At 31.8% G+C, this 71,375-nt stretch overlaps 6 protein-coding genes and 1 long non-coding RNA gene across 15 annotated transcripts; 5 read left to right on the forward strand and 2 right to left on the reverse strand.

Moving 5' to 3' along the window:
- Positions 1 to 2,667: 2,667 nt before the first annotated feature.
- Positions 2,668 to 4,426, reverse strand: LOC101219917 (basic blue protein-like). The gene is made up of 2 exons (XM_004149916.3): positions 4,102 to 4,426; positions 2,668 to 3,157 (listed from the first exon to the last, which is right to left on the reverse strand). The coding sequence occupies exons 1-2, from the start codon at positions 4,277 to 4,279 to the stop codon at positions 2,958 to 2,960; spliced, it is 378 nt and encodes a 125-aa protein (XP_004149964.1). The 5' UTR covers positions 4,280 to 4,426; the 3' UTR covers positions 2,668 to 2,957.
- A 13,574-nt stretch (positions 4,427 to 18,000) lies between these two features.
- Positions 18,001 to 26,077, forward strand: LOC101220152 (pentatricopeptide repeat-containing protein At3g24000, mitochondrial). Of its 6 annotated transcripts, none has more exons than XM_011652969.2 (7): positions 18,002 to 18,616; positions 20,640 to 20,721; positions 21,057 to 21,135; positions 21,296 to 24,394; positions 24,678 to 24,873; positions 25,267 to 25,373; positions 25,442 to 26,077. In XM_011652969.2, the coding sequence occupies exons 1-4, from the start codon at positions 18,577 to 18,579 to the stop codon at positions 24,335 to 24,337; spliced, it is 3,243 nt and encodes a 1,080-aa protein (XP_011651271.1). In that variant the 5' UTR covers positions 18,002 to 18,576; the 3' UTR covers positions 24,338 to 24,394; positions 24,678 to 24,873; positions 25,267 to 25,373; positions 25,442 to 26,077. The 6 variants fall into 6 exon arrangements, with proteins under 6 accessions (XP_031738959.1, XP_031738961.1, XP_011651271.1 ...); XM_031883100.1 differs by having other exon boundaries at positions 25,267 to 25,332; XM_031883099.1 differs by having other exon boundaries at positions 18,001 to 18,616; positions 24,661 to 24,873; positions 25,267 to 26,069.
- Positions 26,078 to 29,701: 3,624 nt separating this feature from the next.
- On the forward strand, positions 29,702 to 35,489 carry LOC101220393 (thiosulfate/3-mercaptopyruvate sulfurtransferase 1, mitochondrial). 3 transcript variants are annotated; one of them, XM_004149918.3, is made up of 13 exons: positions 29,703 to 29,862; positions 29,983 to 30,084; positions 30,169 to 30,357; positions 31,351 to 31,410; positions 31,497 to 31,559; positions 31,741 to 31,865; positions 31,959 to 32,121; positions 32,550 to 32,609; positions 33,232 to 33,290; positions 33,818 to 33,899; positions 34,385 to 34,448; positions 34,613 to 34,680; positions 35,125 to 35,489. In XM_004149918.3, exons 2-13 carry the CDS (start codon positions 29,983 to 29,985, stop codon positions 35,221 to 35,223), a joined length of 1,134 nt encoding a protein of 377 aa, XP_004149966.2. In that variant the 5' UTR covers positions 29,703 to 29,862; the 3' UTR covers positions 35,224 to 35,489. The 3 variants fall into 3 exon arrangements, with proteins under 3 accessions (XP_031739295.1, XP_004149966.2, XP_011651272.1); XM_011652970.2 differs by having other exon boundaries at positions 30,172 to 30,357; XM_031883435.1 differs by lacking the exon at positions 35,125 to 35,489 and having other exon boundaries at positions 29,702 to 29,862; positions 34,528 to 34,669.
- A 2,473-nt stretch (positions 35,490 to 37,962) lies between these two features.
- Positions 37,963 to 38,735, forward strand: LOC116402879. The gene is made up of 2 exons (XR_004215550.1): positions 37,963 to 38,125; positions 38,251 to 38,735. It is a non-coding gene; the product is annotated as an uncharacterized LOC116402879 (long non-coding RNA).
- A 1,809-nt stretch (positions 38,736 to 40,544) lies between these two features.
- LOC101220624 (40S ribosomal protein S16) lies at positions 40,545 to 41,343 on the forward strand. The gene has a single exon (XM_004149919.3). It carries the CDS (start codon positions 40,637 to 40,639, stop codon positions 41,069 to 41,071), a length of 435 nt encoding a protein of 144 aa, XP_004149967.1. The 5' UTR covers positions 40,545 to 40,636; the 3' UTR covers positions 41,072 to 41,343.
- Positions 41,344 to 45,690: 4,347 nt separating this feature from the next.
- LOC101220861 (nucleolar complex protein 2 homolog) lies at positions 45,691 to 54,485 on the forward strand. 2 transcript variants are annotated; one of them, XM_011652973.2, is made up of 14 exons: positions 45,691 to 46,002; positions 47,196 to 47,332; positions 47,530 to 47,587; positions 47,900 to 48,008; positions 48,094 to 48,154; positions 48,257 to 48,351; positions 50,381 to 50,449; positions 50,607 to 51,134; positions 51,411 to 51,713; positions 51,844 to 52,167; positions 52,320 to 52,526; positions 52,664 to 52,753; positions 52,853 to 52,945; positions 53,908 to 54,485. In XM_011652973.2, the coding sequence occupies exons 2-14, from the start codon at positions 47,224 to 47,226 to the stop codon at positions 54,028 to 54,030; spliced, it is 2,169 nt and encodes a 722-aa protein (XP_011651275.1). In that variant the 5' UTR covers positions 45,691 to 46,002; positions 47,196 to 47,223; the 3' UTR covers positions 54,031 to 54,485. The 2 variants fall into 2 exon arrangements, with proteins under 2 accessions (XP_011651275.1, XP_011651274.1); XM_011652972.2 differs by having other exon boundaries at positions 45,692 to 46,002; positions 47,167 to 47,332.
- A 5,786-nt stretch (positions 54,486 to 60,271) lies between these two features.
- Positions 60,272 to 61,360, reverse strand: LOC101219752 (nigrin b). Its single transcript, XM_004151461.3, has one exon. It carries the CDS (start codon positions 61,294 to 61,296, stop codon positions 60,412 to 60,414), a length of 885 nt encoding a protein of 294 aa, XP_004151509.2. The 5' UTR covers positions 61,297 to 61,360; the 3' UTR covers positions 60,272 to 60,411.
- Between the last annotated feature and the right edge of the window lie 10,015 nt (positions 61,361 to 71,375).

Raw genomic sequence — 71,375 nt, forward strand, 5'->3', positions numbered from 1 at the left:
TTTTTTCATAATGGAACTTATACACCAACTTGATTATCTAAAAATACAAGTCACACTATTCTTTTTTAGAGTTGACAAAACTTAAAAGAGCTACTTGATGAAAATAAGCACTTTTTAAACGTTAGGAAGAGCTTAAGGAATAATTTAAAATCTCAATTCCAAACATGTACCACAAAATATTACCAAGTGTGTGTGACTGGCACAAAAATGCTTTTAATTAGGTAAAGAGTCAACATCGAAAGTCTAGCTTTTTGATCAAATGATAATCTCCACAACAGTGTAAATTAAACACAGCTGCATATGAACCATGTGATCATATTGGAGCACACGAACAAGCCAGCCATCAATGCACTTACAATTGAACTGCCCCTTCCCTCTCCCATATTTTTCTTTCCCTAAATTAGAGGAAAAAGAGTGAAGTTTCAAACTTAATCCAATGGTGGAAAAGTAAGTCGGGGGTAATGAAGGGCAGCTGAGATATCAAACCTTTTTCTAATAATGGAATGGGTGTATGTCTTGCGGTTCTAGTGGATCATCTCATTGGCATAAAATTACTTTTACTTTAAAAAGTGTGGGTTGTGTAATTTATCATCAACATAGAATATTGAATGTGGATTTGGTTGGGATTTACACCAGAGTGGACTCATCACTTTCATGACAAATTATATGAATCAGAAGTCCACAATATAACATGTAGTTTTCTTCTTCCTTTTTTATTTTTCTTTTGGAAAAGAGTATTCAAAGGGTCGAGAAATCACCTCTCAACTAATTAAGTTAACACCTCCTTAACGGCTTCCTAATATTCTTGTTCAAAAAATTCATTGGTAAAGCAAAAATGTATAGAAGCACAAAGGTTCAAAGTTCGTTCAAGAACAAACGAGAGAAAAGAGTCTTCAAACTAAGAGCATGTCGTAATTATATAAGAAGATTTGATCTATATTACTCCGAATGGACAACAAGGTTTAGCAAATATTCTCTTAAGTTTACTTGATGGCTTTTCTTCGTATCCAAAAGATTTTCTAATACCTTCCAGCTAAAGCGCCAAAAGTAGGCTCCGATCAAATTGGTATATTATAGTTATTTTTATGAATTTGTAATTTGGTGATCTTTTTTTTCTCGTGGATTTGAAGATGGTGTACTTGAAGAGTTATGTTAGAAGGCGCATTTATTTTTTAATCATATATCAGGATGATCTCGTAATCGAATTGTTTTTATAAACATGGATATAGTAACTTTTTTTTATTTGAGTAGGAGGGATTCTTTTTTATCTTTTTGAGAAAATATGTGTTGGACTCAAAGTTGCAAGAAGTCTAGGTAATTGTTAATCTTACCATCTTCTCTAACTGTGAATCTCTTGTCCATGCTCTTAACGTTGGATGCCCAATTTTCTTGAAACATCAAAATATCGTGGCTACGATGTTTCTAATTTTCTTATCTTAACTAGCTTGTCAAGGTGTGACAATTGATTTTCTAAACGCCTTTTTTTCATAAAAAAGAATACATGTTTATGTTTAAATCTCATATCAAGTAAATTGAAAATTCTTCCCATTTGATTGTTGACTTGGTAATTTAGGATTCATTATTACAACTAAGTTTGCTATGGTTTTCCTCTTTCTAAACAAAATGTTTAAAAATTCACAATCAATAATATTATTTTAATTTTCAAGAGAATACTCAAAGATCAAATGATGTTCAAAGTAGCACCAAGTTTCAACTAGATTAACAAAACTCAAACATCTCACATATTTTGAAATTGAAAGAAAACAAGAGAAAAGAGCTTGAAACAAAATAAACAATCTAGATATCAAAAGTCTTCCATAGCAAAATATAGACTTAATACTCGGTATTGATTTTCTTAAATCTTTAAATAGATTTTTGTAAGTGCGAAAAAGAATGTTTTATAAATACTTAGAAAGTCAATCCAAACACACGTGATATGGAAAAATATGAAAATTAAGTTGAGGATTTAGTACAACCAAATTTCTTACTGAAAACATTTTTTTCTCTCAAATTTGGCTTGAAACGACTCACGTGTTATTGCCCATACTTAATTTTATGCTTTGTTTCACCTTAAAAAGTTTGAGACCAGATTTTTTATCTTCATTTGTGTCTGTGTGTGTATATATATCCATGACATTCCTTAATTTATGTATTTTAAATGCCCAAATTTGATCTTCCTAACTTCCAAATATAAGATTGAAAATTTAATTGATAGTTTATAGTTTATATATGGTTAACTTTATCCAACTTTATTGTTTAGTGTGTATATATATATTTGTTTATACTTAAATTATCTTTTTGCTTAATTAGGCTATACATTATATATATATATAGAACTTTTCTTTGTTTATACTTAAATTAATTATCTCTTTTGTTTAATGAAGTTCCTTTGATGGAATTGAAGATCCTTTTCGGAGTAAATAAGATGTTTTCGTGATTTTCATTGTAAAAGTGTAGTCAACATAATCATTATACAATCATAACAAGGTATAGCACACATTTATTTTATTTTCAATTATTGATATACGTTATAAGGAGGTAAGTTCAACCGCCATTTAAAAGATAGATATTATACCTTTCCTATCCATTCAAAATCATTATACTTTTGAAATAACAAAGTTGAGTTCATCTTCTTTCACTATAAGAAGAAGTAGAACAAAAGTAGTCATAGAAGAAGTAGAAGTTGGTGTATTTAATTTTATTCCATACGGTACATGTGAAGCAAAAACATTCTCACAAACAAACTAAAACTCAAAGCAAACTAATTAGCACACACTTTAAACTAGAAAAAGAGTACTCAATATTATTCCATTAGAGTTGTCTAAATCATCAACCAAACTTAATATGATTAAGCATTAGTAATCAATAAACTTAATCATAATTAAAATTTGATCCAAAAAATAGACAAAACTCTTAGATGAGATGGTAAATATATATAGGAATTAGGGATATTTTAATTAAATTGCATTAACGGCAATCTTCATTCCACCTTGACAATGGCCAGGAATATTGCAAATGAAGAAATTTTGTCCCTTCACAAGCTTGATTTGATCTTTTCCTGTCTGAAAAACTTTGGAACCTCTTGGAGTAATGCACCTACTGTAACCCAATCTGTTCACACCCACCACATTGTGTGCTGATGGGCTGTAGTTGAATACTGTTACAAACCAAAACCAAATATCATTTCTTGTAACAAATAACCTATTCAATCTCCAATAATTAAAATAATACTAATAATGATTCTTACTTTATACCTCTACTTTACTTTCGTTTGGTTTAGTCTAGTCGACTTATACACAAAAGTTTCTATATTCAAATCCTTTGTACTACCGTTTTTATGATCATTAATCCTTTCTCTTACCATATTGTGAGTGCTATCGATGTGTCAATCTAGTTGAAATCTATAATTTGATGGACTTATCGATCTTTTAACATTTACAAATTCTTTTTTTTTCTAAAAAAATCTTATTTGGTCTCTTTTTTTCTTACCTAAAATAATTGTTTGAAAAGACCATCAGATGATATGATATTAAAACTATTGAGTGAATTCCTAATTTAAATAGTATCAAAACAAAAAGTTCATAATATCATTTTCTTTTCAATTCATTTGATTTTCTACTTTTTGTGTGTCTTATACATATTTTTGTGTGTCTTATACATATTTCAAGTCCGTACGTGACAAAAAGTAAAAGTGTTTATTAAGTGATATATATAATATTGTTTCTTTAATTATTTTAGCTTTGAAAATAAGAAATAATTAATTAACCACTCATTACTAATTTTTTTAGGAATAAGTGGGGTTATATTGGGTAAACATGGCCTAAATATGGCTAATTTCTTTCTCTTTTCATTTAAAATTTCTCTGCTGCTATTTAATAAAATTAGAGACTAAAAATATTTATTTTGAATTCGCTCGTGAGTAAAATTTAAGGGATTAAAAAAATAATTTTACTATAACTTTTATCACAGGATAGTCTTCGAAAGGAAAAACATTTCTCAGTAAAATTAGTCGTACCAATAATATTATGTTTAAGCATATGAGTAGGGTATTTAGGAGCTTTTCAAAATGACTTTTCAAATGTTTAAAAATAGTAAAGTTACCAAGTGTATCTCCGGCGCGAAAACGCTTTCCCTTGGGCCAAGAGGCAACATTGAAGGTCCAGCCTTGAGCACCTCCAACAGTATAGACTGCAGCATGAGCCATGTGAGAATATTGAAGCATCAACAACATACAAACCATCACAACACACACCATTGCACTGCCTCTTCCCTCACCCATTCTTCTTCTAAATTTTCTCAAACAAAAATGTAACAAAGGGCTAAAGGTTTTAAAAAGAGAGAGTAGTGTTTGGAATGATGTGGTGAATTATGTTGATGGAAATAATGGATGAGAAGGGGTCACCCTTTTTATATATAATAAATGGGGAGATGGGGTTTTGGAGAGATCATCAAAAGAGCACAAGACTTTATATTATAAAATTTATGGGTCCATGAAATTATGATGAACATGGAAAAAAAAAAATTTGAATGTGGGTTTGGTAGGTTTTCATCAAGTGGAGGACTCACCTAGCTTTTTCATTCATCCATAATGGTGTATACATGTGTAATTGATCCTCTGGTAGAATAGTATTCCATTTTCAAAATCATATTTTATCTATTCAACTATGTTCATAAATAATACCTTAGTGTAGGCGATTAAATTTATTTTACTACGATCAATAAAGGATTTATATGCATGGATTTGATTTGTAAGCTAGAAATAGACTTTTGTTACTAAAATACCTAAACTTATAAAAGAATGGGTGATTTTTAGCTCTTTCATCTTTATAATTAACTAGGAAATAATCACTATTATATATGGAAAATAGGGTGAGAGGAGAACACATTAGACTAGGAGCATAACTTGGTATCATTCGTACGATGGTGAGAGATATAACGAGGATACTATAAATGTGTTAGCATAATTAAGATGTTTAGGTGCACCTACTATTCTCTTTTTCATTTGGTATCTTATTTTTTTAAAACAAATCAATTACTTACTCTTAGCTTGGATTTTCGACGATATCTCTTTTGCGTTATTTCATTAGATATTATAATTTTGGACAAAATTAACCTTTATATATATATATATAAAGTAAATAAATAAATAAAGGATCTTAATCTTATTTTACAAAAGATCATAATCTTATTTTGTTTTCTTTTTACTCATGAATGAATGGAATTTGTACTATGGTCATTTGAATTTTGAAAATAAAACAATTTTGGAAAAAAAAGCATTTAAGCAGAATGAATATGGTTATAATATTATATATATTTAAGGTGATACAAACATTTTAGCCATATTTATGTGTAGTATATCATCCCATATGTGTTAAAAGAAACTCTATGATAAATTACTGTACGCATTGATAGTAACACATATAATTTAACAACCTAAATTCCTACTCACCAAAATTAAATTAATCTATTAACTGCAACTCTTTTTTTTTCTATAGACAAATGGGTATAAGAATTTAAACCATACAAACTTTTTAATTCTCAACAAACAATGACAATCCAACTAAAGCTTTTTTTTTATCATTCATTTCAAACACTTTATATAGTCTTCCATATAACTAAGAGATCGATCTCTAAAGACTTTTTCTTTTCTTTTTTTTTTCAATTTGACATATTTGAGAGTGAAATTGCATCACATAACACAAAAATTTATAGAGAAAAAACAACTCATACCACATCTTTTTTGCATATTGCGAATATAGTAAATATGACACGTAATTAATGATGTCAAACAACTATTAGAGGATTATTCACTTTTAAATTTGCTACTTTTGTAATTTAAAAAATAGTAACGTTGGTTCTATTATCATAAAATATTTTGCTATTTTTGGAAGTACCATTATTTGAAATAGTAAGCATATATAATTTATATTTATGAATAGTAATTAAACTAGAAATTGTACAAACTTATAATCTAATGCATCCGGTGTGTATATATGTATGTAAAAGATGAGACATAATGGAAGTGATTGTGAAAGTGTGAAAATATAAAGTATAGTAGTAGTAACTTTATAATGACTGTTGAACATAACTCCTTAAATTATGATCAAAATTATTTTATTTTTCTCATTCCATTGACTCTAGCTAATTCTAAGACTATACTGATATTCCAATTAAATTGAATGGAGAATTAGACTTAAAGTGGACTCCAATAACCCACTTGGCCCCAATAGAGATAAGTAAATGTAACTCCCCACCACCGTGAATATGTAGCAATTTGGTCATAATGGATTGAAAAATGTTGGGGGTTGGCCAGAGATTATATTCCATGATATCTTCAAATCTTAAAAAAACGCTTTAACATTTTATTTTGAATTTTTTATACATTTAAAAATATATTTCAAAATATATACAATATTAGAGCAATGAGAAGCTACTAAACTATGACGTTGCTAAGTAATCTTTTTACCTCAAACACGATATTGTAATACATACTCCAAATTATGTTTTTTTTTGTAAGAATACAAAACAATTTTTGTTAGTTTTAAAAGTATTTTTAACAACCAAGTTGTTCATAAGATAGGTATAGGTAAGTAGATGGAGATCCAAAAATTTTGTTAGGGAAAACTTGATAGTTATGCAAAAGTGGAACTTTTTAAACTTAGTGTGATAGAACTCATTCAAATTAAAGGCAAAAAGAATGGGTAGACATGCATGTTGAAAGTTCAAAGTTGAAAGTCAACAACAACCCATTAAAAGAAAGCATATTTAAAACTAATGAGTCGCATTTAAAGGTGAAGTGAAGGGGACGGTGTTTTCAAAGTCAAAAACAACTGCAATGGAAGAGGGCATAAATTTAGGGGGGGAAATTTGTGCATTTCCAAACACCACAACTGCAACTCACCCTAATCTTCAATTACGAACAAACAAACAAATGGTTGAAAATTGACCAAACTACTCTATTTCGGTTTAGATCGACTACCGACATTTTTTTAAATATTAAAATTTTTCAACAAATGCAATCTTTTTTGGTATTTTTATCCGTTTTTTCAACTACTTTCAGTCAATTTTCACCACGTACCACACCTTACTCTGGTGATCAATGTCTTCCATGAATGGGGCATAAGGTATAGGAAACCACAATTTGGCCCAAAAAGGAGATCTCATCCATATGATCAAGCGGTACTAAGAAAACGACCTAATTAGTCAGCAAAAATTGATTTGAACTCCTTTTTTAATCTACCCAAGAAGACACTACTACACTTCCCACCTAAATAAATATCCCAACTTTTGTTTGCCCCATCAACTCAAGTGGGTGTAAACTCAATAACTTCATCTTTATCTTTCTCTATTTTTAAATATTCGTCCACTAACTCTATCTTACAAACCCTACACCTCACACTTCACAACTTCTTTACATTCACTCTAACTCAACCTACCATTTTAAACACATACACATCAATCAAAGGATTTGTCTATGTCACACCTTTCTAGTGTAGTTGTCACAACGTGATTGCTACATGAAGCGGTCAACTTTCTCGATTATTTAATCTTAATAAATAAATAAGTTCTAAGTTGCTACCGACTCTATTAAAATGTGATTGGTCATCAAAAAAAAATTAAAAAAATTGGTCTACATAAATCTAGACAGAAAAGGTGTTAACACCCTACAACATCACAAAACAAAATTTTTTATTTAGGTTTTTTAATGTCTCGTGGTTGTCAATTCACATTTAAGGAAAAAAAGTTAAGCATGAATTGGTAATTATATGGATAGCATAGAAGCCATTAAAAATTGTTTTATTTTGATTTTAAAGAATAAATCACCTCTGTAATATAAAAATATCAAACTCTGATATTTTATACTTCATCCTAAACTTTTAACGAAAAATTGCATATAACGAAAGAATTAATAAATTTGAAAGAAAAAGCTACTCAATTTCATTTAAAATATAGATTTGTTTATATTTTTTAAAGATGGTTTATTAATTAAATTTTAAATAGAGCAATTGTATGTATTTATAAAATTTAAATTATAAAATCCATAAAAAAACATTACTTCCCCCTCACTTATGAAATTAGAAAATAAAGAAATAATAATAATAATAACAAAAACTAACAACAACCTAAACTAAACATTTATCTCTACTCATTTTTAGAGAAAAACAAAAGAATTTAAATGCTTTTTTTTTTTTTTGGCATCCTAAAACAGATATACATGACAATTTATTTATTTATTTTTTATCCTTAAAGTACATATATACCAATGGATCAAAATTGAAGGTTATATAATTATGATACTAATAAAGGACTCCACAAACAAGAATAAAGAAAGAAAAGAATTAGCAAAAGAGAGGGTGAAAGTGAAACACACCTTGATCATAACCAATTAAATCTAATCAATTAAACTAAAATCAGCAAAAACAAAAATCAACTAAAATAAAACCATCTAATAAATTTAAAGTCATATTAAACGTTAAATCTAATAAATTTGAAGCCACCCTAAACTCAATTCAAACAAAACAAATCTGACCAATACACAAAAGTCACCAAATTATTAGAATCAAGATCCAATTGGGAAAAGAAAAAGGCAAGTACTTTGAGACCTTAATTTGGAGAAAAAGTTTCGGTTGCTTTTTCAACCCTCTCAATTGACAACAAATTGAGCATATGAGAAGATTTTTTTTACCCTAAAAAAAGAAAATCTCATAAAATTTTATCTCTTTAATTTCTCTTGGGATCTTTTGATAGGGCAATGAGTTTTAGAATGGAGAAGTGGGAGAGTTGTGAAGAGGGAAAGGGAAAAATTTGTGGGAGAGAAAATTGAGAGAGTTGTGGAGGAAGTAGGGAGGGGAAACTTGAGATTGGTATTTTTTCTTGTTTTTTTTTTTTAAAAAAAAGTTAAATTCAAATCCTATTTTCTTTTGTAAAATTAAAATAAAGTATATAAATTTTTAAAAAGTAAATAAAATAAATATCTACAACTTTCCTTCTTTATCCATCCTCAATAAGGATGGACAAATGAAATAGATAAGGTATTTGGGCGGATTGTTTTACTATTATTATTTAGAGAGAGTAAAGATATCAGCATTCGCTCTAGGGCTAGGTTTGATAAACAAAGGACGTGTGAAACAGGCTTCAACTTCAAATCTAGGCACAATTTAACCAAATTTGAAAACACATCAACATTAGTTTCATGGCTAGGTTTGTGTTTTTCAAAGAAATAAATAGTTCACTACTCCAATTTACCAATCTTATTAACAATTGATCAGCATGGTCATAGGATAGAATTAAGACACATGTATCATGAGAGCTTTCTAAGCTGCCAAATACGACACTCTTCATATCAAACAAACGAATCAAACTTGCGAAAAACTGCACTATGTTGTAAAAACTCAATGTTGTTTTTAGTCTTGGACTTCACAAAACGTGAATCCTTTTAGGATGTAAACTTCCAATTGCGGCAACTCACAATCATAGCAAATTTTGTCTGGACTTGTAGACATCTATCTTTCTTTAAGTCTTAACAAAAGAAAATCATAGTTTTTACTTGGTTTACAAATAAAATAAGTTGTATTGGATCCTTGTTAATTAACAACAAATAAAATAATAGACTGGTGGATTCATGTATGTTTAGTATAATTTGATAATATTTTAGAAAGTATAAAAGAAAAGATTGACAAATAAACATATGTTTGATAAATATAATAAAAAACGACAAAAAAAAAAAAAAAAAACGATGCTTGGAAAATAGAAGTACAAAGAAAGGAGGTGAGGGAAAGTTTACACATATAGAAATAACATTCTAAGAACTCAATGTAAGTTTCCTATAAATACCATTGACCTCTTTCAACACTACAAAACCTTCTAAGCAAAGGTCTCATCCATAATATCTTTGAACATAATATGAATTCACAGGATTCTTTAACTCAACGTCATCCATATTGGTTAAAAGCAAAGCTCCTTCTAAAAAACTTTTTTCACTACAAACGAACCTTCATAATTAGGAGTCCATTTTCATCGATGGTCCTCTTGAAATGAAAGTATCATTTTTAACACCAAATCTCTTTCTCAAAAGCTTCGAGGGTGCACTTTCTTGTTGTATGTTTGCATTAGTCTTTCTTTGATAAAGTTGTCCATGACTTAATGCTGCTAACTATTTTTCTTCAACGAAATTCAACTGCTCATAACCACCTTATATCCATTCAGCTTCATTTAACTTAGCTTTCATGAGAACTCTCAATGAATGTATCTCAGCTTCTAAAGACGGAACATCTTCCATACCATGAACCAAAGAAAATGGTGTTGCCCCTGTTGAAGTCTGAACTAACGTGTGATATCCATGCAGGGCAAACGATAGAATTTCATGTCAATCTTTGTATGTTGTTGTCATTTTCTCAATAATTTTTTAAATATTTTTGTTGGTTGCCTCAACTGTCCCATTCATCTTTGGGTAAAATGGAGTTGAATTTCAATGATTGATCTTGAACTGCTCACAAAATTCGTCCATCATTTTGTTATTAAGGTTCTTGGCATTATCCGAAATGTTACCCTCTGGAAGACCATAATAATGGATAAACTCTTTCTTAATAAACTTAAGCACTACTCCTCTTGTAACATTGCAATAAGATGACACTTTTATCCATTTAATGAAGTAATCAATAGCCACAAGAATAAAACGATGACTATTTGAGGCTTTAGGATCAATGGGTCCAGTAACATCCATTTCCCACAAAGGAAATAGTCAGGGTGCTGACAAGACATGCAATGGAGATGTTGCTCCATGAATCCTATCCATATAAATTTGTACCTTTTTACATTCTCTTGCATATTTTATGCAGTCTGGTTCCATCATTGTTCAATAATAACCATATCTAAGTATTTGTCTAGCCATTATATGTGGTAGCATGTGCTCCACATATTCTTCATGAATTTCTGTCATAATTTGTTTTGATTCTTCCTCATCAACACACCGAAAGAGCACCATATTGTGGTTTCTTTTATAAATAACTTCGTCACTTAAGAAAAAGTTAATGGTCAACCTTCTTATTGTGCGTTTGTCATTCTCCGGAGCTCCATATGAATATTCTCTAAACTTTATGTACTGCTTCATATCAAAATATCACGGCTTTGTTGTCATTTTCAATATTCATACAATATGTCGGCACATCTCGCTTCGTAATTTGGATTGGATAAAGTTCACATTCAATATTAAGATCAAACATCACTGTCAAGGTAGTGATGCATCTGCCATTTGCTTGTCTTCCTTGATTAATTTGGTCAAATGAAATTTTCTCAAAGTTTTGAGATAATTTTGTAATGTATTGGTTGTAAGGCACCAATTTAGCATCTCTTGTTTTCCATTCTTCCTTTGACTTGATGTATTACTAGCGTTGAGTCACCCAAAACTTTCAATTTTTAATACTCATGTCGCTAATGCATACTTCATATTCAGCCATATTGTGAGTGCATTCAAAACATAACTTGGTCGTTAAGGGGAAGACTTTTCCTTCTAAAGAAATTAGTACAACTCCAATCTCATTTTCCAACTCATTGAGGCACCATTGAAAAGCATAATTCATGTCTCATGATCTATAACATCCTCTTCAACTAGAAATATGTTTTCATCTGGAAAATCAACCCTCATTGACCTGTAATCTGCTACTGGTTGGGCAGCTAAATAATCGGCAAGTGCACTTTCTTTTATTGCTTTTTTTAGTAGCATAAACAATATCATACTCTAACAACAAAACTTGTCATTTTGCAACCCTCCCCAATAATGATAGTTTCTAAAAAATGTATGTTGTTGTTGTTGTCTTAGCCACCTCTGTCGTCGGATTATCTTCTCATCGACGATCGTCGCTCCTACTCAGATGAAGTCATCAACAGTCGCACGTTCAATTCTAATCTTTCCTGAGTCGATCTTCTCTTTCGTGCAAAGTATGTCATTAGCCGAGCCGACTAGGATCTTTTCTCCTACCGTCGCGCCATAGGTTTCGGCCAACCAAGTTTGTTCTTCGTTTGCGTCAAGTCTCCATTTTCGAGTCGATTTTTCCTCTCGATTCGAGTCGCCCAGTCACATGATTCCTTCTTCCTTGCCAAGTCGCGCCCAAGCTGCGAGCTTCTAATTTCCTAGTCGGGTCGCTACCCTCTTTTCTTAAGCCATTTAGCCACTTTGGTCTATCCTTGGTGAGTTTTAATTGGGTTTTGGTTATATGCGTTAAGCACTAAATTTTGGCACTCAATTGGCTAGATTGTGAGAATTAATATGTGGAATTTGAATTTTCCCAATCAATTGGTTTCAACTCACCCAACTTTGAATTTTATTAATTAAGTTATTGATTTCTTTACTACTTGTTTATTGAAAAGTTTTGACTATCAGCTAGGAAATATCTATTAGCTAATCTCTCAGGTAAGAGATTCTACTATTGCACTTTCAAATTACATCAAACTACATGTGTTTGTGTATTATGCATTAGCTAAAGTGCATGGTTGGTTTGAGTAAACGTTGACTGATGTAATGTGATGATTAAGCATGAGTATAGATTCCATGCTTTATGGATAGTTATGTCTTATGAACTGTTATGACTGGTGATTCATGTCATGTTTATGTTTATTATTACATGGACTATGGTGTGTCTGTTAACTTTTTACCCCACATGTATTGTGTAAGCCCTCGTTCCATTCACCTTTGATTTATATTAATATTTTATAAGTTGTGATAAACAATTTTGAATTCAATTTATAAGCTCTCTAAAGGTTAAGTCTTTGTGATGAGGAAATTTTAGAATGAATTTTTTTTTGGGTGATGACAAAGCCATTTTAATAAGTGTTGGAAAATTCATGAAAATGGCAATTTAAGGTTTAATTTTAAACTAGGGGCAATGTGGTCATTTCTCATTCTTCTTATTATTATTAGTATTAAAAAAAAATTAAAAAAAGAAGAAGAAGAAGAAAGAAGATATACAGTTTTCTTCTTCACGCACGCCCCCCTTCTGTCTCGAAATTTCTCACGTCAAGACATCTCTCCCTCTCTTTCTTGTCAACGACACACCCAGTCACCGTGGCGTCACTGAACCCGCCCGACAACAACCAGCAAGTCTCGTCGTTTGGTGTCCTTGTAGATTTGAAGTTGGCAGCCTTTATGTCATCGTCGCCTAACTCACGTCGCACCTACCATTCACGTCCAACCAACCACAAGCCACTTCTCCGACGCTGGACGACGACAGCATGCCATTCCACATCCCCAATCCTAATGTGTGTGTAGTTGAGCTGCGAAACTATGTTTCCTTCACCATCTCTCAGTTTTTCTTATTGTTGAAAGTTGAACCCCAAGGTCGAGTCTCTCTCGTATTGAAATCTGTACTTTGTGAAGCTTGATCTTCACCATTAGAGTTATGTGGATTTGGAATCTTGTGAGATTTTTAGCTGTTGTCCAACCTTTAGGATGCTTGAAATTAGGCATTTTCACACAACTTGAGCAAGGTTCTAAGCTTTATAGAGTGAATCTTGAGTACCCACCTAATTTTATGATATTATTAAGTAATGCTTGATGTTGGATGCTTGATCTCAAATTTAGAAGGTAGTTAGCATGCTGATCGTTGAAGTTAAGGGTATTTTACTAAGTACTTGGTGAGTTTTAGGGTAAAATCGTTGTGTTTCCTAGGGTTTTGGAATGCCATTAAGTTTAAATGTTAAAATTAAAAATTAATTAACCATGATACTCTGGTCCTAGAGTTGAATGTTAAAGGTTGAAAATAGACTTTCCATTGACTTTGGAGTTTGCTTGAGTGTTACTTACATAAGCTTTATGAATCATAAAATGATTGTAGGTACTAGTTTCAAATTTAGGTAAGGCAATGTGTTGTCAAGAAAATTTAGTTTCGAAGTTGTTAATGTGTTGTCAAGGCAATTTCGACAAGCTTTCGTTAAGGTTTGAAGTAAATCTAGTGAGTTCTCTCATGGTCCTTGAATACCCATTTAGTTTTAGTATAAACTTGATTTTAACATATTGTTTGTATGATAGATTGAAGATTTGGAGAACTTGGAAGCATTGATCAACATGCGTAAGGTCGTTTTAGACAAGTTTGGGTAAGTTTCTAAGTTTTTGGCTCATTGGATTAGTATTGAGATTGTTAATGGATCTAAACCTCTAAGATAGGAATATTGGAGATAAGAGCGTATGAAATTAAAAGACGACTTAAGTATGGGTGTTTACGGCGTTAAGAGTTTCAATTGAAGTTTAAGGGTCCAAAAGTGTATCCACATAAAAGACCCATTAAGCTTGATGTATCTACATAAAAGACTCGTTGGGCTTGAACTATAAGTTGGATGCTCATTGGGTTATGTATTTAGATTTCAAGTTTAAGGGTTTGTAAGTGAAAAATCTAGTCTATTCTAAGGCGAATTGAAAATTCAAGGACTTTAGAAACATGAAATTGTTTGAGTTGGCTTTATGAAGTGATTTGGTGTTTGTTGTGTCGTCTTACTTTGTGAAGTTAACTAATAGACCTTAATATTTGCTTCATACCAAATTGAAATGGAAAAAGTGTATAATCCCAAGGGATTGAGTCATTGATAGTGAATGGTTTATTTTCAAGTATTTTCATTATAATTTATACATGTTATCTTAGTACTCGATGATTGTGAGAATTTCTAGTATGATTGTTTTTATAACTACATAGTGTTAGAAATGTTTGTAAATATGATTTTCGGTTTCCATGAACTCTGATATTTTGGAAGCATGGTTAAACTCGAACTTATTCATCACGATTTATGTCAACTGGTTTAAAGAATACTTGATTTGTTATTAAACGTGAATGTTTTGAATAGAAGGTTATTCTGAAAACATGTATTGATCGCTAAGGATTGAAAATGATTTTATGAAATGTGTTTCTGACCATGTTTAGCTTTTAAATGTGAAATATGTGATTTTATGAATGTTGGTGATTTACCCATAAGCTATGCAAATGTATTTTCGTAGCGCAACCTATGGTTGTCAGGGGATTTCAGATCTGAAAGAGGTTGTGACCTAAGATCCGAGAACCTAAGATCTGAGAACCTGAGCATAGGTGAGGATATGGATTGAAGATAGTGATTTGACTTTGGGCCTAATTTAACCCATGGTGGGTGGATTTATGTGCACATAGAAGCAGGTGGAGGTTGTTACTATGGTAGGTGCTAAGTATGTGTGAGCTATGTTTGATCGTGTGTTTTCTTGTGGATATGGATCATGTTTGAGCTATTTCGGACCATATATTTAGTATGTGTTATCATAGTTGGATTGGTAGGATGTTGTTATTGTGGTAGGTGCTAAGTATGCGTGAGCTCGGTTTGGCTGCATGTTTCCTTGCTAATATGGATCACGTGTGAGCTGGACCATGTATTTTGTATGCTACCATGGTTGGATTGGATGGAGGTTGCTATCGTGGCGGGTACTAAATATGTGCGAGTTAGGTTTGGTCGCATGATTCTTTGATCATGTGCGAGCTATTCTTGGTCATATATTTAGGCCTCCTGCTATGGATTGAGTACAGGTTTGTTGGCTTGACTTGTTGTTTATGGTAATATATGATTTTTAACGTTTTAATTATTATTTTTGTTATTAATGTCATATTTAAACAGTTTGAGAACATGTTTTACAAGCTTTTACTTTTAAAAATTTGCCACTCAATGAGTTTTAGCTCACATTTTTAATGTTTTCTCCCCTCAAGTAGCGGTTGAGGACCAAGCTTTCGGTGAGTTCCCTGTCATTGATTGTGGACTCTAATTCTCTTTGTATGTATATACTAAGTTTTGTATTCATTCATGGGGTAGTTAGAAGTAGCGAGAGTATCACTATTATGTATGTTTTGAGATATTCTCATTTGGACTATAATTATTTTGTAAAATATATCTAGTGGATACAAGCTTTGCTTGAAACTCTAGAATAGTCTGGATGAGTGTGTGGTGAGACACACTTGTTGTGATTTTTGTGTTTGAAAATTGTATATATTATAGAAGTGAAAATTTCTCTCATTTTTAGTAATGACCTCAACTTACTTTAAAAGTTCAGTCGTTACATAAAACTCAACGGATTTGCCCATAACTCTCCCAAACCAGAGACCACTCCATCTTCGCATTTCCAAACCACCTTCAGCTTCCTTCTGAAATTTCACCTATTTCCAATCATTTTTAGCTCAAAAGTTCTTCATAGAAATTGTGGGAAATTGAATAAACTTTATAACGTAATCAATTAGAGCTTTTAATTTCCCTTCTACACTTTGGGCTACTCAAAACACCAGTAACTTCCCAGATTTGCGAATAAACTAAGGGTATGTCTTCTCCTTCAACTTTCATCAACTTCTCATTAGTTTTAGCTCAAGCATGCTTCATAAAAGTCGTTGGAAATTCAAAGACATTTCTACTCGATCAATTTTGACTTTCAAATCTACTTCTATAGCTCGAAATCACCAAAACACCAGGTTGCTATCAAGAAATCGAGAAACCGATATGCTTGCTTTCTTTCCCTCTTCAATTCAACTTCTCGAGCTTCAATTTCCAAAAAATTTCTCTTGCTACAAGTGTTTGTTCATGGATTTTGTTTTCCTTCGAGAGAATGGTGGAAATGTGGAAGAAATGAAGAAATTACCTAAAAAAATCATTTTTCCTTTTCTCTTTTCTCTTTTATTTTACATCTTTTCTTTTCTTCTTATAAATTTAACTAACTAATCAACTAACCTCAAATTGATTTGCTTAGTACATCTGAGCATTCTTTAATTTAGGTAATTAAACATAACTCAAACTTTCTTTTAATTATTAAAATATCCAACTCTGGTTACTTGGTAGATTTTTCATTTTTATAAAATTTACTTTCCAACCTTAACTTGAACTTAACTTAACTAAATTAGACAATTCACCAATATAGTTCAGGTTTATCAAAATTGTCTTAATAATACAACTTGAATTTGTTTCTAGATTTAGTTTCTTTCATTAATATTCTTGATTTCGATTGTGTGAATGGTTAATAAATCCATCAAAATCTATTAATATAAAATGTCATATACTCAATAATTGAACCAGCGACATACTTATAAATTCAAATGTGTGCTTTTGCTGAATTTAAAAAATTCTAGTTTACAAGCTTTCTTCTTTTCTTTCTTTTCTTTATTGTTCTTGCTTGAGAATGAAAAAAAAAAAAAAGTAAGTTTTTGATCACACAACACAAATTTAAGACAAAAAGGAAAATCAATACTTAGACTTCTATCACTATCTATTTGTATTATAAATAAAATCAATATTAGATTTTTATATATAATGTAATAAAACATGATAGAAATCTATCAATGTCCATCTTAAAATCAAAGATTTCGAGTCTTCAATATGATTATATGTCTTTATTGAGCTTTTTAGACATTTTTAACCATTTGAAGTTTAATTTTTGTTATGTTTGCAACAAATTTTAAAATTTTCTAATTAAATAGAAAAATAAATTAAAATATTTACCAGTTATAACAAGGATTTTATCAATGGTAGAAACTGTTTGACTTTTATTAATATCTATCAATGCATAGAAGTATATCATTGTCTATTATTAATAAAATCTTAACATTTTGTTATATATTATAAATATTTTGTCAAATTTGATATTTTTAACAATTCTCCAACCAAACCGTATATAATTTTGAAAAACATTAAAATAATTTAATAAAGAAATTGACAAAATTAATATAAAAAAGAAAGGAAAAAGAAAAAGAAAGGTTAGTAAATGTGTTTGGTTTTACACTTTGTACCAAGCAAGGGTGAGCATGACATTCTGAAAAATCGAAACCGTTCAAAACGAAGTTGGTCGGGCAGAGTAATCATGCATACGGTTGGAGTTTGGTTTTTAATTTTAAAAATCGAATGGAATTTGGTCGGTGGAATGGTGAAAGGCAGTCGGTTTACGAAACCGAATGAACCGACCGGCTGTATTTTTTAAAATAATATATAACTTTAAATTTGAGGGTATATTTTGTTTCTTCTACTGAAGCCGCCGTCGATATCTCAAGTCTCAAGTCTCTCTTCCGCGCTCCTCCCTACAGTACTCCGTCTTCCCTTGCCGTCTGGTGGCCTCCGCCCACCTCTTCGTCGTCAAAAGTCCGGTCACCCTCCCATCTCTTCTTCCCTTGCCGTCCGTCGTCGTCAAAAGCTTGCCGCCTGCCGCCCCTCCCATCTCTTGTCTTCGTTCGCGTCTGCCGCCAGTGACCGTCCGCCCAAGTCCAGGTTTGTGTTGAAGGAAAAGAAGGAAAAAGAAAGGGAGGAAAAGAAAATAAAGAAAGAAAAAGGAGGGAGAAAAAAACGTAGAAACCGATAAAAAAACCGATCGGCCGGCCGAAGTCGGGCCGTCCGGTTTTGTTGGAAACAGCGGCCGGAGCCGGTTCGACAACTTCTGTGCCGACTTGTAATCGGTTTGGTCGAAAAACCGACCCGACCGCCCGCTGATCACCCCCTACTTTGTAGTTTGGTTCAGTCATCTTCTACAATACAATTCCCGCCCCCAAAAAAGGGGAAAAAAAGAAGGAAAAAAACGAATCCTCGTTCATCTTTTCCTTCTTGCTGATGCTTCCTTTCAATCAGACGACAGCCAGGCTCTGTCCAAGTGAGTTACTCGTTTTCTCCATATTTAATCACTTCTGCACAATTTGGACATACACTCTGTTTCTTTATTGTTGCTGATGGTTCTAACTTTTCTTTTCAATCTCAGTATTGATACTTCAATTGGGTTTACTACACATTTAGTTATTTTCTTTTTTGTAAGGGTTATTTCTATCAAGAATTAGTGGGGAACTACGAAAATCTTTGTCTTCTTTAACTTTTATCTATTTTCTGAGCAATAACAAGGTAGGAGAAGTAGGACATCCACCAATCTTCGAAGGATTCTGATTGTAAATGTTTTAGCCAGTCAAATTTGGTAGTGGGTGTAGTATGGTCATTCCAAGAGCTTCACCAACAAATGCTGTTTTCTTGTACGCTGAGAAAGAAAAAATACCCTGAACATTGGCCTTTGTTTTAAAAGTGCTCCTTTTTTTTTCAAAAGTTGCAATATTAACATGACCTTTCTATGATGCTTCAAAACTACCCTTTGAGTAAAGTTCTTTCGAGTTTTGGACAAAAATTGAGAGTTGAAATGGCGTGGTAGTGACTTGAAATTGGAATTTGGATTGCCACATCGTTCTAGTGTCACCATCACACTGTTCTAGGTATTGTCTGAAATTCTAAAGGATTTCTATGCTAAGGTTTAGATTTATGAAAGGTCGTGGGTAATTTACAACTTTTGAAAGTATTGAGGTGTTTTTTAACTAAGTGACAAAGTTCAAGTTTACTTTTCATAATTTAAGAAAAATTGTTTTGGTTGGTTGCCCCTCAACAAAAATGCTCCTATCTATTGTTCTTAGGCTGATTGGAGCTTGTTTATGTATGTTACTTACCTTTGGAAGATAGGGGTAGGGGTGATCCTTTGAGTCTCCTTTATCCAAAAGTTACAAGACCTTGAAGGCATCCCAAAATATGGAATGAAGTTTATTTTGTTCATGTTCAGTTGTTCATTCTCAACTACAAGGGATGCCTTGGTGGTGAAGGGCTTTAGATGCTTGGAGCTGTTCCCTGAGGTCATCATGGTTTGAAGCCAAAGTACCCATTTGATGAAATAGAAAGCTGAGTGTAAGAATCAACACACTTCCAAGTTTAAGAGTGAAAACGATATTCGGGTTTTATGAGGTAATGAAGGATGGTTACTAGTTAGAGTAGTAGTTGGATACTTTGGTTATAACTAGAGTCAGAGAGGAAGGGAGTAAATAGGAATTGATTCAATTGGTTTAAGGCATGAGTGATCTCAAGAAAGGGAGGGCCCAAGTTCCTCAAATGACTTGGTTTATCTTGTAAGTTCTTTACCTTTTATATTTCAGACTTGTTTTGGTACCGATCAATTGGTATTAGGGGAGTTTGTTATGGAATTTGGTTATAGATAAGGGTTTGGGGAATGAGGAAGGTAGGTTATATTGTGTTGACTGAACTAGAGCTTGAGAGAGATCTCAAGTGGGGAGGGTTGAAGTACCTCGAATTACTTGATTATCTTGTAAGTTTTGTTACTGGTTTTATCTCAAGGTAGTTGGCTTCTATCAGAAAGTTGATTTTTTCCCTAGTATAATAAAACATAGTGAAGCCAGAATTAAAATAGCAATGCTGATGTAGATATCAAGATTCGAATTTTACAGATATATTGACGGATACTTCTGTCAGTCAAAATATTTATAAACTTCATTTATATGAATACTTGTTTATTTTTTACTCCTGAAACAAGTTATAAATATTTTTAATTGTACTTTTATCATTTAGGACTAAATAAATGACATTTTTTATATTTTACGACCATTTATAAAAGATATCAATGGATATTTAGTATCAATGTCGAACTCTTTGATTTACGGATATATGAGTATTGACATGTCAATGGATATTTTCAACCTTAAGGTGGAACTCAGTTTTCAGTTTTGTCTTCATCTGCCAGCATATTTTGTTTCAGTAGTTAGCCATGGCTATCTGAAAGCAGCGCTCATTGGTTTCTTTTATTTTCTGTTAAGACTGATTAAATTCTCCTTTTTTCCCTCGTTCTTCAATCTTAGGTATCTTGAAGTATAGCAATAAAGGAAGAATTTTTGGGTTGTTGCAATTTATTACTGAATTTGGGGTCAACTTAGCAAGAAGGTTAGTTAGAGCAAAAAGGCGAAAAGGCTAGCTTTTAGCTAGGTTGTGAGTGAGTGCCAGTAAATTGTGAACATTTAAGTTTGTTTTCAGCGACTGATCAAATAATCAATCTTTATTGCATATATAGGATCAATAATGCAAAATATAGTCAAATGTCAACCAAAACTTAAGATGGATACAAGAAAGCTAATGATAAAGATTAAAATTCAAATTTATTTGACCAGCTAACGTAGAATTTATGTATACATATAAATATATTTTACAAGACGCAGAATTGATCTGGGAAATTTTCTCTGATTCATTGGATTTGATTACTGAGGTTCATTTTTATGCAGATTTCACGGAGCTCGATCAGAGCCTCACAATGAAAGAAGTGGCCATGTACAAGATAGCAAGTTTAGTCAGTTTTCACAGGTCTACGCCATTGCCAATAACATATAAATTTAGTTGAACTCTCTGAAGTCAAATATTTAAATCTGACTTTCAAGTAAATTGCTATTTTCATTTGTTGTTGCAATTGGTTTGATTAGATTTAAGAACTTAATTTCTTGCATTTTGTTGAACCTTAATGCAGCCTGCCAATAATTCGCCTACTTCAATCACTTGGAATACAGAAGTGGGAGAGCAAGTTGGCGACTTGTTTCTTTCACTTTCTAACCACTCAAATCCCGAAGTCTCGTGTTTCTCTCACAAGGGTTTCTCTCAGATCACAGAAGAAATCATTGGCAGAACAGTTCATGCCATTTGCTTAAAGAGTTTGGTGAGGTTGAAAGTGTTCCAAACCAATACTTTGATCAATATGTATTCAAAGTTTGGCCGTATAAACTATGCTCAGTTAGTATTTGACAGAATGTCCGAGAGAAATGAAGCTTCTTGGAACCATATGATGTCAGGTTATGTCCGTGTAGGTTCATACGTGGAAGCAGTATTGTTCTTTCGAGATATCTGTGGGATAGGCATCAAACCAAGTGGATTCATGATCGCGAGTTTAGTCACTGCTTGCAATAAGTCTTCTATTATGGCCAAGGAAGGTTTCCAATTTCATGGTTTTGCAATTAAATGTGGTTTGATATATGATGTGTTTGTAGGTACTTCTTTTGTGCATTTTTATGCTAGCTATGGGATTGTCTCTAATGCTCAAAAGATGTTCAATGAGATGCCTGATAGGAATGTGGTCTCTTGGACTTCTTTGATGGTTTCATATTCAGATAACGGAAGTAAGAAGGAAGTGATAAATACTTATAAACGCATGAGGCATGAAGGAATATGTTGCAATGAAAACAATATAGCTTTAGTAATTAGTTCTTGTGGGTTTCTGATGGATATAATTTTGGGTCATCAACTTCTTGGACATGCTTTAAAGTTTGGATTAGAGACTAAAGTTTCTGCAGCTAACTCTCTCATATTCATGTTTGGTGGTTGTGGTGACATCAATGAGGCTTGCAGTATTTTCAATGAGATGAATGAAAGAGACACAATCTCCTGGAATTCCATCATCTCTGCCAATGCACAAAATACACTACATGAAGAATCATTTAGGTATTTTCACTGGATGCGATTAGTCCATGAAGAGATAAATTACACAACACTTTCTATTTTGTTATCGATTTGTGGTTCTGTAGATTATTTGAAGTGGGGCAAAGGGGTTCACGGTCTAGCAGTGAAATATGGACTAGAATCCAATATTTGTCTTTGCAATACTCTTTTAAGCGTGTATTCTGATGCTGGGAGATCTAAAGATGCAGAATTGATCTTTAGAAGAATGCCAGAGAGGGATTTAATCTCATGGAATTCCATGTTAGCATGCTATGTTCAGGATGGAAGATGCTTGTGTGCCTTAAAAGTTTTTGCTGAAATGCTTTGGATGAAAAAAGAGATCAATTATGTGACTTTTACCAGTGCATTGGCTGCCTGTTTGGATCCTGAATTCTTTACCAATGGTAAAATTCTCCATGGTTTTGTCGTCGTTCTGGGCCTCCAAGATGAGTTGATCATTGGAAACACATTAATTACATTTTATGGAAAGTGTCATAAGATGGCTGAGGCGAAAAAGGTATTCCAAAGGATGCCCAAGCTTGACAAAGTAACCTGGAACGCACTTATTGGTGGTTTTGCTAATAATGCAGAACTAAATGAGGCAGTAGCAGCTTTTAAATTGATGAGGGAAGGAAGTACATCTGGGGTTGACTATATTACCATTGTGAATATTCTTGGTTCTTGTTTGACTCATGAGGATCTGATCAAATATGGAATACCAATCCATGCTCATACAGTTGTGACTGGATTTGATCTGGACCAGCATGTGCAAAGTTCCCTTATCACAATGTATGCGAAGTGTGGTGACCTTCATTCGAGTAGCTATATCTTTGATCAATTAGTATTTAAAACTTCTAGTGTGTGGAATGCCATCATTGCTGCAAATGCTCGTTATGGATTTGGAGAAGAAGCTTTGAAACTTGTAGTTAGGATGAGAAGTGCTGGAATTGAATTTGATCAGTTCAACTTCTCTACTGCTCTTTCAGTTGCTGCCGACTTGGCCATGTTGGAGGAAGGCCAACAGCTTCATGGATCAACAATTAAACTAGGATTCGAATTGGATCATTTTATTATAAATGCTGCTATGGATATGTATGGGAAGTGTGGGGAACTGGATGATGCTTTAAGAATACTTCCCCAGCCTACTGATAGGTCACGATTATCATGGAATACATTGATATCGATTTCTGCCAGACATGGACAGTTTCATAAGGCTAAGGAAACTTTTCATGATATGCTAAAACTGGGTGTAAAACCTAATCATGTATCATTTGTATGTCTTCTTTCTGCATGTAGTCATGGGGGCTTAGTCGATGAGGGTCTTGCTTATTATGCTTCGATGACTTCTGTATATGGAATTCAACCAGGAATAGAACATTGTGTGTGCATGATTGATCTTCTTGGAAGATCAGGAAGGCTTGTAGAAGCTGAAGCTTTTATTACAGAAATGCCTATTCCACCTAATGATCTTGTTTGGCGGAGCCTTTTGGCGTCTTGTAGAATATATCGCAATCTAGACCTCGGACGAAAGGCTGCAAAGCATCTTCTTGAGTTGGACCCATCTGATGATTCAGCTTATGTTCTTTACTCGAATGTCTTTGCAACAATTGGCAGATGGGAAGATGTAGAAGATGTGCGGGGACAGATGGGAGCACACAAAATTCAAAAGAAGCCGGCACATAGCTGGGTCAAATGGAAAGGCAATATCAGCATATTTGGAATGGGGGATCAAACACATCCTCAAATGGAACAGATAAATGGCAAGTTGTTAGGACTTATGAAAATAGTTGGAGAAGCCGGTTATGTTCCTGATACAAGCTATTCGCTGCAGGATACAGATGAAGAACAGAAGGAGCATAACATGTGGAGCCATAGTGAGAGAATTGCTCTTGCTTTTGGATTGATCAACATTCCAGAAGGTAGTACTGTTCGGATTTTCAAGAATCTGCGTGTTTGTGGTGACTGCCATTCTTTCTTCAAGTTTGTCAGTGGAGTTCTGGGGCGAAAAATCGTATTGAGGGATCCATATCGGTTTCATCACTTCACCAATGGCAATTGTTCCTGTTCTGACTATTGGTAGTGAAGTTACCCACAATCTGATCAATTTCTGACTTCTCCAACCAAAAAGGAGATACAGGTAAACACTAGCATCCCCCAAACTAAAAAAATATCTTAAAATTCTTAAATAGCTTAATTTCCACATATCCTTTTTAATCTACTACATAAAAATGGACCATCTTCATTTGGTGGTAGAATATAATCTTGGATGAAATAGAAAGAGAGAACTAGTTTAGGATTGTTGTATGTATCTTGCATCATAGGGAGCATCTAACGAATGACTATTTATTTACAATGTCTTTTTAAACCTAATGCTTTAGTATCAAGTTAGAACATAAAGTGTAGTTTAATTTTTGTTACAGGCAACTGGAATACTGATTCTTCGTCAGGTCTTGGATTCAAAACCGATTTTAATTGGCGATTGAGAAAGAGTTTTGCAGCCTACATTTAATATAATTTGACCAACTCAACTTCTCTCAAGAACCTGAGCTGAATTCAGATGGACAATGATTCAAATATTAAAAATGAAAAGTTGCTCCTGGCTACTCTCTCTATCAGGTTATCTTCTCTTTTCTTCTGTGCTTTGTGAAAAGTAAGTGCTTGAATGGAAAACTAATGTCGTTTCAGTTTCTATTTTAAAAACAAGAGTAAATATTAAAAGATATATATCATCCTTCGATTGTGTACTTTGTTTCATGTCACGCTGACCTAGAATGGTGTGGTGATCCAAATTTGCATTCTAGATCATTGCCACATTGTTTCAGGTCCTTGTTTCTGTCTGAAATTCTATAGTAGTTGTACAATATTTATGAAATGTATAAAAGAATAGAGATATCTGAAATAAATGGCAAAGTTCCGAGGCAATTTTAATAATTTAACCTATAAAGAAAATTTTATTGAATATCTTGGTTGATTTTTTTACTGCCTTATTTTCTTTCTTTGCTCCCACAGATAGATGTGTCTGGCAAAAACCAAATCTTGAAAAAAGCAGGAGAGAAGAACAGTTGCAACAATGTGGTGATTGGTTCTTGGCTATACCCTTCATTCTTCAAGAAGAGGTAGCTATTTATTAGTCCAAAGTGCTTTAGAATGTAACTGATTCTTTCAAGTCTTCAATTCCTTGCAGCTATCTCGTGAATTTCAACGTTCCTTCCTAATAAAGTTAATGAAAAGAGAAGAACATTGCACCGACTATTTTTCCTTTCCTTCAAGCACAAATTATATGTGCTTCAAGCTTTCTTAAGTGGTATCTTGGTTTCATTTGGTTTGGTTATGAGAAAAATACTTGTTTCTTCCCATATACTTACTCAAGGTGACCGAACAACATGACGGTTAAAAAGGAATCGTGGGGTGCCTGATTATGATACAGGCAATTCAATCCAAAAACGAATTAGAGAGTTTATGTGCAGGTAGTTAGTCTTTGGCCGTTGGAGTGCTCCGTTAATGAAACCACTAGTTTGAGTTAAGTTGTAAGAGAAGAGTGAGTTCCTTGAGGAAGTCGTTGGTGAGGAGAAAATAGAGCGAAGAATTGAAGCAGCAAGGGAGAAGGATTTGAAGATTTTAGAAGAAAGATTTGTATTATTTTCATTCTTTCTTGGTAAAAGTTAGGTTGATTACAAAACTAAATTGTACCATACCACTCTTTTGAACAGTAGTATCACACCTTTTAGTTTGTTGGAAAATGTTACTAATTTATTATCCAATTTCTGTGTGTTGACTGACTGAAAGGCTTTATGTGATGCATATTAGCAAGATTTCATGCTTCACTTTGCTAATTTCTATAATGATTCTAAGAACTTGATTTTAATAACATGAGAAAACGAGCATTCAAAATTAGGGCTGTAAAAGATGTGGTTTTGAGTTACATCCTCAATCAACATTAAAGTCAACAATTTCAATTAAGAAGTTCAATCTTCTTATTTTGCATATTTACTGCTTTAGGTGCTTTAGTTGGCTAATTTTGTTAAAGGTAAAATTGAGCATATGCTGGATAACATGTCAAAGACATACGTAACAACATTGGATCGTCGGACAGCATTTTCAACAAAATATTATTTTCATATATGAAAATTTATTTTGCAGATTTTGTGGATCTCTTTCTCTCCAACCTTTTTCTCATGCAAAGAATATTTATTTTCTCCTAAATGATTTTTAGGGTTAGGCACCTCATGAGAAAAATGTGTGTCGTTAAACCTTTTGAGCTTAGGGTTTGTCTAAGTCTCAACCTTCCTATATTGTTTTTGAGTATTTTTATGTTTTTCATTGAAGTTTTTTTAGTAATTGTAGGTCTTGAGAGGTTGTTCTCTTTCAACATAGTATTTAAGGTATTGAAATTTATGTCATAAAACTCGTAGCTTATAATTTTAAATTATATTTTGTTTTATTTATTCAATAAAGTGGCTATTGATGAATTATTAATGAAATTGAATATTATTGTAACGTCTCAAGTTTAGACATAAATGAATCGGTATCACATTTGAATGAGAGAGATCATGAGGACATGACATAAAAGTAATGTTAAGAAATACTTAAAAGAATTAAAAATTACTACATCTATACCAATAAGATGCATCTTCTTTTTCGATGACTCGATCATAGGAATTCCAAAGTTAAGTGTACTTAGCTTTGAGAAATTCTATATTGGGTAACCTAGAAATTTTCCTTGTTGGGTGACCTCCTAAAAAATTTTCTAGGATGCATGTGAGTGAAGACAAAGCATCTTGAAAGGACTCGTGATGGTTTGTGGAAAGAACTTTCATTTTAGATGTAAGGGTTGTGATAAGCATGCGCCTAAGTTAAGAGTTAAGAGGCAAACATTTGACTAAGTGTTTAGATTAGGCATTTTGTGTGGTCTTCGTAGGAAGGATCAAAGATTTCGCGGATAAGGTTTCGCGAGGAGACTTTTGAAGGGGTTAGGCGATAAGAAGTTGGTGTATTAAGTAGTTCGCAATGAGGTTTGGGGAGGAGAAGTAGTAAAAAAAGTTAAGAGAAATTTCTTAAGTTTGTTTAATGGGTCACGTGTGGAGTTCAAGCTAAGCATGATTAAGACCACATCTTCAGTTTACACGTGCTCCATTAAGAAGCATAAGCTGGCAAGCTGACTTGAGTTTAAGCATGACTAACGTGTTTAAGGATTAAATAGAGGACCTCAATCATTTGTTTTGGTATTTTCTTTAAGAGAAAAATTAAAGTGTTGAAGTGATGTTGGTTTAGCTACACGAGAAGATGCTTGTAAGAAGAAAAACGGCTTCTTTAGTAAAGTTTGTGAGTTTTTATCTTTTTAAAAGTTTTGTGAGTAGTTTTCTTAAATGCTTTCATGTTAAAATCTTTATTATAATTTATCTTTACTGATTTGAAAGATGAATTCAAATGAGAAGTGTTTTAAAAGAGATTTATATGAAAAGTTTATATGTTTTTTTAAGCATGGTTTATAATGTTAAAGCTTGATTTGATATTATGATTTCAATACTATTAAATGGTTTTCAAACCATTAGTTGTTTCCTTAAAATAATACTAACTTTTATGTGCACATAAAGAGTCAAGGGCATCATGGGGTGTACGGGCTACATGGTGATAAGAAGTTGGCTTATGTGTTGAAAAGAGCGTATAAAGCTTAGCGGCCAGAGCAACAAGGACGAATTTGTATATCATTGGATGTTGATGATCTCAGTAGTCTAAACATGAAGTTATATGACCTAACATATATGATGATTTGGGATCCTTAGCGAAAGGAATGACGATCAACTAATGTGTGTTTATTTGAGATGATTCGTTTATGCGAAAAGATGTGTTATGTGCAATGGTGGTTATGCGAAATGATATATTTATATGATTTGATATGTTATCTTGTTCTGTTGAACTGGTTTGCGAAATGATGTTTATAAAAAAGTATTACGAAAAGATTTCATAAAATATCACTAAGTCTTTTAGACTTACTTTTTAAAATTATCTTTCAGGACTTAGGCGTTTAAGGCCAAGAGAAGAGGGAAGTTTGGGCTTAGCAGGTGAAGAGTTGTTAGGTGTTTAGTTTTAAAGCTTAAGTGTATTTTTTGTATTTTGGTTAAGTATTGTATCTTTTTATTCATATATTAAACGTCTTGTTGGTAGTAAAAATTGTTTTATACTATTATTAATACTAATTTTAAAAATGAATCTATTTAAAAATTGTTGGTTTGTTTGATATTTGAATAATTTTGAGAGTGCCTCCCCTCAAAATGTTTTTATTTTTATTGAATACAACTCTACATCAGCAATTTTTTTTAATGCAAGTAACAAAACACACCTAAAAGTTAATAAAAACAAAAAAGAGTATATTATTTTGTTAATTTAATGAAAATTTAAAGGTATGTTTAGATATGAAGTTAATATATATTAATGCTAAAAAAATGTGGAAGGTGATTAGTTCCCTAAAACTATTAGAATATGAGAATATGGTGATGAAGAAGAAGATAAATAGATTGTTGTACATCAAAATCAAACGAATTTTTATAAAACTTCCAACTTTTCTCAAACTTCTCCCTTCCCAGTTCTCTCCATTTCTCACACATACAAACAAAATACAAATTGCTATCTTTTTTTAAACAAATAGTTTCAATCTCTTTCTATCTATCAGATTTTCAAAAATAAATAATCTTATTAAAAATCTTTACAGTCATAAATCAAAACCAGCCAAATAAAGCCAAAATCTATACGGTGAACATATAACAAATTTTAAAAGGATCAATTTGTTTATTATTTACATTTTGATTTTGTATATGATCGTTTAGAAGAAGAATTACACGCACATGTATGGTCGATGTTGATACTAGTTACATGCACGTGTATCTAAATTCATGTGTTAGATAAAATGGAGCAAAGCCTTTTAAAAAAATTAACAAATTTGGTAGGAATATAATTTAAAAAATAAAAAGAAAATTAAATATTTCAAGATAATCTATCTAAAAAATACTACGGCTAGAAACATTTGATTTTCAGATCCTTTACTCTATCTTTTTTTAAAAAAATAACATTTGATCGACTTTTCAAGAGATTTAAAAAACAACTATGTTTTATCTCCAACTACATTAAATAAAATATATATATATAAATAAAAAATTTAGATATCAAATCTGATTAACTTTCATCCACAAATAGTTGAGTTCAACATTTATTTCTATTGAATCTCCTCTCATATCACATATGGGTGTCTTTTAGGAGTATAACTCAATTTGATTGTTTGAGGTAAAGATGTGTTATATTTTTCATTTTTTTTTATATATATAATTTAACATGAATTGTGTGTTTTAATTTTAGATTGAGTTGTTTTTTCACATGCTTTTCATTTTCAACGTTCTTTTTTTTTTAATGTAATTTTCGATTAAATTGGAATGGAATTAGAATAAGACGAACAGAGCATAATTATCATCTCCACAGTGGCTGTTGTACCTTGTAGCGTCGTTTTTAGGGACTGACTCTCACTGGGTCTCTTTCGTTTGCCGCTATTTTTCACTCTCAACCTCTACCCATCAGTCTCTTTGGATTCTCTATCTTGGGTTCAATATTTTGCCGGTAAATTCTTTATTTTTTCTTTTCTTTCTTTCTTTCTTATCAATGTTAAAAACCCTCATCTTTTCCTCATTAAATCCTTAATTTCTCAAAGCTACGACTTTTTCTATGTTCTTCGTGTAGATGGCATCGACCCTTTTGAGTAGAACCCTTTTGGTTAATCGATTTGCTCATTCTATTTCCTTTCCATCTGGCAAGACCCAGATTCTTCCTTCCGTCTTCAGTGTAAGTGAAGCCTATGTTTGTTTTGCATTTTCTTTTTGTATCTGGGTTTTTGGTTTGCTGAAGACTTATGAATTTTCTCTGTAGAAGAAATTATTTCAATTTCGACCAAACTCAGCCAGTGTTGCATATAATCCGACTAGGCGATTTTCATCTTTCATGGCTTCATCTGTAGCAGGGGCTAAAGCTCATTTTTCATCAAAATCCTTATCCACGGATGATCCTATTGTTTCCCCTGATTGGCTACATTCTAATCTCAAAGAGCCTGACTTGAAGGTATTGCCTCTTCTTGGTTTCAACTTTAACTTTTACTTCTTTAGTTGTCTTAACAGATGTCGTTCAATATGCTAATTGTGATGCATTAGTTTTGTGCCATGTTTTAGTTTAATTCATTTTAGGCTTTGTGTCTTTGGTTTGTTGCTATTCAGTGTTGTATATTGCGTTCGTATAATATAGGTTTTTTCAGTACATTTTGGCCTTCTCCTTTAGGTTTCAATCCATTTGGGTTCCTGGATTAATTTTTAGACCTTATACTTTTCATACATTTTAAGATTTGTCCCTGCAGGATATTTTCCAAAACATTTAGCTCTCTTTTACACTATTCCCTTTTTAATCAATTTTGATAATAATTTTACTTTGATGGTCTAAATTTGAGTTTTATAAAAAAAGAAAAAGTTACAGGAACTAAAATGAAATGGAACCGGGGACCAAAAGGGCACTTTAACCTATAATTTATCACTTACGTCAGTTGAGTGTTTAAAGTATTGTTGATTTACTTTGTTGCTTGTTATCTCAGATAATGCTCTTTTTTTTTCCTTCTTATATCCATAGTGTTTGGTCTAGCTTTTGTTCACCTTAACTATTCTAACTAGATAATTGTTTGACCCTCTTGGTTATTTAAATGCTTTTAAAACATAAAGTATCTATGCTTCCAGCTTCTTTTTTCGTTCAGAGGTGTGTCCATGTCTTCTGTACCCCAATGCTTGCAGTATTCAGAATTGGGTTTGTTTGCTTATATCTGTGAAGCAATTGATTGTGGTTGATATTTTTTCTTGAAGTTCCACAATTTCTCGATCTAGTCAATACATATTGTTTTTGCCTTGAGACCATGTCTTTCTTGTTGATTTATGTCGACTCATAAAAGAATATTTGGCTCCTTGCTTGTTAACATATCTTGATCATGACTCGAAAAATTATGACATGTGGATCTGGTAGCTCTATATTTTGTATTTCTGTAAATGTTTAACCTTTTAAACTGCTTGTTTTCAGGTGTTAGATGCATCATGGTACATGCCAGATGAACAAAGAAATCCTATTCAGGAGTACCAGGTAGCCAATTTGATAGATTTCCTGTGAACTACATTTTATATTGTGTGGTGAAGTATCAGTTCTTAGCCTGGTCATAATTTTAATAGGTTGCTCACATCCCTGGTGCCCTTTTCTTCGATGTAGATGGAGTATCTGACCGAACTTCAAAGGTGAAATGATCTCTTTTCATTTTGTTTCCCTCTAAATATATTTTCATTGTATTTTGTGGTTGAATTAGAAAAAGGAAAGTACAGCTGGCCTTCATTTATTTTAATTGTTATACAATTGATTTATATATCTTTTCTTCATTTCAGTTGCTAATTAAAAACTTGAGATGATTATTTGTTTCAGTTACCACATATGTTGCCATCAGAGGAAGCTTTTGCTGCTGTTGTCTCTGCCCTTGGCATTAGCAACAAAGATGGTGTGGTTGTTTATGACGGAAAGGGACTTTTTAGTGCAGCTCGTGTCTGGTGGTGAGATGCAGAAATAAACAATCAACTTTGAAGAGTTTATGTTTTTGATGTTGTACGTGAATTGATGAAATCAATTTTGGTTATTAAATATAGGATGTTCAGAGTATTTGGGCATGACAGAATTTGGGTGCTTGATGGAGGATTGCCGAAATGGCGTACATTAGGATATGATGTTGAATCCAGTGCATCTGGTGATGCCATTTTGAAAGCTACGGCTGCAAGCGAGGCAATAGAGAAAATATATCAGGGGCAAGCTGTAAGTTCATGACTTAATGTGTTTTATCCTATATTAGTATATTTGGTCTGAAGGCAACTGGTCCCATGAATGGTTTGTGCAATTTTATTTGTTGTCTATAAATATTGTTTCTCATAAGTTACTCAAATGTTTCAATGTCAACAATTACCCTTTTTCACAATGACCTCTTTCTTACATTTACCTTAAGCATATTTTTTTATTTGTTCATTTTCTTTGCATAATTAGATGGGATTCAGAAGCTATAGAGGAATGTGAAATTGTAATTTACGTGACTCAGTCCTTGCCCAATGCCTATGTTTTGTTCCACCTGAAATTGAACAAGTTTTATTTTGTTTTCATTTTTTTGAGGCTGTTTTTTCCCTTTTTACTTTTCTTCTATTTTTACTTCCAAGTTCCAATATTTTTAGTATTTGGTTTGGTTTTTTTAGGTTGGGCCAATTACATTTCAGACCAAGTTTCAGCCACATCTGGTCTGGGACCTTGAGAAGGTTAGGTTGCTCATTTAAAAGCTTTTTTTGTTAGAGTATTCCTTAATACTTGGTTTGATTCTTTGTTCAAAAGATGAAAAGAAAAAAAAATGTTAGTATAAAATATGAGTAATATAATGCGTTATAAAAATATGTAGCAATTCTTTAGCTTATATCTTGAATTGTTAAAGGATTCTTAATAGTTAAAGTTTCAGTTAATGTATTAACTTGTCATTCATGGTGAGTGATAGGGCATATATTCGGACTCTCTTCTGATAAAGACAATTTATATTACATTGGTTATCAGTATATGTTTGGCTCTGAAACCTATAAAAGAAAATTTGAGAAAAAGGGTTACATCCACCTCCATGCATCCCCTTTCAATCACAAAGGGGAAAAAAAAATTTGTCACATGGCAACCTGTGATTGTGCACTTAAGTGGATTGCACAAAGATGGGTCTAGCATAGGATTCTCCCAAGTATTTTTGTTTTGAATTATTATCGTAGAATTTTACTTCCTGCTTAAAACTAAGGTTCTTTGAGTGCATACATGTAAATAGTAAGATGTAGAGTGAACTTGACAAAAAAAACGTGTTTTATAGGCATTTTGAATTTGAACCTTTTTCTCTCTAACATGTTCCAGGTTCAAGAGAATATTACAGAAAGAACTCACCAGCTCATAGATGCCCGATCAAAGGCCAGGTATGGTAGATTCTAGATTTTATTGATCATTCTATTGCTGAATATTTTCTTTTAACTTTTTTCGAGGAAATTGAGCTTTACCATTTTGATTTCTTCATATCCTATCTATCAACTGCCTTTTCTGTCCCTTTTTCTCTCTCCCTCCCTTAATTTTGTGAGGAAGTGTTTGGTTGAATAATTTAGGGCCTATTTGGTTTGGTAACTCATTTGTTTTCGAAAATTAATTTTTTATAAACAAGTGTGTTGGTATCTAATTCACTTTTTTGTTTCTAAATAAGAAATTTGTTTTTAAAATTATGTAGGAAAATTGAAAATGAAAAAAAAAGAAAAGAAACTTAAAGAAAAATACATTTTGTTTTTTAAAAACAGAAAACAAAATCAGTTACCAAATGCATATGGTTTTTGTTTTTAGTAAACAAAAATTTAAAAACAGAATTTAAAAAACAGAAAAAAAAACAAGAACATAATGGGGCTTTATCAATTACGAAGATTTCCTTGTATCCTAGAATCATGTTTTCTTCTTGCAGATTTGATGGGGCTGTCCTGGAGCCTCGGAAAGGAATCAGAAGTGGCCATGTTCCTGGCAGCAAGTGCATTCCTTTTCCCCAGGTTTGTATCAATATTTAGTACCTTATCTTTGTAGTTCATGGTTAGGATTTTAAACAATTTTCACATTGAACCAACCTTTAAAATTTTCAATTTCATCAAAGTTTTAACATTATTTGTAGCATACTATATCACTATCCATTGCTTACGCTGTTTAAATTCTCAGTTTTGTTGAGATGTTACAGTCATAGCTAACACTTTTATTATATTTCTCTAATAAATGACATGATGTGATATTGGCAAGCATCTGGCTGGAAGGAAATAGAAGCAATTTTTTAGGGTACAGGGAGCAGTAGAATATCTTGTATAAATCATAATGAAAGTCTTTCTTATAAGCTTTTCGTACGTTTGCTGTAACTCGTACAATTTTAGCATTCTTCCCATGTAGCCCTTTGCAACTGCATCTATGACTTAGATCTAGTTGATGTTTTATAAAAAATAGAATGAAATGCCACAAAAACAATTGATAAATGAAATTTCATTTTCAGATGCTGGATAGTTCACAGTCCCTTTTACCAGCAGATCAGCTCAAGAAACGGTTTGAACAAGAAGGTAAGTGTTTTTCCTAAACAAAAGTTAGTCGAGTCACCAAAATGGTGTTCGTTTTTCGTTTGGCTCTCTTTCCACACAGAACCCAAGAATGAAAAGCCTTTCCTGAAAGGTCTCGGGTCCCAAAGCTGCACGATGATATACTAAAGTCAGTCGATTTTCTGCAGGCATCTCTTTGGAAAATCCTATTGTAACTTCTTGTGGCACTGGTGTTACTGCCTGTATTCTTGCATTGGTACGTCTCTCTTCACATCAAACATTCTTAATTTTAGATCTAAGAAGCACAAACAATTTAGTTTGGCTAACATTTGTGTGTGGGGCACATGTCGAATACTTAAGCATAATAGACACTAAATGTAAGAGCCCATATGAGTCCAGTATTTGTTAGACACATGTAGAACACTTGTTAAGAATACCGATATCACATAATAGGATATAATTTCAAGAGTAAAATACATCTAACTCATATTTTATGAAAGATATATTTGGATGCGTGTATCTATTGTTGTGTTCATCTCTTAGACTAAAAAAAACATCTTACCATGTCGATAGTGTTCATATTCATGTCTTGTATTCGTATCCATGTTTCATTTTACGGATAGAATTGACTATTTGGTTGCTTAAAAGACTAAATTCAACTTATAAAAGCCTGAAAATAGTGAAAATTTGTAATGTTTAGGGCCTTCATCGACTTGGGAAACATGATGTTCCAGTTTACGATGGATCTTGGACTGAATGGGGAGCTCATTCTGACACACCTGTTGACACTGCTTCATAACTGCGGCTACCATTCCTTACAAATTTTCTTGTAAATGCTCACAACTTGTTTTTGTTCTTTTCTTTTCTTATCAATCTGAGAACTCAACTTACATTTGTGCTGTTATTTTTTCACCTCAAACTATAACTCAAATCACTTTTTGTCTCATCACATGAAAATAAATTTCTGTTGCATTTTTTCTTTTTTTTGGTCCAATAATGGATGATATGAGAAACAAATTGTCCACCTTGATATTAATGGCAAATTGAGAAGGGATTTAATCAGCAGACTTTTAGATTTAATGCTTAAAGTTTTAATTTGATGCCCCTTTTGGCTACTTTAATTTAATGCCTCTTCAACCCATAGGTCAATTTGACATTCCCTTGGAAATGTATATTCAATGCTTGTTTAGGATAGTAATTGGTATCTCATTGGTATCTCATTCACTGTTATGTTGAAATTCTAGTATTTCTCGTGAATGTTTGCAAAATCATAAGATTTTAAGTTATGGGTTATGGGTAATCCTATGCTGCAGAAAATGCTTAGCTTGAACATTCTAATAACAGTTCATTCCCTGACATATCCTTCACACCAAGTTTGATTCATTACAATGAGTTTGATTCATCGACTTACATATGGCTTTGCAATAAGAATTGCAGATTCATAAAGTTAAAGTCTTCCTTGACAATCGCAAGAAACATTCAACTTTATCCAATGTTTTTGCCATGTTCCTAGTTGTTTCTCATTCCACTTGGTGAGTTTGGCCCAATTTTCATCCCAATTGATACATCCTAACATATCCTTGTTCCTAATTTTCACATCTTAAGGTTATTGTCAATTTTTTTCTCATTCAACCATTGTAACTCAATCATAAATTCAAAGTTTAGTCCTTTTAACCTCGACCTGCTACGAGTTCAAAGTTATTTTCACCTTGTTACATTTGAATCACTCATTTTTTTTATCCAAATATTGATGGTTAGACGTCTCGTGAGATGTTATGTAAGTTATCAATACATAATTGCTGTAAGATATTGCACTACTTCAATTGAAAAGATGACTCATTCTACCAAAAAGCTACAAGTTTGTCCTTTCAAAAGCTACAAGTTTGTCCTTTTATGCACAGTGCACTAAACAAAAATTGTTATTCAGCACTCAACCTTGAGACAGAAATAACCTTGAGAGAGGAATGTTATATCAATTCTCACAAAGCTAAGCTCGCTCATTTAGGCTATTGTCATTCGTTTATTGATTTGTACTAAATAGCATCAATTAATGTTACCTGACTAAAATAATAAACAAAAATCTGTCACTATATATGTTTATGTTTTTCTTTGGGTAAAACGTTTTTGATACTAATAAACCATATGAAACAATTGAAGCATTATCAAACAAGCTCTAATTTATACCACCAAAAATGAAAATCAATAAACCAATATAAATCGATACAATATTATAACTAAAGAAGAACAAGAAAACATGGTAGCTAAGGCAATGATGTTTCTTTTCTGATCTCATTGTTTGATCAAAGGCTAAAATCCTAAATACATTACCAAAAGAAAAAAAAAAGTGAGATTAAAGCCTTCATATCATAAATGAAACAACACTAATTGTGATCATTTACATTAATGGATGTTTTGATGAACAAAGGAGAGCATTACCTATAAAGTGTTTTTTTTTCTTAAAAAAAAAAAAATGGAAATGAATTTGCTCATTAAGAAAAGTAGCTTAATCTGCAATCTTGTTCATGAATTTAGGGTTCAATATAAAGTAAATAAAAAAAAATATTTCGATCAGAGGTTTGAATTTCTACCTTGAGATCGTGGCATTGTGATGTGAATCGCAAAAAAAGCCTCCATTACAACTAATATAAGAAAACTTAACAAAATTGTTCGATGGGAAACTTTTCTTCAGTCATGGTGAGAAGAAAGAGTTTGAGATTTGATAAAATTAGCAAAGAATGGTTGTTGTTAGGGTTTTTTATTTTATTTTATTTGTGATGGCGAGTTGGTATTCTTACATTTTCTTTTTCTTTCTATAGATAATTATTGAAGAAAAAAAAACTCCCTCTAACATATTAGAGAAATATGTTTTTTTTTAAATATTATAATTTAAATTTGGTCAATTACAAAGTCTTTCAACGATACATGAGAAACAAAACAACCAAAACGAAACTAAAGACAAATTAAAAGAACAATGAGCATAATTCCCTCAAGAAGTAATGTATTCAATAACCACATCTTCAACACTACAAGAAAATGGGGATATCTCGATGCACTTTTGAGCGTCGGGATAAGAGACATCGGGCAATAGGGTCTCCTCTGACATCGTAAAGTGGATGCCGGTGGACTCACTTCTTTTCGACGGTGATTGTATCACGTCGGGCATTGTGGGGCACTATCAACGTCGTGGATGTACACGTTGGGACTAGCCATCCAACTCCCAACGTAGTACATGTACATGTCGGGGAAAAGAAAATAATTAAATAATAGTTTGTTTTTTCCTGACTCCATGCATATACACGACATGAATTGGGTGTGACTAGTTAATTTTGATGTGTATCCACGACGGAGACAAAAAAACAATTAAATGATAGTTTTCATTTTTCCAACGCGATACATGTGACACCGAGAGTACGGTACGTAGCACTATTCATGACATTTTATTAATGATGTCAGGAATAGGTTGGAACTTCTGACGTTTTCGAATGGCGTCAGGAGTTCCCCTATAAAACCTTCTTTCATATCTGTAAATCACACATCTAAAAGAATGAAAGAGAGAGAGAAATTGAGAGAGATGAAGAAAGAAGCCCGTCGCCAGTTTGTCCCTGCCGCTCATCGTCTTCACCATCGTCGGCGTCTTTCGCTCACCTTCCTCGGCCGCTGCTCATCGTCTTCTGCCACTGCCACTGCCGCTTGTCGTTTCGGTAAGGATTTTGCCTTTTTTTGTTTAATTTAAAGAAAAACGTGTAGATTTAGTTTTAGAAATTGATTTTATTTGCTTGAGACTATGTATTTATTGTACATTGAATGCTTGATTTTGTTGATTTAGATTTAAGAAAAACACGTCGCTGGTCGAGCATGAACAACTAAGTGGTGGATAACAAAGATGTTCTTTGTGATTAACCAATAGAAATCCAAGAACGAAACCGGGGTGATGAAGATCACAAATAGAATCAATGAACACATGAGCTTCATTCTCCTATTGAAGTTTCTAACAAAAGAGATTTCAAACCATCTGTGAACTAGTCCAAAGAGAGGAAATGCCAACTTCAACAGCTTTAGTTTTTTTCTTTTTTTTTTTCTGTTGATGACAAAAATTTATCATCCATTTTGCAACTCTTGCTCTATGATTGCATCCTTAGACATTCATGTAATATTAATCAACTTGGCTTGTGGAGTGTTTCATCCATCTTGGCTTGTGGAGTGTTCCATCCATGAGTAGAGAAGTAGTTCCTACGGGAAGATCTTTGATCAAAAGATAATTTAAATCTAATAATTTTATTTGGAATGAAGTCAATTGATTTTGGAAATTTATGATTTTTGTTGTTAGATGTTCAACAATTAGGTTCTTAATTTTCAATTAGTTTCTAGGTTTTTTATATCATCAATGTATCGTAACATAGTAAAATGTCTCTCCATAGTCACGGGCTTAGTGTCTAAACTTCTATGTTTTTGTGCATTGATTATTAACTTTAAAAATGTCATATAGGTACACCAACCATAACAAAAAATCTAGGGGACGTTTGAGACGTGAAGTGAGTTATTATAATATGTGGTTATTATAGTATGTGAGTTATAATAATTTATGGGTTATTATAACCTGTGTATAGGGTGTAGATTATTATAATTTGGGTTATTATAATATATGTTTGGAAAAATAAGGAATAGTGAAATGAAGAAGTGAGGAAGAGTGACATATATGAGAGATGAGAAGTGAGGAATGGTCAGCCGCCTCAAAAAAGTTGTTTAAAAGATTCTTGAACTTCCAACAAATTTTTGTAGTCTTATATATAATATATAATAGATTCATGTCTTGTTCAGCTTTTTCTTAGTATTATATTAAACCTAAAATATACTTTTAGGTATTAGGAACAACGACCTAATAAACACTAAAAAAAAATTAGATGTTTAGAGACTAAACTTTTATATTAACTATAAGAAAATATTCTTGAACTTTTTCTATTTCTTAAAAAAAACATCAATAAAAGATCAAACAAAAAAAACAAACATCAAATGTGAGCATTTACACATAATTGTTTCACGATCAAAATGAACTCACTTAGTGATATAAACATGACCTCTGACATTTGACCTCTAAAGACATATAGTTAGCGATAATAGGACTAGAGGTTTAATCATCCTCCCTATAAAATAACATCACTATTTGAAGTTTCAATTTTTTTTCAGTTTTAGAATCAATTAATTTATAATATAACTAGTAATTTTGAATCATTACAAATATCGAAAGATATTAATAAAATTGTAACCGGGGAAGTTTTAATTTGTTCAAAATTTACATTGTATTTTCAAATGTACATATTTAATTTCAAAACCTTAGTGAATTGTAAATTTAACTTTCACGGGTTGTTCATAGTTTATTCTTCAAAATTGTTTATTGTTAATTATTATTTTCACTCTAAATTTCAAGAATATGTTTACATATTATAATTGTTTTGCATGAAAAATTATTATCATTTAGTTAATTTTAATAAAAAAATTACATAACCAATTTTAAATTTTATTAAAAATGTCTAAAATAAATTTGAAAAGACTAAAATTGAAGAAGCAAAATAATATTCTAACTAAAAAAAGTATAAAATAAATAATTTTAAATGACAATGTTTTTGAAAAAAATTATACAAAACTTGGAGAAAAAGATGACCTATTTAAAAAAATATCTTTTAATTGATAGATTTTGATAAATAAATATGTTTGGTTCGGTAGACCTTTTTAATCTCATGTTTATAAGAATATACTTGTTTAATTTTTAAGATTTAAAATACGGTTCTTATCTTTTTAAAATAGGTTTAGAATGTCTTTCAAATAACCTTATATTTTATCAAATTTTAAATTAGAATAATAACTTCTCTTCCTTAAAATTATTTTAATTTAATAAATTTATAATATCATATAATTATTTTTAAAAAATAAAATCTAAAATATTAAATTTTAAAATTCAGAAAGAAAGAAGAAAAAAAAAGCACATATTGATATGAACTTCGCTTTCCTTAGACTATTTTAAGTGGATGTATCATATATATAAACTATGATATATTGGTAAATATTTTGGTTAAGTTATGCTTATTTTATTTCATTTTAAATTTAGCATTTCAAATTGTGTGCATTTTCGACGACTACAAAAACCTTTTTCCAACAAATCATATAAAATACCTCTCTTATTGTAACAACTTACAGTTCGATCACAAACCCTAACGATGGCGGCTCCAATCGAGTCTGTACAATGCTTCGGCCGGAAGAAGACGGCAGTTGCTGTAACATACTGCAAGCGTGGCCGAGGCTTGATCAAGATCAACGGCTGCCCAATTGAGCTCGTCGAACCTGAGATCTTACGCTTCAAGGCCTACGAACCCATCCTCCTTCTCGGCCGACACCGCTTCTCCGGCGTTGACATGCGAATCAGAGTCAAAGGCGGAGGCCACACCTCACAGATCTACGCTATCCGACAGAGCATCGCTAAGGCTCTCGTCGCCTTTTACCAGAAGTACGTCGACGAACAGAGCAAGAAGGAGATAAAGGACATTCTCGTCCGCTACGATCGGACTTTGCTCGTCGCTGATCCTAGACGCTGTGAGCCGAAGAAGTTTGGTGGTCGTGGAGCTCGTGCTAGATTCCAGAAATCATATCGTTGATCGAAGTGTTTTAGGCGTCCATGGCCCAGAGTCGCTTGTTGGTATTATTTATTTTTTGCTTTTCTGTTCCAATTACCTTCCATTTCAATTTTTTTATCCGTTTATGATTGTAGTATAAGATTTTTTGACCCGAGGCTTGAATTTCTGATTGCTGAGATCATTGCAATCGTAATGCCATTTTGGAACATCAAAGTTTTCTTCCATTTGTTAAGGATTCTGAATTTTCCTTCATGTGACATTATTATAACTACAGCAATGGGGTCTATTCCACATAATTTGTGTCCACCCACATAGAATTTCTGAAGAGATCGTCCAATTTAGAACTTTTTCAGACTTATATTGGTATAGAATATAGGAATTGGATCAATTAATTATTTTGAAGTTTCTTATACCATATTTATACAAGTTTAGAGGTCTCTCATTGTCAAATGAGTCATAACTGTTTTGGGTTGTAGCCTAACCTAAGAACATCACATAGCCTAATCTTTGGCTGAGAGAGAGAGATCAATGAGATTTTAGAAAAGAACAAACAAATGTAAAAAAAATTCCCCAGAGCTACAAAGTGCTTGACAGAAACTTACACATCTAAAGTTAGTGGATGAAATCGATGATTTATCTACCTGGATTTGGAACAGAACAACTATGAGATCCTTAAGGTTAAGGTCTTTATTGTTTTTGCTATGAACATGAAGAGATCAGTGTCTGAAGGGATCATACACTAAGGGAACTAGTGGAAACGAAACAAAGGAAAATAATGCAATAAAATTATCTAGTATAGTAATTAGCATACACACAAACATATCAAATTTTTTAATCCTTGTAATTATTATTATTATTTGTTGTGAACATACAATCTAAAATCTCATAGAATTGCAAAAGAACATAGCATAAAGTCTGTTTCCATAACATTTTTCCAGCTTTCCCTCCTTTTTTCTTTTTTCCAATTTATATGGTTTTATATGGGCCTCAAAATATACTCTTAACATTCTAGAATGCATGCGTTTAAACAACATAACTCTCACAGTTTATGATCATTACGAACCATGATGATGAGTGTAACATAAAATGACCTAAAACTTAAAATACATTTAACAAGTAGAACAAATCTTAAATTATTTGTTTTCCATCCAACAGTAAATGAAGTCTCATTTGAAGTAGCAAGTCTTTGCACATTAAATTAAGTTTTTGTTTTTTTTTTTTTACTTCACATGATTCAATTTATTTGTTTGTGTAGTTGAACAACTTCTTGACAATTTTCATCAGCTTCATATGACCGACCTCACGTTGATATTTCATAATTCATATACATGAAATTGCAGTAAAAATTATTATGATAAATAAAAATAAGGTCTACCCATTAGTTTTCACTCTTGCATGAGTTTTATCCATTTTTGTCTGTGCATATGGTGGAGATTTGATCTGTTGTCTTAAATAGATTAAAAAAGTTTTACTTGATAAGTTAGACAAGAAAGTTGTCATAGATCAATATCAAAACACAAAAGCTTACAGTGGACAATTACAATGCATTAAATTAACAGTGTTCTTATATAAAATCCCTAAACACGTGATTATTTTAGCTTCTTGAAGAAAGTTTTGTATGGAGGATCAAACAGGACTCAGAGAATTACGGTGCAGAGTTCTTGAAAATATCACTCTATTAACATAAATCACTGCTATAGAAAGGATGTAATTAAGCACTTAAATTTAAACTTTCAATGTAATTAAATTCAAATGTGGAATTTAAAGTTAAAGGAAAAGTCCTCTAATTTAATAAAAGAAAATAATTATCAACTAAATTATCGAGTATAACAAAAACTCAAAATATTTACTATAACAAAATAAGAAAATCGTACGAGACACTATCATGTTTTTTATAAATTTCATATATGTCTCTGTAACTTATATTTTTTTTGCGATTTATTAGTCTCAGTCCATCTCGGTATAATTAAAGTTGGAAACTTGAAGATCGAATAAAATAAAGCAAAATTCTTTCATCTCGAAGATCTCGGTGCAATAAAGGCTCGAGATCGAATAACTAAAGGCATAAGTATTTCATCTCGAAGCATCTCAGACTGAGATCAAATAAAATAAAGATAGAACTCAAATAAAATAAAGACATAATTCTTTCATTTCAGGACAATCTCAGTGCCATTGAGGCTTGGGATACAATAACTAAAGGAAGAATTCTTTTATCTTGGGACATCTCGTTGCAAATAAGGTCCAAGATCATGTATTATGATCTACACAATCGTTTAAATTTGAAGGTTATCGTTTAAAAATAAGTACGAGATCATGTAGATCTACACTTTTGTCTTTCATCTCATACACGGTGCATTTTATGTCTGAGATCGAATGAATTAAAGGCAGAATTCTTTCATCCTGATGCATCTTAGGGCATGGTATGCCCGAGATTGTATATCAAAATCTACACGATCGTGTATCGCACGCGTGTGATTGATTTATCAAACCATGCCCGAGATTGTATATCAAAATCTACACGATCGTGTATCGCACGTGTGTGATTGATTTATCACGTGTTGACTGAAGTAGTTTTGATATTTTATATTGTGGGCATGTGGCTTTTTTTCGTTTATATATATATATGTATATTATAGTTTGAATTTAAATGTTTAAATGAACATATTCCAAGCAATAAAACTTAAATTTTCAATATCAATTATGAAACAGAGAGATGGGGATGACTCTTTCGTAAATAAGCAAAAGTTTTTTCCTGTCATGGTAATTTCAACTATTGGCATGACTAACATGGCGAAAATTTTGAGAAGTAGAACGGTTTTAGAAAGCTTGTAATTTTGTTTTTCTCGATCATTCTTAGTCGAGATTGACCTCAAGATTCTTACCAAATTTTTAAAAGCTCTTTGAAATTTTTTATCAATCTCTTTCGCTTGAGTGAGTTAGCGAGATAGTGCGTATTTTTATTAAAATATTGAAAATAAAGAGATATATTGAAAGGATCGAAAAGTCGGTGACAATCCATCTAAACTCTAAACTCAGATCACTTCTATGGTAGTGAAAAAGTATATTGAATTTTACCGTTAAAAACCCATTATAGGTAATGTAAAAGCATTGATTATCTTTCTCACTTACTGTTATTAATCTATAGTTAGTGTTTTTCTACAAGAATAAAGACAATAGAGCATTAGAATTCGTTTGAAATGCATTATAATTGAATTTATATTCAAAATTTTCATTATTGAAAAAACACAAATTTGATATGATCTAATAAAATTGAGATAACACTGTAGAAAAACTAGTTCTAAAAAGAGACCTAAATGTTTAAATTTGGACAAATAGTTAAAAAAAGTTGTTGATAGGGTGTTTGTTTGAATTGATTATTACGGTAAAGGAAAGATGGAAGATCGATTACATTGAACTTTTAAATTTATCTAATGATTTGTACGTAGGATGTGTTTGAAATATATTTTCAAGTCTTTAATTTAAAGGGTAAGCCATTTTAGAAAAAATCAAAAATGTATTTTAATTATTATTATTATTATTTTTTATCGAAAATGAGTTTTTGAAAAATATATTTTCTTAATTAAGTCAAAATTCTCTTCTGATTTTTTTCTCATAATTTCGAGATTACTAATTTGTGCAAAGAAGACGATGGATTACTTTCCTTTTCTCTAATTAAAAATTACTTAAATTCAAATAATTTTTTTCCGCATTTTCTTTGTTAGAAATAATACAATTTTGAGGATATTAGTGTTGGAATTAAATGTAAGTTAATAATACAATTTTGAGGATATTAGTGTTCAAATTAAATGTAAGTTAATGGAAGCTAAATGTAACCACGTTTAGAAGGAATTAATTAAGGCATGTATTTTGAAATTTATCAAGTTCATTTCAATCAGCTATATTATTTTATTTGTTCCTTCAAATTTTGGTTTGATTATTTTTTTTTCTTAAATAATAAGAATAGTTGGAAATCGTATAAATTAAAGGGGCAAATGTGACTTTTAGAAGATAAGAGAAAGAAAAACCCTAACCATTTTTGCACTTTTTCATAAATTAAATTCTCTCTAAAAATCCTTCCTTCCCAACTTAATTTTTGCAATTGTTTTTACTCGAAAGAAAAAAACAACGTTAATATTTTTTATTAATTATATTCTCCAATTTTTGTCTGAGTTTTATTTTGATTTTCTTATTTTTCTCACGTTTACTTTCCTTCTCTATTAGTTTTATCTTTTTTCTCTTCACTAGAAGTGAGCATAGTAGATCGAAAAATCGATTCGACCGATCAAACCAAAGTCGATTAATAGGAAAACGAGAATGTTCGATTTTGGAAAGTATCAAATCAAGATTTTTTAGAAGGTGTTTCTAAATGTTAAATCGACCGATCCGACCATGACTAATCAATGTCAAAGGTGCTTTAAATATTTACTCAATTGACTATAGTTGGTTTGGGACCAACTGAACTGATGATCACCCATATTTTTCACTATTTTTCTTCTTTACTTAAACAATGTTTCATTTATATATATTTATTTGCCTTACTAATGGTTAAGAATTAAGTTAAAGATGAACATTGAAAATTACAAAAATAATTTTAAGTACTACATGTCATAATTTGAAAATGTAAGAATCTCCAAACCCTAATTGAAAATAGAAAGAACCCAAGAGAAAATAGAGCAATGAGAAATGGTACTACCAAAAATGGAGAGGCACCAATGTCCGAAAGATAGTTGAAACTTTGAAAAATAGGGTTTCAATCGTTTGGGGATTTTAGCGCATGAGATTTTTTGTGGTGCATTTCATTCGCCACAACCTTAGATTCTTGACGAAACCGAAAACCCGGAGTACACAGTACCCCCAGACGCTTCCTTCTGATACAACGGCCGCCAACCGTATTCCCTTCACGCTTCCTCCTCCGCCGCCACCGCCACCGCCCACCGCCCCTAACTTTTCCGGTATGCCCATTGTTTAAGCTAACACACAAATATTTTCTTCACAATCTAATCTCTGTTGCTTACTCTCTCTGTATTCTATTTGCTTACTCCTTTGTTTCAGTTCGGATTACTGAGATAATTGCAATCGAAATACCTTTTTGGAACATCAAAGTTTTCTTCCATTTGTTAACTGTTCCTGTTGGATTCTGGATTTTCCTTTATGTGACGTTATTATAACTACAGCAATGGGGTCTATTCCACATAATTTGTGTCCACCCCCACATAGAATTTCTGAAGAGATCATCCAATTTAGAACTTTTTCAGACTTTTGTTGGTATAGATAGATAGGAATTGGATCATTTAATTATTTTGAAGTTTCTTATATCATATTTGTACAAGTTTAGAGGCCTCTTTGTCAAATGAGTCATAACTGTGTTTGGTTGTAGCCTAACCTAAGAACATCAAATAGGAAGAAACATCACGTACCCTAATCTTTGACTCAGAGAGAGATCAATAAGATTTTAGAAACAAAGAAACAAATGTAAAAATTTTTCCTTAGAGCTACAAAGTGCTTGACAGAAACTTACACATCTAAAGTTAGTTGAAGAAATCGATGATTTTTCTACTTGGATTTGGAACAGAACAACTATGCAATTCTTAAGGTTAAGGTCTTCATTGTTTTTGCTATGAACATGGAGAGATCAATGTCTGCTCATTTTTGCCTCTTGATTTGGGTATAAAAAAAGTATGGTTACGATTATCTTTCTATTTGATATGATGGCAAGGTCTCAACTAGAAGTTTTTTTTTATAGCAATAGAAGGTGCGCTTTTGTTGTACTCTACTCTAAAACTTTAAATTTAGTGTTTAGAGGTCGTTAAGAAAATCTGTCCCCGAGATATTGTGTTGGTTATTGGTAGGTCGCTGTTATAGTTCGAGGAATATAATAGTGATCTGGTTGGGATGATAACTATTTTAGTTGGTAATAGTAAACACAGTAACAAAGAGGGATAGAGATGATGAGTGAAAAATGGTAAATATGAAGCATGATACATCAATTATTATAATTGGAATTTCGAACATGGAGTAGGTTGTAATAGCTCAGTTCACTCACTTGAAGCCTGCCTGTTGAGTTTGACATCTGTCTTCTCCGAAAATTTCCCTCTCACCTACCAACACGCTTACAGGAGCTCTGACGAGAGGATTTGAATTTCAGTGTTGATTCTTTATACTAAGGCAGCGGAATGGGGAAGCTTGGGAAGAAAGCAAGGAAGTTCGCAAAGAAAAATCTTCAGACTGTGCTCAGAAGGAAACGGAAACTGAAGTCTTCGTTCAAAAAGAAAGCTCCATCAAGTAAGATTTCTTGGATGAAATTTAAGCTTACGCATGTTCTAATCCTAATTTCTCGAAGATATTTTATTATTGGATACGTGTTTCCAGTTCATTCTTTCTCTCTCTGTTTACTTGTTTATGCTGACTTGAGCTGCTTACCGAATTTGTTTCCTATTACTTTTATAAGTTATTTATTTGGATTTCTTCAAGTTTTGTAGGACAGGACAAAGACAGTGTTGAAAATCAAGACGGCGTGTCGAAGCTCCACAATCAATTGTAATGCTTTAATCTGGGAATAGTTTGTTCATTCATTGAGAGCGTTGTATTTATATTGATCTTTCACTCATTTTGTGTCAAGTCTGTTGTCAATATCATTCTGATCAGCATCTTTCCAAATAATATTTTTGCTGTGATTTACTTGGCCCCAAAAGACTACATGCATGAATATTTACGGAATTGTTTGAATGTACATTGGTCTTGTGTTTGGGACTTTTCCATCCTCAATTTCTTAATATTTTAATGTAAATGAATATTGTATGCTTGAAAACTGTTGTATTATCCATTTAAATTTCTAGTTTCTATTTGCAGGAATGGTGAAGCTGATGAAAACAACAATGTTTCCCTTGATGCAATTTTCAGTGAAGATGAATATGATATGCTTGAAGATGATTCCGACAGTGATGGTTACATCTCAGAGGTTTGTTATGGAGTTTTGCAGATATTATTTATGATTACTTTACTTGATTGAGGTCATAGCATTTCTAATGTTATTTGTGAACTAGGAACCAAGCTCTTTTAACACACCTGAAAATGAAATCGACAATAGTTCTGAAGGTGGCATTGGTGAGTCTACTCTCCATGCTATATATAGATCTTCTTTTTCTTTTGTAATTTATCTCTATACCTCCTATGATATTGTCTTCTTTTTCTGGTATCATTTTGCAGATATGATTAATCCCAATGATTTATCGGACCAAAACAAAGAAATCCATTCAGAACTCACAAAGAAAATCAAGCAACTGAATAGGTTGAAAAAAAAGGTAATATTTTACTTATTTAACCTCCATCTCCCCTAGAATAGAAAAACTAGGGCAAGTGTATCTCTTGAACTTATATTATCTTCAAAATGCATTCCAGGTGACTCTAGTTACACATGAAATTTGGGACATGCAAAATGTTTCTTTTACTCATCAACGACTTTGCATTGTGTTTATGCATTTCCAATAATTGGAGATCAACATGTTTGCAAAAGTTATACCAATGCATTTAATGTTTTGATAGCAGCTTAGAGGGATATTTGTGCAATGATTGGGGCGTGTGCTGTGTTTGTGATATTTTTGGGGAGAGGAACAATAGAGTGTTCAAAGGTTTGGATAGGAACCCTAGTGAGGTTTCATGTTTTACAAGCCTTTGGTTATGGAGGTCTTTTTGCAATTTTTCTCTAGGTAACGTCGTAGTTGGACTATGTTTCTTAAAGGGGTTGTTTGGTGGGCTTGTCTTTTTTAGGCTCTTGTACTTTTCATTTTTTTTTCTCTTTGAAAGATGTTGATTCTACGAAATGGTCCTAATTATTTCTTGACTGCAAATATTACGATCTTACTTGAACAAGATTGTTCTATAGGTTGTACAACTGTGACTTTGAATTCTAAATAGCTGGTGGCTGATTTTGGCACTGGGTGCTTGGCATCATAACTAGAAGGATGTGTGCTTTTCCGAAATAAGATCTTTGATTGGTTTTAACAATCTCCCAAGGGTCTAGTTTCTGTTTTCGAAATGAAAACAAGACTTTTCACTGGAATAATGAATGAGTTAATACTCAAAGTACATGAGAGAAAACAAAACAAAAAAAACGTCAAACTTGCCAATAAGCACCAACAATTTAGCATAGGCCCAAGGGGGCTCAAGTCCCCCCAGCTTTATGCTCTTTATATTACATATATTTAAAAAACTGAAATAATACTAATTTCAGAACTTAGTCCAGTGGTAAAACTCTCTCAATGAACAAATATGTCAAGATGAATAATTGGCAAAGTGCTTGGATAGGGAATAATAAGGATTTAGCTCGAGCAAACCCAAATAATTAGAATAGGGAAGTGGCGTGTCTTGAAATATATATTGAAATCTATCAAACCAAATATATGAATAAGAGTTTCCACTGCAAAAACCCACAAAGATTGAGCCTGTTTTTTAAAGAAGCATGCACTAAAGAAGGAACAAAGTTCCTTCCATAATTAGATGAATAACAAGATATAGAAAAAAATGTGAAGATAATCTATTCTTGGGAGGATTAAGATTCCTAGGAAGGTTAGGTTCTTCGCTTGCAGGTTCTTCATGGTCGCGCTAACATGATGGATAACTTGCGAGGACGATGCCTACGTTGGTTGGCCCCTTTTGCTGTATCCTGTGTCGGAAGTTGGAGGAAGATTTGGACCATATTCTATGACATTGTGATTTTGTGAGTCGTGTTTGGGATTCTTTTCTCAAGACATCTGGGATAGTACATGCTTGACATAAAGATGTTTGGAATATTATTGAGGAGTTCCTCTTCAATTTGCCTTATGGGGTTGTTTTTATGGTGTGCGGGGTGTGTACCATTTGATTGGGGGAGTGAAGTAGTAGGGTGCTTAGAGGAGTGGTGAGGGACCCTTCAGATGTTTGGCTCCTTGTTTGTTTCCATGTTTCTTTGGGGGTTCAATATTGACGACTTTTTGTAACTACCCTATAGATATGATTTTGTATAGTTGGGGTTCCTTCTTGTAAGGGAAGGGCTTGTTTTTTCTTGTGCACCCGAGCATTTTTTCAATTCTTTTTTTTCAATGAAAGTGGTTCTTGTTATAAATAATAATAATAAAAAATAAATAAAAAAATAGAGAATTAGGTCTTTTTGGGGGAGAATTGCAAGAGGGTGCACTTTCTTCCCGAGGGTCTACTTTCACCAACACTATTTAATAATTTGAAGCTGGGGTGGTCGGTGGTGTATATTTTTCTTATATCAACTCATAATGATTGTTTAATTTTCACTCTATGGCTGGGCAATTTAATTTATCCCTTTATGTGGAAGATTTTCAGGATCCAGAATTCTTGAAGTTTCTGGAAACCAATAATAAGGCTGTTGAACCTTTCAGAGATGAAGACACTGTAAGTAATATGTAGGGTGCTGTATTTCTTGGTGCCAAGATTGAAGTTCTAATTTTGGTTATGAATGATTTGTTTAATCATGTAGAAACGAGCGTTAGCCAATTGTGTTTTAATTTCTTTTTTTAATTTATTAAGTTCTAATTGTTTCCTTGAATAGAATTCTGATGAGGAAACAATCAATGCTGATGGATTAAAGCGAGATGAACAGAGTGTTAGTTCTAATAAAAACTTGTTGTTGAGTTCCTCTGTGGTTGATTCCTGGTGTCATCAAGTCAAGAACAAGCAGGATGTGCCTCTATTTACCAGTCTAATAAATGGGTATCGAGCTGCATGTCACTACGGTTCTGAAGCAATAGGCAACGTAGATGCTGGCAGATGTTATAAAATTGGAAACAGTGAAACTTTCTCCAAGATATTAATTTTCATGCTTTCTGAGGCTGACAATTTATTTAGGGAGCAGTTAGGACTCTTGACTAAGAGCTATAAAAAGGAAATGATTTTAGAATTGCGAAACACCCAAAAGTGGAAAACGCTCAAGCCCTTGATCAAGTCATATTTAAGAAGTAGCTTGTTTCTCTTGAACGAGGTTTCAGAAACTGAGATATTGAGGTTCTCTTTGGCTCGAATAAGAGTGTCTGTTATATTCTTTGCAGCTTTCCCTTCTCTGCAGCGCAGGCTCATTAAGGCACGTATATGTTTTACATAAATATTATTACCTTTATTTTGTTGTTGATGCATTTGAAGCAAGTATGAGCATATTTTCTATTTTACATTTCTTTACCATTCAAATTTGATTACACAGAATGACAGAAGTAATTGTAGATTTTCCCATATTCCCTGATCATATACGGAGGCAATCATATTTCTTTTCTGTTCTGTATATTGGTCATTCATTGCTACCAGTAGCCTAATAATCCTATATGCTCACTATCTCACTCCACCGAACTGTATTCCATTGCAGATTGCAGTACATTTGTGGGCAACTGGTGAAGGAACAATATCATCACTCTCATTTCTCATAATACGAGAAATGAGTTCTGTGCTTGGGTCTAATGTCTTCGACACCTGCTGGATTAAAATGTACAAGGCTGTCATTGCCAACTGTCAATTTGCAGAGCCAATTCTGCATAAACACATGCAATTTCTGAGGGACTCCTTCGTTGAGTTATGCTCTCTTGATGTCCATAGATCTACTACTAGGGCCAAGGTTTCAATCCAGCAACTTACAAAGATACTGCATCAGGGTTTACGAACGAAGAAGAAAGTAAGCTGTCAGGATCCCTTATCTTACTTCCTCAAGTCACGAAATTTAAATGTATTACTGTTTGTTTAAACTTACGGGAAGCCTATTTGCATTTAAAAGACTTTATCCGTGCCTGTATGTCTCTTTGCAGGAAGCAGTCCAGATGATGCGCAGTTGGCAATTTATCAATTGCATTGATCTCTGGGTCAAGTTCATTGGTGCAAATTTCCAGGATTACGATTTGCAAACAATGCTCTACAATGTTATTCAGATTATAAATGGAGTGGCTGTATTGTTTCCTGGTCCTAGATATTTACCGTTACGAATTAAATGCATTCAGTGGTTGAATTATCTTTCCAGATCCACTGGGATTTTTATCCCTGTTGCATCTATGGTGTTGGATATTTTGGAACATATAACTGTTAAGGAGGGCAAGAATTCAGGAGTTGTCTTCCACCACTTGTCTGTCCTACAGGTTATACCTTTTTATGCTTTATTATATGTGAATGTTCTTGTATTCGTGATTGTGCGTGATGTATTGTTTATTCGTGTAATTAAGAAACTAGATTATTCTTTTGCTAAATGCATGAATTTCAGTTGTAGTAACTGTAGAAGTTATTCATGCAGCTGCCAAAATATTGGTTGAAGTCGCAGAACTTTGTGGAGGAATGTGTTTTATCTACCATTGAACTTTTATCATCTCACTTTTCTCAATGGAGTCACCATATATCCTTCCCTGAACTGGCTACTATTCCACTTATTCAACTCAAGAAGTTTCATGCGGCATCTACAACAGAGAATCTCAAGCGTTTGGTAAAACGTTTTATTGATCAGGTAGAGGCTGCATTTTGTGTTTGAATCAAATATTTTAATCAATTAGCTACCATGTTAAGTAGAGTATTTGAATTGTGACATCCTACATGCACACAGTAAATACATTACATATTCTTAGACCTTTGTTTGCCATTCAGGTTGAGCAGAATATCGACTTCATTAACAAAAAGAGAGATGAAATCTCGTTTTCACCCAATGATCAGCAAGCTGCCGAATCATTTCTTCAGGTTTTGTTTCCTTTTCTTTTTCCCTTTTAATTGTTTCAGTTTCGCATGCCTGGCAATTGACAAATGACAAGTATTGTTTGCATTATATGGGGACTGCAGCTAGAGAAATGCAACAGCAACGTTCCATTTATACAATATTACAAAAGCATATTGGACAAAGCTGCATCCAGGAGTCTGGCTGTGGACAAAAAGGTACTGCTTTTCCTTTCACGCTTTTCATACGAGTATTATATTTATACACTATAAAGCATTGATACTCCATTCTAGACAGTATTCGTGATGTTTGACATGCTAATTTCCATGTCCTTTTTTGTTCTGTTTCATTTATTTTTTTAATATTTTCATACATGTGGGATGCTTCTTGGACACGCATTGGAAATGAGTTTTTCTTTTGTTTTTCGATCTCATAGAACCTGTATAAATTGAATATATAGGATAATGGAAATACACGATAATCCAAGTGAATCGAAGTACTTGGACCCACCTTTCTTGAGATCACTCTCGAGCCTAATTCACTCACCAAATATTGCCTTTTTTCTTCATTCCCCCATTTTTTCTATTTATAACCAACAAATATAACTAACTCCCAAGTTAATTACTACTATGCCCTTAATACCCTAATAACCCCTAGTACAAATCCTACTAGGATCATGCTCTCTTAAAAAAATCTCAGTCATGTCCTGGAAATGTGCCAAACGTGTCTGAAATTATAAATAAATAAATAAAAATAGGACACTAAAATTTTGGTGTCGGACGTGTGTTTGTTTTTTTTGCAAAGGTATTGTAATAAATGCTGGGGTGGGAATTTGAACCCGGGACCTCTTGTCCACAGAAACATACAGGTGCCAGTTGAGCTAAGCTCATGTTGGCGTCGGACGTGTGTTTTAATAGTGTACAAGCATGACATGCCCGACACAGCACTTTGCCTGCTTCATTAAAAGAATACAAACATAAGAAACTGAGCGCTTGCTTAAAAATTTTATCATGTACTTTTAACTAAGGATAAGGATTTGAGGTTCAATCTTCTAATCTATCATTTTAAACTCAAAAGAAACAAAAATCATTGGCTGCATTCAACTGAGAATTTTGATTGATTTTCCTCGCATTATTTTGTTTCATAGTTATTATCTTGATTACCAAAGTCAATCTTGTAGTTTCTTGGAGCCAACAAAAACAAAAAGAAAAGGCAGCAGCATGAAAAAAATCAACAAATTGAATCGGCTGCTAACGGCAAAGTACATCCAGAGAAGAGAAGAGGAAAAAAGAGGAAAACTTGAGAAGGAACAGGTTTATCTGCCCTTTCTCTCTCTTCAAATATTAATACTATTTTTGTCCCTGGAAATTCTCTGTTGGTAAATTCATAAGATAATTTATCACATAGATCAGGAGCCATCAGGTTAGATACTATAATTGATTTCTAGCACAACAAGAAAGTTGCCATTAATGAAACTAATGCTGAGAAAATAGTCGTGTAGATTAGTTTAGAGCATTGAAATTCATTTTGTTTTGGGGGCAATATCAATTTTGTTTGGGTAATCGAAAGTGCAAAATGTTTAGAAGTGTTTCTTCATATCTTGATATCAAATTTTGCTTGTTGAGTACTCTAAAATTTTGCTTGTTGAGTACTCTAAAGGAAAAGCGAAAGTCTCCATTTAGTTTTTTTTTTTTCTTCTTTTGCTTAAATTATTACTTTAGACAGCGAAATGGATGTATGTATGCATTTATTTGGTTATATTACATGTTTAGTTGTTTTACTTTGAGCTAAACTTTCGTGATTATTTGATAAGTCTATTATTTTCAGTTGTCTAAAAGATTTATGGACAAATTTAAAATTTTCAAAAATTAGTTGTTATATTGGGGAAGTTTTTTGACCGCAAAGTTGGTGGTGGTAATTGTAGTTTGTTCACTATTTTAATCTGGGGAATATAGTAAATCCTTTTAAAAAAGTGATGAGGAGAAAATAATGAATGATCATTGAATAAAGAGGGATTTTGGTGACCCAAACAATAATTTTAAATTTATGTCTAATGAAATCGTGTGCTTGTAGTTTTGAAAGTTTAAGGGATCAAAAGGATGCTATTTTGTGGGTTGATTGATCCATTAGGCATTTCTTCATCTTTACTTTTATTTGAACCATATATCTTTTAGTAGCAAACAACATATTTGTCAAACTAATTACACTAATTTTGGCTATTGTTATTTTATATAGTTGTAATTTGATGCAGTCTGTCAAGATTAAGATGACAGTGTACCTTGAAATCATCTATTAAAATTCATTGCGGACAATTTCCGCTGTTTGAAAGAACTATCGCACCTATGACGTTTTTGGAGGAACTTTTTCTAATAAAACAATTGTATGAACATTTATTGATATTTTCAAAAGTAGAATAAAATTATAAAATATTTATATCGTATAGAACAATTTTGAAAATAGAGATAAATTTTTTTAAAAATGTCTTGTAATTAATTGACATTCATTGTGCATAATATATTTGTAAAACTATCGTTTAGATTTGATAGTTTATATTTGGGTGTAAAAAATCTAAATGATTTTTTTCTGTATCAATTAAATTAGGGTAGTCAAATCTGATTTTTTTTTTAAAATTTGTTGATACAATCGTTTAGATTTGGTGTACAATCGTTTATATTTGGTGTACAATTGTTTATATTTGAAACACGATCGTTTACCTTTTACAATCCAATATCTCAATGATTTTTTTTCATGAAAAATTACGAAAGAAAAAATATGAAAAGGAAGAACAGAAAACAATGATAAAAAGAAAAAATATCGCAAAAGAGAAAAGAAATAAATATCGGAGAGTAGAAGAAAGACGATAAGGAAGGATAAATCTGATTTTTTTTAAATAGTAAATTTTATAAAATTTTTTAATTTGTCACACGGATTATAAATATTTTGTTCGATCTATTTATAAAAGTTAACCTTTATTTATTTATTTGTCCTTTTTTTTTTTTCGTGTTAAATTGGAAGAGAACTGTTCTACTTTAGACAACCTCTAACCAAATTGTATAGTTCTCTATTTTAATCTTTATGAAATATATGATTGTGAATATAAATTATATATATATATAATAAATAATTGTGGAATAAGTTTCAACATATAATAAATAATTGTGGAATAAGTTTCAACATATTTGAGATAGGCAATTAGTTAAGGAGAGTTTGTGATTAAATTGTATTTAATGTTTACATACATTTATCTGTTGCTAAAGAATAATGTATTATCAATTATAAATTTTATTCCGGTAGACAAAATAATATTTGCCTTTTCAAACTCTTCAATCAAGTTTGTAGAACCGAATATTGTATTGACTTTTGCTTGAGCATTGTAAGTTTGGAAAAATATTTTTTATTTGTATGTGTGGTTGCATGGTCAAACATAGATCTTCTTTGTTCATTTATGAATCACCCAACATATGAAAATGATTCATATTTGAGAAATTGTAAAAAATAGGCCAAAAATGGAGTAGAAAAAGAGATTTAGGATTGATTGTAAAAAAGACGAGATTTAGGACAAATTTGGGGTGAAATGACGAAAATACCCTTATTTAATTTTACTTCATATCTGCTCTTCTTTTCCAACCTCTCTCTCTTCAATGTAGAGTACGTAAAGGAAAAAAAAAAAAAACCCATTTGCAGTTCTTCTCCTCTCTCAAACGTTTGTCAACTTTTCGCTTTACTCCGGTGTCGTTCATCCTCTACTCCGGCGAACATCTCACGCAATGTGGTTTGTTTTATTTTTTTTCTAAAATCTGAATCGTGTTGTGTTATATGTATATATATTTGCATCTTAAATGTATAAATGAAATATAATTTTTAATTGTTTTAAGTTGATTTAGGGTTGTTTTAGAGATGTTTCAAAAGATGTTAGCAAGTTATTATTATTATTATTTTATCTCACAAACATCTCTCCACTACAACAAAAACTACATACTACTGTGTACATCAAAAAATAGAAGGAAGGAAAAAAAACTGTCACAAAAAGTAAAAATCAGCATTTTTGGGGGGAAAAAATGGAATTTTTTGGATAACACTTTCCGTGACAGTTATTTGATGTCATAGAAGTTACATAAATAATTTATTTAATTTATTAAAATAAAATTAATTTTAAATGAAAATTAAAGTCTATTAAAGCTTTTCCCCCAAATCTAAAGTCCTTAACATTTTTTCGAACCCTCATGCGAACAAGGCCATCTCCATCCGACCATCTTCATCCGACCATCTTCCGATGTCGTCACCGCCACCGCCCCCTCATGCCTGTCTCTTCACTCAAAACCCTCACAAAATGTCTTTGCTTTCGCATTGATTTTCTCTTCGGAAGGAGCAGGCGAAATTTTTTTTTTGTTTTTATGTAGGAAGGTATGTTGGATTTGCTTATGAAACAATATGGACTCTGTTTTTATGGTACCCTTGAGGGAAAATGGCATTTGCTATTGGAAAGTTTTTATGGCCTTACCAAATTTGAATTTACCTACCATGTGTTTGATGAAATTTCTCAAAAAAAAAAAAAAAAAAAAAAAATCCAGTTTTTAAGGTGTTTGTATATCTAGGTATAAATGAATGTGATGTTAGTTTAAGATGCAAAAATATTAGTAGTTGTGTCTTTTTTTATATATATTTTTTCTTTTTGGCCAAAGCTTTTGTTTGGTTGTATATGTTGATCTTGAGGGGATTCTAATGAATCTTGTAAAAACCTAATTGTCTGGTATATTAAAAATACCCTTCCACTTTCTTTCTTTAAAGAACTTTACTTCATAGAAAAAAAAAAGGTAAAAATCTAGTAAAAGGAACAACAAGAATTTGGTATTATTCTTCGAGAAACAAAGGAAGAAACTATTGCATTCATATATTGAGTGATAATTCATGGTTTCTACATTTAATCTTATTCAAAACTTTTACATAACTGTACAACATCTATGATTGTTATCTTGATTTGCCTCAAAGAATTGATTATCAGGATGCGGATGCGGCCATCCCAACCATATCATTGGCCATGGCACAGGTTGGGGCTGCGGTTGTGGTAGCATTAATTGCCAAGGATATGGCTTCACATTGAACATTTGTTACGGTATGGACTGGATTGTTCTAAATTTGAAATTACAAGACTAATTTGTTACTAACTTGAGAGTAAATTGTTGTATAACCTAACTTATTACTTCTAATTGAATGACATATGCAATTTAGGAAGTTAAATTAAATTAAACATGAGTATTTGCCATTAACAATAGAAAAACTTTCTTAATCATAATCTATTTTCAAACTTTTGGTTTTTCATATCACTAGGTATAAGCGATAGTGTCACTTAAACACTTTTTAGCAACCTCTTTTACATAGATTATATTACATGATAGTGTTTTATTTAGTTGGTGGATTGTATTACTCTCTTTAGTTTTTTTGTTCTCAAGCTTCACTTGTTCATTTTAATCTCTTACAAAGTGTTGAACTTAGTTTGTAACTCTTGAAAATTATTGTGTTTTTATTAGGTCTTGCACTAATAACCGATCGATCTACTGTAATGATGAAGCTACATACCAAAAAAGTGATTGATATTTGGTTAGTGACAAGACTTGTTGTAATTTCGTTATTCACGACAATACCTTGTTGTATTTAATTTTTTCAAAAATGTTAGTATTAGTCTAGGATATAAGAAGCCTAAAGTTTTACTTGACTATGCATGCTAACTTAATTTAATAATAAATGTTTACGTTTCAATCCAAAATTGGTGCAGCTTCTTATTTGCGTGACTAGACAAATTTGGCTGCAACTCATGTTAATCTCACCAAATTCAATAAGTCTAACTTATTCCTATATATTTTTGTCTGATTCTTTTATTGTTTTCCATTACCTGAATTATCAATTTCTAGCTTTTAATTATTGTCATTAAGAGCTTTCTAACAGCTATGGTCTACAAACTTTTTTTTCGTTTACTTGTAAATTGATTTGCATGCAAAATCTTCTTAGGTGATATTTGGTAAGTTGAGTAATTTGGGAGAATTGGATTAGTTTTTGTTACTCTTATGAGTTTTTATTGATATTAGTTTAAATAACTTCAAAGTTATACTTTTGTTGATTTTCGTTTTGTTTATGATTTGAGTAATTGTACTACCTCCACAATTGTTTAATTAATTTCATTTTCTATGTTGTTTTGGTTGTTTTTCTTCTATTGGGGATTCTAGTCGTTGTTTCCCCTAAATTCAGAGGTACATTCAACATCATAATGAAGTTGAGCTTTCTGCCTTGAGAATGGGTATTGTTTCGTTTCTTGTAGTTTCTTTTAACGCTTATGGATATATATATCTGCTGAATTTTTTGTTTTCTTGGCTCAAATCCTTCTATGTAATATTACAACAATCACTACTGTTGTCACAATTGCAGAGATTCTTAAGAATAATGGGCTAGCTACGTAAAAGACAATAATCCATAATTTTTAATGTTAATCTCTCTTCAGGTTGAAAGAGCATGATATCTTCCTTAAGGTTGAAAGGTTTCATTCCCAGTCTTATCAAACTTAGGAATAATATCTTTGATTCATATGGACTGAAATTATTTCTCTTAATTTTTTTGATGCACATATAATAAATTTTAATTTTGAAGAAGAAAATGCCTAACTTTATTTTCTTTTGTCACGTGTTTATGTATTTTCTTCTCCATGTTTAATGGCTTTACATTGTTCTTGGAGATTACAGAAGCTCCTAAACTACATAAAACATAAATATAATAATCTATTTATCATCATAATTGAGAACAATATGTACATCAAAAGCCTATAAACATTGTAGGACTGTGATGAAGTTTTCAAATGGAAGGAAAGTTGCAGTTTGGGGTTATATATATTTGACATTTTATTTCATTATAAGATACCTTCGTTTTGACATTTGATCTTCTTATTAATTCTTTGAGTTGGTAAATAGTAACTCATGTGTGGGATGTGATGATGTGAGTGTGGGTTGTAGTTCCATAATCATCTGTCATCGGCTATCGTCGCCCATCAATCTCACCTGCCGTTTCACTTATTGAGCAGGTAACAAGTTTATATTTACTTTTTCTTTCAAATAATAAAAAAACAAACAAAAATATCAAGGTGGGTGACATTTTAAGCACCACGTAAGAAATAAATTTATTAGGTTAATTGATAGCATTAGTTTTCATAGTCTCCTCTCATTTTCTATTATAGTAAACTGCATAACATATCTTCAATTTTCTTGTGTTTTCTTTCTTATTGGACAAAATTATAATATATTAATTTTATTTCATGCACTTCATCTCATTCATAAATGGTTCTTTCGAGTAAACATCCAAACAATTATAAATGAGACATTCGGTCACTTCATTGATTTTTTTTTCTCAAAATAAACATATTTAGATGAAGCAATTGAGCTTTTGATTTTATAGTGCGGAGTATATTTATTTATTGAAAGCATCAAAGTTTTATACTTTTACGGTTTTATATCTTTACTCATAATTTAGTATGGAACGAAATATGTTTGATTAAAACAGAATTAACCACATAAATCCACACTTATTTTATTTATTGGTGTTCATAGATTAAGCATTAGAAAGAGAGTTAAGAAGTAGAAAGGCATTTGCATGCATGAGTTTGTGTGGATTCACATCTCCCTTAGCTTATTTATATGATCCATTAGTTCATAGTCCATCGTTGGCTAGCACTTCCGTCAGGGTGGTTCGTAACGATTACTAATGGAGAAGCGGAGTCAAGTACATTAAGCACATCCAAGACCATGTTAGTGTTGGGATGGTCAATAGTACTGTCTTTAGCATTAAGACTCCAACGTTGTTGTGGTTTGTCTTCACATTTAGACACAACCACAGAGCGATCGTAATTTTGTTCAGAAGTCAAGCAATAGTTTCTATTCACATGTTGTCGAATGGTTCCATCTGCATACAATGCCCATCTTTGGTACTTAGTGTATGTATTACATCCATTCAGTCCCACATTACTTGAATCGTCTGTAGATTGCAAACACAAGTTGTTAAGCCATTCGATGTTTGCAACCATTGGGTTTAAACTTTCTGTGACTTCCCAGCTTTGTGATGGTGTATATTTGATACTTTGCAATGTCACATAGTCTGAATCTCCTGTTAGAACCATTCTTGACTCGGCGAGGGCTATAGTTCCATCATTCTTGTGGATCCATTGCTTGTTAGAATCTGACACTTTACCACACTCACTTACTACTGCTTTATTTATGACCCCATAAAAAACGTCAGCAGCCAAGCAAAATCTGTCATTCATGGGTCGAATTGTGCCATCTCCGACAACCGTCCATAATTGAGTTTGTTTCTTCTCGTCACATGGTAATAATCGAGTTGGAAAATTAATACCTGCAGGTTTGTAAGACCTTAGAAGCACCATCTCTAAACACAATCCATCACGACCCACAAGATGTGTGGCTCCAGGGACGCCTCCATATCCAACTCCATATCCATAGTTGGGGGGCACTGCGATGACAAGTTGGGTGGTGAGTGAGAAGGCTACAATGATGCTCAACACGATTTCTTTCATCCTTTGATTACTTTAATTCGACTATATATATTTGTTTGACAAAGTTGGGCTAGAATGAAGGGGTATATATACACACAAAATACAACGAAAGGCTAGCCAGTGGACAATCATGAATGTAACAGGCATTATTATTCTAATTAAAAAGGATCACAAACAAAATATTGTAGTGGGGAATGATGAATCACAAATCCATAATTGTTCTTCCAATGGATGGGGTTGTTTATGAGGACGAGTATACGCATAAACTCTCCGTATTGGTTTGAACTTTTTGTTACATTTTGTAGCGGTAATTATGATGAAATTCATAGTTTATCCGAGGGAAAGGAAATTTATTTTAAACAATGGTTAAAAATATTTATAAATATACCAAAATATCATAATTTATTAGCTATAAATTATTGTAAATAGACGTATCAAAAACATAAATGGTAGCATACTACAATCTATCACTATAAGATCTATTGTTATATTTATAAATATTTTAGTTCATTTTGCTCTAATTATTATTCAATGTAGACTACGTTTCTAAATCATTATTTTTCTTGTTATATATATTGATCATACAAGTAAATACAAGTAAATATTTTTAATTTGCATTTTATTTCACCACTTTTGTACCTTACTTAGAAGAAAGATTTTCCTACCGTATATGCATGCTTTTCGGATAATATCTCTTATGAAAGATTTATGGATCAGTATAACGTGATGATAAATTTTGGATGAAAACAATGGAACAGAAAAGAAAACCACAAAGTACAAAATTGATTAGATTTTCTGAAAACACATGAATCAAAATATAAAAAAGTGGAATAAATAATGTTACAACAACGGATGGTGAGACATAATATATATTGACATTTATAAATAATAGAGATAACAGAAGTTAAGAAAATAGTATATAATTTGAGTCAAAAGTGACAACATGACATAGGACCAAAAAGAATCTAATGATAGGTATTAGTTTGCATGGACTTGGCCTAAACTAACATGTTTGATCTCATAAACATACAAAATGTCTACAAGAACATGCCTCACCCATCTCCCAATCCAAGGGATTATCTTAAGCCTATAATATGGTGAAAGGTCAATCCTTGCAAGTTAATGGCGTTCCTAATGGAAGGGTTGTAGCTCAATTATATCCATAAATATACGTCATGATTACCCAAAAGAAAAAAGCAATTCAGTCATAATACTTAAACTTCTCAGCTCTTACTACACATATATTTTCTAACTTAAGCATTGGAGTACCTATGTGCATATTTTCTCATTTTACCCATCGTGTTCTTTATTGAAAATTACAAATTTAGTACCGTCGTAGCCATATGAATTTCAAACCCATTTGTTCTTTTTTCAAATTTTGATATGAACAATAAAATATCAACTCACTGTGAAAATATACTTTGAATGGATTCAAACTAAATAAAAAAAGCAAAGCTGTAAACTTAATTTTCCGTCGTCATATATTTAATTCTCTCCTTTTTTTCTAAAAAGAAAATATATATTTTTGGTTTGAGATTTGGTTTTGGTTTGGATCAGTTTTCAAACCCAGACCTCAACTTTGTATATATGGAAAGCTAAATAAATTTGTGAAAGTTATTAGAATGAAGGCCATTTTTGGTTTTACTTTGTAAAAATATATTTTTAAAATTAAAATAATTTTCATTCAAAAATTTTGGATAAAAATTTAAAATAAAAACATTGATGTATTTTGATATATGTTTCTTTTATGTAAAGAGTTAGTAGTCCGAAGTTAATGGATGATAATAGTGAATGTATCAGAAGTTGGTCGCGACAATGGTTGAAGTTGGTGGTCAACCAAGTGTTATGGTAGCCACAACAATATAGTTAAAGTGACGTAGATTAGTTCTTTTTAGGATACTTTGATATTTTTAAAAGAACTATTATAAGTAGCAAAAAAAAATTGAAACTATTTATAAAATATAACAAAAAAAAAAAGAGATGATGAGCTAAATAGAATTGAATAATTTTGCTATAGTTTGTAAATAGTTTCAATTTCTTTAGTTTATTGGAAAGTATCCCTTTAGAAAATTATAAAATTAGGAAAAAATTAATCGGTGAAATTAAATACGTTAAACTGAGGTTGAGAGGAGATGAAAGAGAAGGAGAAGAAGAAAAATAAGAATCAGAGAAAACGAATGAAAAGAAGAAGAAAAGAAAAAGGAGAAAGAGGATGATGTCAAAGATGAGATGCAAGAGGGGAGGGAGATCAAGAAGCAGATGGAAGAGGAGGAATCATAATGTCAACCCAATCTAACTTTAGAATTTTGAACAACCCAAGTTCTTCAATGGAACAATAAAATTAGTACTTATCTCCAGTGATTAGAACTTCAACAATACAGTTCTGCTCTTATTCTCTTGTTTTATTTAGAAGCTTCAACAATCCCAAAGTTTGTCTCGTTGTTCTTAACACATAAATCCAACAAACAAGTTAGGTTTTCCCATAATCTCAATTTTCAAAACTAAAGAAAGAAGAAAACAAAAGGTTAACAATTATTATATACAGGTATACGGATTATTGCAATGCAAAATGTTGACAGAAACAATCTTCGTATCAGACTTCACCATTTACAGCCACTTGCATATAGTCCTAGAGCAATTTGAGACATGCCTATACACATGTTCTGCCTCCTCCTCCTTCATGTTCTTCTTCAACTTCCTCCTTCTCATCTTTGTGTTCCTCTTCCTCCTCTCGCCATCTTCTTCTACATCCCCTTCATCATCATTATCTTTCTCCTCCCCCTCCCCTTCATGTTAGAGTTGTGACTGTTTTTTCGGACTTCTTTTGACCAGAGGCTGCTATGAGCTGTTTATACCATAGAGTCTAAGTAAAGAGTTAATTTTAAATCATAACAAACAAAACCAAATGCTAAATTTTGAGCAAATACAATCAATTTGATTTTGACCCATTTAAAATGAATTCACCTAAAATTTATATAAATATATGTATGTATACATATGCGCATATATGTGTATATACATGTAGACATTGAGTTTTCAATACTTTTAATCAACAAGGGTTTTTATTTTTATTCAACTCAAAATCCAATTTAATCGTTTTAATTTTTGGATTGAATATTCTGCATAGCTAGGGTTAACTCTTTTCAATTTTTCTAATTTATATTTAAACATAAATAAACTCAATCGTTTTTTTTTTAAATATAACAAACCAACAAAATATTTACATTATATAAAACCATTTTAAAAACGAAAAAAAAGTCCACTCACCTACAATGGAAAATGCAAAAAAATGTCTCAATGAACAAGCTAATAATTGGTCTCTCGCGTGTGTAATATTTTTTGTTCACGATCTTATACTAATATTGTTTAGATTTGACTATACGATCGTTTAGATTTGTTTTTTTTTTTTTTTTTTTTTTGTAAACAATCGCATGTAAAATACAAAAAGAAAGAAATATTTGTTTTCTCATTAATTTTTTTTTTATAATAGTTCATATATTTAAAAAATAATAATTAAATTCTTAGTTAAATTTTGAAGGCTGTTTCTTTTTTTAAAAAGTAAAATCTTTCATTTAATTATAAAAATATAAAAGTATAGAAGTAGTGTAAAATAAAAAATCAAATAGATTACTTATGGGTTTATAATGAATGAAGATAAAATTATTCCTTAATAAGGTTGCATCAATGTCATCACTTACACTTTATAAATAAACTTCAATTGTTTAGAAGAGAGTGGAATATTGCCTTAGAGTTCCAATAGGCAAGTGGAAATTAAAGCTTTTATGTGAGTTCGTTGTCATCCATCTATGTCTATTAAGTTTTGATTATATGTTCAATAAATATTATTTCAAAGGAAAAAAAAAGGGTTTAAAAGTCATTTATAAATATAACAAAAAAAAATTTATTGATAAACAATAATAAGAAATATTAGAAAAATTGACGGAAGTTTATCGGTTTATTAGTGTTTATCATCTCTAGAATCGACCCATTTGTTATATTTTTAAATACTTTAATTTATTTTTTTATATTTGAAAAAAATTATTTTAAATGACAAAACCTTTGAAAATATTTATAAATATAACAAAATATTACAACTTATTTTATTATCAAAATATAATATTATTTATGTCTATCGAATGTAGATAGATATAAATAGTAGTTTATCTTAATCTATCAGAATTCATGTGATATTTTGCTATATTTAGTAAATATTTTGGTTCTTTTTGTTCTATCTGAGAACAACGAATTAAAACTATGATTATTTTTCAATTAATTAAAAAAGGGAATTGTCATGAATAACACAAGAATGAAACTATTAGAAAATATAGTAAAAAATTTAATTGGGTATAAAGAGTTTATTTTGTAAATAGTTTGATATTTTGTTATTTTAAAAAACACCTTAAATTGCAAAGGACTAAACTTGAACCAACCTAAAAATACCACAAAGTAATATATTGTAATAACCTAATATGTAAAATAGAGAGACATTTTCAAATATAGCACGATGAATCGAAATGTTTGCAAAATTTATTAATAATAGACACTGATAAACATTGATAGACTTCTATTGTATCTATCATTGATAAAATATGAAATTTCACTATATTTTATAAATATTTTAATTAGTTTTACTAATTACAATAATTTTTCTAAAATAAAAATAATTTAGAGGTATTATAAAAAAAAAATATATAACAATCTGGTAAATTACACTATATAAAAAAATTTGAAAGCGAAAAATGCCCACAACTCCAAATCAGTCAACATGTGATTAATAGGTCACATGCACACATGAGTAATCTTCTTCTAAACAATTATGTACTATAGTCTACATGAATGATCTACTATCATTTTGGTCATAATACACGATTATGTAGTTCTTTTTAATGATAGAAAAAATGTTTCAAACTTAAACGATTGTGTTGATAAATGTATAGTTATTTTTTATTATGGTAAACAATTGTATAATATAATGTAAATGATTACTAAAAAGTTCAAATCAAACGAAGTTGACCATGTCAAACAATTGTGTTAGATATGGTAAGCGATCGTTTAGATCATACCAACACGATCGTGTAGTTCATTTTAAACGATGATAATTTTTTTTAAATTTAAACGATCGTGTTGGCCATGATAAATGACCGTGTTGATTATAATGGTAAACGATCATTTTGATCATGTCAAAACAATATTTAAACAATCTTGATATTTTCAATTATGAGGAACATGAAGTAGCTTAATAAAATCTTACCGAAAATGACGAAGATGAAATAGGAGATTTAAATAGAAGAATAAATTGTTTTAAAATAGGGAAAGAAAATATGGAAGATAAAGATGAATAAATCGTTCGTAATATTCAAGGATAAATCTGAAAATTGTGAAAATATTTTACCGACTTCATGGACTTTTATTTTTTGTTCCACGAGCTATAAATATTTTTGGGTTTTGTTATATTTATGTAAATTATCCCAATAATTTAAACAGCGTTCATAATATTTGATAATTAAATAACTAATCTATATTTATACATTTTTTTTAGTAACTATAGTCTCACACTAAACCTTCCCCTTGCAATATCCTACTCTCCCTCTAGATAATTTGAAATATAATCTTTGGCTAGATATTAGCAATATAATTAAATAACTAATCTATGTTTATAGATTTTTTTAATAAAACCATAATCTAATCTCACACAAAGCATTCCACTTGCATATATATGAATTTTTGTATGTATTACGTACTCCCTTCTAGATGATTTGAAATTTATACGACGTATAAATGACGATTATTGCAACTTAAACTAAGATTAGCCTCATCGACTCCCTGTAATTAATTAAGATTACGTTTTCAACATTTATATTTTAAACTTGTCTGTGTCTAATAGATTTTTTGAACGTTATTTAAACTAATTCGAATTTTGTATTAAATTTATTTCATGAAACTTTTAAACAAAGTGTACTAGATAAGTTACATGCATTAAATAAAATTTTAAACTAATTTGATACATTTTAGAAACTAATTGACAACAACATGTATATATATCTTTAAAATTAATGTCATAATCACTAAAAAAATATGTCTAATAGTTTTATAAATTTTGAAATATATGAATTTGATTAAAGAAATATCTATTACCCAAACCTTTAAAATTAAAAACTTATTCCACTTGCACACATATTGGAACTCTATATCATATTCCACTCCCATCCAAACGTACATTTGGAACTTTATTTGAATAAAGATGACATTGATTCAACTTTGGTAGACAATAATTTCATCCCCATTAACGTAAATATGTTTACCCACTTGCAAAAAGTAAACTATTTAATATGAACTCAAGAGAAAAAAACAATTTAAGTTGTTTGTTATATACTAATCATTACTAAAATAATATGATGTAAAATTAAAACTAGTAAAATAGTTCATCTATTAAAACCATTCTATTCGTTATAATTTTTTTTTTGTTTGGTGATAGTGTTAAAAGGATAGGAATCTATCTACTATATAGTATATTATAAATATTTGAAAAATAATAAAAAGTTGTTCTATTTATTGTTTGTAAAATTATTTGTTCCAAAGTTTATATAACTACAAAAAAATGTTATCACCACTTTTTGTGACTCTTTTTTAGTCATGTAATCCACCATTAAGGTAAGTGTGTATAGATGACTCGTGAGAAAAGTTTTATAGTTGGTTTGTTTCAAGACTTTGAAATTCAATCAACAATAATCATTTATTGACATTAATTACCTATGATCATGATACCATTTTCTATGACAATTTGTTATTGTCAACAATGGCTCGAAAGTTGATCTTTATGTCAATTAAACATTTACCTTGACGAAAATTTGTCATAGAAGGTTGTTTGCCATTTTTTTAAAAAAATTGGATCATTTAACATTTTTGACCTAATTTTTGGGCGATTTGTACAATTTTCTCAAGAGTTTCTATTTTTGTTCTTTTTGCAATATGCGGGTAGAGCAACTAAATCATTAAACTCATGAACAATAGTATAATCAAGTTTTATGTTAACAAAGCTATGGTTATTCTTTATGCAAGGGTTCTTATTTATATGAAGAAATAGTTTATATAATTAAGGGACTCTTGCAGATATGAAAAAATTAGTTTGATAAATTAGGTGTCCAACCTTATTCATATACTATTAACCGTTCGGATTATATACTCAAACTTGATCCATATTTATGTCTTTACATAATGTTCAAGTCTACACTAGACAACCTCGGAACCTTAGTTTATTGAATTCCATATTATAACATTCAATTTTTACTAATAAATTCTCAATAACAACATTATTGAATAGAATATAATTTTAACTACGAACTAAGAGTTTTATGACATCAATTCCAACAAGTCCTTGATCGCATTCTAAATTATGTGTTGACGACACGCAATGGAAGTTAGCGATTAGAAGTGTTGCGATGCAATTGTGTAAGGCCTTCTAGATATGCGATAAGAAAGAACTATGCGTTAAGATGAGAGGCATTGTGTGCTTCCTTCACCACGAAGTAGTTGACATCCTCCTAATGTAAGATGAGAGGCGATGTGTGCTTCCTTCACCACGAAGTAGTTGACGTTATGATTTGACCTGACTACCCACCTCGTTCAGGATAAGGAAGTGAAAGTAGCCATGCGACATCTTGATATTGGATGAATCTCACTGTCGAGCCGAAGTAATCATTCTAACATAGAAAACTTCATTGAAAAATCCTAAATAAGAGAAGTCCAGCAAGCTTAAGAACTAATTTTACCTTGTGTTTACCTAAGAAAAGTTTAAAGAATTTGAAAAGTATTTTGGAGGCTACCACGAGTTTCAAATTCGACAAGGATTTTGGAAAAGAGCTTAAACAAGAAGGTTACCCAATTGTGGGTGGTTTTTCCTTAAAATTTTATGAAATAAATGAATTTTCACTGTGTTTACGCCACAGGCCCAGGATTTGGAATTTGGATTATCGACATTTCTCTACATCTCTTGTGACCTGACAACATCATCCTTACTTGTCTTAAAAGTTTATTAGAGTGAAAGTTCTCCTCAAAAACCAACACGAGCTTTTTCAGCATGTTTTGTCCTCACTTATATGCTTCCTAGGAAAATTCCCAAAAGGTCACCAAACATAGAATTGCTCCAATCTAAACACACTTAACTTTGGAGTTCCTATGATCGAGTCACCGAAAAGGAAGGTGCACCTTGTTGGTATAGTTAGTAATTTTTAATTCTTTAACTTATTTTCATGTGCTAAGGATCCCTCTCATTCAGATGTGATACCGGTTCACATGTCCCTTCCAAAACTTGGGAAACTAGAGAATTCTTGAGTTTAATAATTATTATTATGTTTCTTAAATTCTTAAAATAGAGTTGGCTTGCAAATAAATCTGAATTGGATTGTTGTTGCGAAATGATTTTTGTACCCTAGGCGATGAGATACCTTACACTTAATTTGTGTTATGTTGTGGGATGCCCTATTTTTGTTGTGTGATGTGGGATAAGATCCCCCATACTTGCTTTATGATCTAGTATAAGATGTCATTTGCTTGCTTTGTGATCTGGCGTTGGAAGACGCATTATGCGTAATGGAATTTATACAAATTGCTCTATACGTTGAGATTACTTTGTACAGTCACAACTAGATGATGAGAGTGTGTTGACACTTATGTTGAGGAGGGTACAAAAGATGAAATTTGGTATATGAGGTGATTTTGCGTTATGTTATATAAAATGCGTTATGCGGAATTACTCCTTTTATGTGATAAGAATTATGATGAAATGATTTTGAGGAAATGGTTTCTTTGAGATTTATAAACACTTACCAATGAGATTTGAATGTGTAAATTGTGAGGCCCTAATCCAAGAGGAAGTCCTATTGAAGAGGAACTCCTTAAGATAGGCTATTTTTGACCAAGTATAGAAAGAGGCATTCTGCGACGAAGGGTTCGATTGGAGAAAAGGTAACGCGAAGAGAAGTCTTTGGGTCTAAGAGCCATCATGTGATGTAGGTAATGAGTGGAGGTTGCCGATGAAGAAGAAGCTAGCGTTTAACACTAAGATCTAGGCGATTAGGGTAGCAATGCGGGGAGAAGTGATAACGCCAAGAAATATCCATTATTATAGCCATTTTATTAGAATAATGAGGTCAAAATGTATAAGAAGATGATCAGAACGCTTAACTTGTGTTGTAAACACATAAGTATTTAGAAATATAACTTACATAAGCACCATGCTTGTTTTACGCGTTTATTATGTTTAAATGCATGATAAGTGGACAAGAAGGAGCAAATCACAAATGACACCTTGTACATAGGTCACGCGATGAAAACTCACCTACCGACTAACACCTCCAGGGAAGGAACCATGTGGTCACGCGAGGAAAGCCCACTAGAAGACAATGATTGTAGTACGTAGAAGTTCTTGTTTCATGTCCGTTGTTGAAGCAGTTGTTTAAGGAGATTTCAGTAAGCTGAAAGATGCCTTATGCACTGCAAGCATGGCTTTCAATAGGAAAGTCTAGTCCTTATTTTCTTTTAAGTGGAATAAGATGAGAGGCAATATGAATAGTCCTTTGGTTCCTAATACTCCTAATAGAGGGGTCCATATGCACAAAGCGAAACATATTTATCTAAGAAAAGAAGAAAGGAGTGTAAGGATTCATACTATTTAAGGCCTTTGGAATCATGACTCTCACAATATTCTTTGGGCCTCCGTAGCTTAATATGAGACTTTTCATCAACTCAATCAAGACACTTGAGTCACTTGGGAGTAAGTAAAGCCATATACTTAACAACATCTCCGTCTAAATTGTGGAATCAAAAGACAAACTCATAACTTCAAAGACAAGGTCTGCAGATCCATGTGTATTCCAAAATGTTCAGGTCTTCTTCAGTTCTCATACCAGAACTTCAAAAGACCAAAGGGCGGAACTTGGAGACTTTTAGAGCGTTGCTTGCCGCTGATAGAAAATAGGGGGAGAGGATAAAAGTAAGCCCTCATGAAGAACTAGATATTGTAAGGAGCAAAGATATATGGATAAGGCGCAAAGAATATTGCGACTTTTCAATGGTTCATAGTCAAGAGGGTCAAAGTAAAC

The sequence above is a fragment of the Cucumis sativus genome, chromosome 3 (genome assembly GCF_000004075.3).
Source record: "Cucumis sativus cultivar 9930 chromosome 3, Cucumber_9930_V3, whole genome shotgun sequence".
NCBI lineage: Eukaryota > Viridiplantae > Streptophyta > Magnoliopsida > Cucurbitales > Cucurbitaceae > Cucumis > Cucumis sativus.

Bases quoted from the DNA above. Each gene is read 5' to 3' on its own strand.
- LOC101220152 (XM_031883099.1), top strand. From the start codon at position 18,577: ATGCTTCCTTTCAATCAGACGACAGCCAGGCTCTGTCCAA. The intron at 20,722-21,056 runs GTTAGTTAGAGC...ATTTTTATGCAG, and splicing joins GGGGTCAACTTAGCAAGAAG to ATTTCACGGAGCTCGATCAG. The intron at 21,136-21,295 runs GTCTACGCCATT...ACCTTAATGCAG, and splicing joins AGTTTAGTCAGTTTTCACAG to CCTGCCAATAATTCGCCTAC.
- LOC101220393 (XM_004149918.3), top strand. From the start codon at position 29,983: ATGGCATCGACCCTTTTGAGTAGAACCCTTTTGGTTAATCGATTTGCT. The intron at 31,411-31,496 runs GTAGCCAATTTG...TAATTTTAATAG, and splicing joins ATCCTATTCAGGAGTACCAG to GTTGCTCACATCCCTGGTGC. The intron at 31,866-31,958 runs GTGAGATGCAGA...TATTAAATATAG, and splicing joins AGTGCAGCTCGTGTCTGGTG to GATGTTCAGAGTATTTGGGC.
- LOC101219752 (XM_004151461.3), bottom strand. From the start codon at position 61,296: ATGAAAGAAATCGTGTTGAGCATCATTGTAGCCTTCTCACTCACCACC.
- LOC101220861 (XM_011652973.2), top strand. From the start codon at position 47,224: ATGGGGAAGCTTGGGAAGAAAGCAAGGAAGTTCGCAAAGAAAAATCTT. The intron at 51,135-51,410 runs GCACGTATATGT...ATTCCATTGCAG, and splicing joins TGCAGCGCAGGCTCATTAAG to ATTGCAGTACATTTGTGGGC. The intron at 52,754-52,852 runs GTTTTGTTTCCT...TGGGGACTGCAG, and splicing joins CTGCCGAATCATTTCTTCAG to CTAGAGAAATGCAACAGCAA.
- LOC101220624 (XM_004149919.3), top strand. From the start codon at position 40,637: ATGGCGGCTCCAATCGAGTCTGTACAATGCTTCGGCCGGAAGAAGACG.
- LOC101219917 (XM_004149916.3), bottom strand. From the start codon at position 4,279: ATGGGTGAGGGAAGAGGCAGTGCAATGGTGTGTGTTGTGATGGTTTGT. The intron at 3,158-4,101 runs GTAACTTTACTA...GGTTTGTAACAG, and splicing joins TCGCGCCGGAGATACACTTG to TATTCAACTACAGCCCATCA.